Source organism: Lampetra planeri, chromosome 61 (assembly GCF_965212315.1).
Source record: "Lampetra planeri chromosome 61, kcLamPlan1.2.h2, whole genome shotgun sequence".
Lineage (NCBI taxonomy): Eukaryota > Metazoa > Chordata > Hyperoartia > Petromyzontiformes > Petromyzontidae > Lampetra > Lampetra planeri.
The window spans coordinates 3,630,772-3,699,331 of record NC_136167.1 but is presented as its reverse complement, the minus strand read 5'-3'; the positions used below and the strand labels follow the sequence as shown (position 1 = coordinate 3,699,331).

General features: G+C 53.2%; 4 protein-coding genes and 1 long non-coding RNA gene across 8 annotated transcripts; 1 reads left to right on the top strand and 4 right to left on the bottom strand.

Annotated features, from left to right (window-relative positions):
- Positions 1-18,871: 18,871 nt before the first annotated feature.
- Positions 18,872-28,439, bottom strand: LOC144736567 (trypsin-2-like). The gene is made up of 5 exons (XM_078619123.1): positions 28,354-28,439; positions 24,910-25,066; positions 24,288-24,547; positions 24,048-24,181; positions 18,872-19,371 (listed from the first exon to the last, which is right to left on the bottom strand). Exons 1-5 carry the CDS (start codon positions 28,391-28,393, stop codon positions 19,222-19,224), a joined length of 741 nt encoding a protein of 246 aa, XP_078475249.1. The 5' UTR covers positions 28,394-28,439; the 3' UTR covers positions 18,872-19,221.
- Positions 28,440-33,252: 4,813 nt separating this feature from the next.
- Positions 33,253-48,157, bottom strand: HSPA5 (heat shock protein family A (Hsp70) member 5). 2 transcript variants are annotated; one of them, XM_078619119.1, is made up of 9 exons: positions 48,091-48,157; positions 42,134-42,203; positions 41,339-41,570; positions 40,488-40,625; positions 40,227-40,339; positions 39,733-39,887; positions 38,852-39,087; positions 37,811-38,048; positions 33,253-36,057 (listed from the first exon to the last, which is right to left on the bottom strand). In XM_078619119.1, the coding sequence occupies exons 1-9, from the start codon at positions 48,155-48,157 to the stop codon at positions 35,315-35,317; spliced, it is 1,992 nt and encodes a 663-aa protein (XP_078475245.1). In that variant the 3' UTR covers positions 33,253-35,314. The 2 variants fall into 2 exon arrangements, with proteins under 2 accessions (XP_078475245.1, XP_078475244.1); XM_078619118.1 differs by lacking the exon at positions 48,091-48,157 and adding an exon at positions 43,611-43,881 and having other exon boundaries at positions 42,134-42,286.
- NFKBIL1 (NFKB inhibitor like 1) lies at positions 47,827-53,185 on the bottom strand. Of its 3 annotated transcripts, none has more exons than XM_078619122.1 (6): positions 53,007-53,185; positions 50,934-50,972; positions 50,222-50,519; positions 49,578-49,687; positions 49,024-49,207; positions 47,827-48,851 (listed from the first exon to the last, which is right to left on the bottom strand). In XM_078619122.1, the coding sequence occupies exons 3-6, from the start codon at positions 50,508-50,510 to the stop codon at positions 48,214-48,216; spliced, it is 1,221 nt and encodes a 406-aa protein (XP_078475248.1). In that variant the 5' UTR covers positions 50,511-50,519; positions 50,934-50,972; positions 53,007-53,185; the 3' UTR covers positions 47,827-48,213. The 3 variants fall into 3 exon arrangements, with proteins under 3 accessions (XP_078475248.1, XP_078475246.1, XP_078475247.1); XM_078619120.1 differs by having other exon boundaries at positions 52,898-53,184; XM_078619121.1 differs by lacking the exon at positions 50,934-50,972 and having other exon boundaries at positions 52,898-53,185.
- A 6,835-nt stretch (positions 53,186-60,020) lies between these two features.
- On the bottom strand, positions 60,021-65,375 carry LSM2 (LSM2 homolog, U6 small nuclear RNA and mRNA degradation associated). Its single transcript, XM_078619059.1, has 5 exons — positions 65,255-65,375; positions 62,710-62,777; positions 62,173-62,203; positions 61,621-61,680; positions 60,021-61,101 (listed from the first exon to the last, which is right to left on the bottom strand). Exons 1-5 carry the CDS (start codon positions 65,255-65,257, stop codon positions 60,976-60,978), a joined length of 288 nt encoding a protein of 95 aa, XP_078475185.1. The 5' UTR covers positions 65,258-65,375; the 3' UTR covers positions 60,021-60,975.
- An 854-nt stretch (positions 65,376-66,229) lies between these two features.
- On the top strand, positions 66,230-67,856 carry LOC144736514 (uncharacterized). Its single transcript, XR_013588768.1, has 2 exons — positions 66,230-66,691; positions 66,806-67,856. It is a non-coding gene; the product is annotated as an uncharacterized LOC144736514 (long non-coding RNA).
- The last annotated feature ends 704 nt before the right edge of the window (positions 67,857-68,560 follow it).

Sequence of the window (68,560 nt, the reverse complement as noted above, 5' to 3'; positions counted from 1 at the left end):
TGTAATTTGTGAGATTCAGTTTTGCATTGAGCGATGCGACGTGAAAATGATTTAAACACACACGACATACACGTGGCTATACACGAGGTACACACACACACGACATACACGTTCCTATATGCTCACTACACACACTACACACTAGACACACACACTGTATGCGCGCGCACACACCATACGCTACGCACACATGACACAAACATGACACACGTTCTCTGTACACCACACGCACCCTTCCACACGTGCCCACGCACTACACCAACCGCCGTTCACCACTAAGTGGCGGTGCCAAGCCACGTGCACTTTGAGGTCACGTGAAGTGTCGAAGGCTCGCTGAAGGGTCATGGTCCAGACCCAGGTGCCGTGGGTTGACTGACTGAGATCACTGACAGATCCTGTGCTCTCTACTGTGCCAATTATCTGCGTTTTATCCGCCAGGCGCTCAGCTCGTTGTTGTGAGCGTCGCTCCTATGCCCCCCGTTGTTGCTGGAGGGCGACTACCTCCAAATGCCCAGTAGCAGCGTCCTTCACGAGCCTCCTCCACAGAGACCGATCTTGACACCGCCGGTACCAGTCACCGGCAAGTCCTCTTGTACCACATCAGCTCCATCTCTTCTCCAGCCCATGTCGTGCGCGTTTAGACCCCTCTATGCGGCCAAACAGAAGTATGCATGCAAATATAAAGATGCCCCTTATAGCCTGAACACACTGTTGGGGCAAGTGCTGTCAGCGAGCACCTACGAAGGCCGGCACAGCATACCAGTTGGCGGGTGGCCAACACCACACCCGGCCGCCTTTGTCTCCCCACTGGCGATGTTCACACATCGCACCAGGTACTCATTTGAGGCGATGTAGGGGAGGCCCAGGACCGCTTCAACGGGAATCGAACTCGGGACACCTGGTTCTAAGCGCAGCGCGCTAACCGCTACACCACCGCTCCGCTCCAAACAGAAGTATGCATGCACACACACTTTCACACACATGGTCACGCACAAATTTACACACACGCGCTGCATGCCCCATTAAGTCACGAATGAATGGAAGTTCACCAGGCGCACACCACACACACACACGCGGGTCTGCAGTTCAGGACTGGTTTTACCGGCAGAGACCAGATTAATCGAGTCCGCGGCACAGCAGAACCAGTTCGTTCCGCAGTGTCATGCGGGTACTCATAAGCAGTCGTCACATTTGTGCACTTGAGCGTGGCCAGGGCTCTCACACGAACCCCCTGGCCCCAGTCAGAGGCTGGCCCAGCCCTCCATCTAGCCCTGCCACGAACCCTGCCACTAACCCTGTCTTTAGCCCTGCCTCTAGCCCTGCCACTCATCCTGCCACTAACCCTGCCTCTAGCCCTGCCACTCACCCTGCCACTAACCCTCCCTCTAGCCCTGCCACTCACCCTGCCACTAACCCTCCCTCTAACCCTGCCACTAACCCTGCCACTAACCCTGCCACTAACTCTGCCTCTAGCCCTGCCACTAACCCTGCCACTAACCCTGCCACGCACCCTGCCACTCACCCTGCCACTAACCCTGCCACTAACCCTGCCATTAACCCTGCCACTCACCCTGCCACTAACCCTGCCTCTAGCCCAGCCACTAACCCTGCCACTCACCCTGCCACTCACCCTGCCACTAACCCTGCCATTAACCCTGCCTCTAACCCTGCCACTCACCCTGCCACTCACCCTGCCTCTAACCCTGCCACTCACCCTGCCACTCACCCTGCCACTCACCCTGCCACTAACCCTGCCTCTAGCCCAGCCACTAACCCTGCCACTAACCCTGCCTCTAGCCCTGCCTCTAACCCTGCCACTCACCCTGCCACTCACCCTGCCACTAACCCTGCCTCTAGCCCAGCCACTAACCCTGCCACTCACCCTGCCACTAACCCTGCCTCTAGCTCTGCCACTAACCCTGCCACTCACCCTGCCACTAACCCTGCCACTCACCCTGCCACTCACCCTGCCACTCACCCTGCCACTAACCCTGCCACTAACCCTGCCTCTAGCCCAGCCACTAACCCTGCCACTCACCCTGCCACTAACCCTCCCTCTAGCCCTGCCACTAACCCTGCCACTCACCCTGCCAAAACCCTGTCACTAACCCTGCCTCTAGCCTTGCCACTAACCCTGCCTCTAACCATGCCACTAACCATGCCTCTAACCATGCCACTAACCATGCCACTAACCCTGCCACTCACCCTGCCACTAACCCTGCCACTCACCCTGCCACTAGTCCTGCCTCTAGCCCTGTCACTCACCCTGCCACTCACCCATAGCCCTGCCTCTAGCCCTGCCACTAACCCTGCCACTCACCCTGCCACTCACCCTGCCACTAACCCTGCCTCTAGCCCTGCCACTAACCCTGCAACTAACCCTGCCACTAACCCTGCCACTAACCCTGCCACTCACCCTGCCACTCACCCTGCCACTCACCCTGCCACTCACCCTGCCACTCACCCTGCCACTAACCCTGCCACTAGCCCTGCCACTCACCCTGCCACTCACCCTGCCACTCACCCTGTCACTAGCCCTGTCACTAGCCCTGCCACTAACCCTGTCATTCACCCTGCCACTCACCCTGCCACTAACCCTGTCACTAGCCCTGCCACTAACCCTGCCTCTAGCCCTGCCACTAACCCTGCCTCTAGCCCTGCCACTAACCCTGCCTCTAGCCCTGCCACTCACCCCGCCACTCACCCTGCCACTAACCCTGCCACTCACCCTGCCACTCACCCTGCCACTCACCCTGCCACTCACCCTGCCACTCACCCTGCCTCTAGCCCTGCCACTAACCCTGCCACTCACTCTGCCACTCACCCTGCCACTAACCCTGCCACTAACCCTGCCTCTAGCCTTGCCACTAACCCTGCCACTAACCCTGTCACTCTCCCTGCCACTAACCCTGCCACTAACCCTGCCACTAACCCTGCCTCTAGCCTTGCCACTAACCCTGCCACTAACCCTCCCTCTAGCCCTGCCACTAACCCTGCCACTCACCCTGCCACTCTCCCTGCCACTAACCCTGCCACTAACCCTGCCACTAACCCTGCCACTAACCCTGCCTCTAGCCCAGCCACTAACCCTGCCACTCACCCTGCCACTAACCCTCCCTCTAGCCCTGCAACTAACCCTGCCACTCACCCTGCCACAAACCCTGTCACTAACCCTGCCTCTAGCCTTGCCACTAACCCTGCCTCTAACCATGCCACTAACCATGCCTCTAACCATGCCACTAACCATGCCACTAACCCTGCCACTCACCCTGCCACTAACCCTGCCACTCACCCTGCCACTAGTCCTGCCTCTAGCCCTGCCACTCGCCCTGCCACTCACCCATAGCCCTGCCTCTAGCCCTGCCACTAACCCTGCCACTCACCCTGCCACTCACCCTGCCACTAACCCTGCCTCTAGCCCTGCCACTAACCCTGCAACTAACCCTGCCACTAACCCTGCCACTAACCCTGCCACTCACCCTGCCACTCACCCTGCCACTAACCCTGCCACTCACCCTGCCACTCACCCTGCCACTAACCCTGCCACTAGCCCTGCCACTCACCCTGCCACTCACCCTGCCACTCACCCTGTCACTAGCCCTATCACTAGCCCTGCCACTAACCCTGTCACTCACCCTGCCACTCACCCTGTCACTAGCCCTGTCACTCACCCTGCCACTAACCCTGCCACTCACCCTGCCACTCACCCTGCCACTAACCCTGTCACTAGCCCTGCCACTAACCCTGCCTCTAGCCCTGCCACTAACCCTGCCTCTAGCCCTGCCACTAACCCTGCCTCTAGCCCTGCCACTCACCCTGCCACTCACCCTGCCACTAACCCTGCCACTCACCCTGCCACTCACCCTGCCACTCACCCTGCCTCTAGCCCTGCCACTAACCCTGCCACTAGCCCTGCCTCTAGCCCTGCCTCTAGCCCTGCCACTCACCCTGCCTCTAGCCCTGCCACTCACCCTGCCACTCACCCTACCACTAACCCTGCCACTAACCCTGCCTCTAGCCTTGCCACTAACCCTGCCACTAACCCTGTCACTCTCCCTGCCACTAACCCTGCCACTAACCCTGCCACTAACCCTGCCTCTAGCCTTGCCACTAACCCTGCCACTAACCCTCCCTCTAGCCCTGCCACTAACCCTGCCACTCACCCTGCCACTCTCCCTGCCACTAACCCTGTCACTTACCCTGCCACTAACCCTCCCTCTAGCCCTGCCACTAACCCTGCCACTCACCCTGCCACTAACCCTGCCACTCACCCTGCCACTAACCCTGCCACTCACCCTGCCACTCTCCCTGCCACTGTGGTGTAGGGGCGTGTGTGTGTGGTGTAGGTGAGTGTGTGTGTGGTATAGGTGAGTGTGTGTGGTGTAGGGGAGTGTGTGGTGTAGGTGAGTGTGTGTGTGTGGTGTAGGTGAGTGTGTGTGGTGTAGGTGAGTGTGTGTGTGGTGTAGGGGAGTGTGGTGTAGGTGAGTGTGTGTGTGGTGTAGGTGAGTGTGTGCGTGGTGTAGGTGAGTGTGTGTGTGGTGTAGGGGAGTGTGTGTGTGGTGTAGGTGAGTGTGTGTGTGTGGTGTAGGTGAGTGTGTGTGTGGTGTAGGTGAGTGTGTGTGGTGTAGGTGAGTGTGTGTGTGTGGTGTAGGGGAGTGTGTGTGGTGTAGGGGAGTGTGTGGATAGTGTATGTGAGTGTGTGTGTGGTGTAGGTGAGTGTGTGTGTGGTGTAGGTGAGTGTGTGTGTGGTGTAGGTGAGTGTGTGTGGTGTAGGTGAGTGTGTGTGTGGTGTAGGGGAGTGTGGTGTAGGTGAGTGTGTGTGTGGTGTAGGTGAGTGTGTGTGGTGTAGATGAGTGTGTGTGGTGTAGGGGAGTGTGTGTGTGGTGTAGGTAAGTGTGTGTGTGGTGTAGGTGAGTGTGTGTGTGGTGTAGGGGAGCGTGTGTGTGGTGTAGGTGAGTGTGTGTGTGTGGTGTAGGGGAGTGTGTGGTGTAGATGAGTGTGTGTGTGGTGTCGGGGAGTGTGTGTGGTGTAGGGGAGTGTGTGGGTGGTGTAGGTGAGTGCGTGTATGGTGTAGGGGAGTGTGTGTGGTGTAGGGGAGTGTGTGGGTGGTGTAGGTGAGTGCGTGTATGGTGTAGGGGAGTGTGTGTGCTGTAGGTGTGTGTGTGGTGTAGGTGAGTTTGTGTGTGGTGTAGGTGAGTGTGTGTGTGGTGTAGGTGAGTGCGTGTGTGGTGTAGGGGAGTGTGTGGTGTAGGTGAGTGTGTGTGTGTTGTAGGTGAGTGTGTGTGTGGTGTAGGTGAGTGTGTGTGGTGTAGGTGAGTGTGTGTGTGGTGTAGGGGAGTGTGGTGTAGGTGAGTGCGTGTGTGGTGTATGTGAGTGTGTGGTGTAGGGGAGTGTGTGTGTGTTGTAGGTGAGTGTGTGTGTGGTGTAGGTGAGTGTGTGTGGTGTAGGTGAGTGTGTGTGTGGTGTAGGGGAGTGTGGTGTAGGTGAGTGCGTGTGTGGTGTATGTGAGTGTGTGGTGTAGGGGAGTGTGTGTGTGTTGTAGGTGAGTGTGTGTGTGGTGTAGGTGAGTGTGTGTGGTGTAGGTGAGTGTGTGTGTGGTGTAGGGGAGTGTGGTGTAGGTGAGTGCGTGTGTGGTGTATGTGAGTGTGTGGTGTAGGGGAGTGTGTGTGTGTTGTAGGTGAGTGTGTGTGTGGTGTAGGTGAGTGTGTGTGGTGTAGGTGAGTGTGTGTGTGGTGTAGGGGAGTGTGGTGTAGGTGAGTGTGTGTGTGGTGTAGGTGAGTGTGTGCGTGGTGTAGGGGAGCGTGTGTGTGGTGTAGGTGAGTGTGTGTGTGTGTGGTGTAGGTGAGTGTGTGTGTAGTGTAGGTGAGTGTGTGGTGTAGGTGAGTGTGTGTGTGTGGTGTAGGGGAGTGTGTGTGGTGTAGGGGAGTGTGTGGATAGTGTAGGTGAGTGTGTGTGTGGTGTAGGTGAGTGTGTGTGTGGTGTAGGTGAGTGTGTGCGTGGTGTAGGTGAGTGTGTGTGGTGTAGGTGAGTGTGTGTGTGGTGTAGGGGAGTGTGGTGTAGGTGAGTGTGTGTGTGGTGTAGGTGAGTGTGTGTGGTGTAGATGAGTGTGTGTGGTGTAGGGGAGTGCGTGTGTGGTGTAGGTAAGTGTGTGTGTGGTGTAGGTGAGTGTGTGTGTGGTGTAGGGGAGTGTGTGTGTGGTGTAGGTGAGTGTGTGTGTGCTGTAGGTGTGTGTGTGGTGTAGGTGAGTGTGTGTGTGGTGTAGGTGAGTGTGTGTGGTATAGGTGAGTGTGTGTGTGGTGTAGGTGAGTGCGTGTGTGGTGTAGGGGAGTGTGTGTGCTGTAGGTGTGTGTGTGGTGTAGGTGAGTGTGTGTGTGTGGTGTAGGTGAGTGTGTGTGTGTGGTGTAGGTGAGTGTGTGTGTGGTGTAGGTGAGTGTGTGTGGTGTAGGTGAGTGTGTGTGTGTGGTGTAGGGGAGTGTGTGTGGTGTAGGTGAGTGTGTGTGGTATAGGTGAGTGTGTGTGTGGTGTAGGTGAGTGTGTGTGTGGTGTAGGTGATTATAATTGCCCTCGTTCCTGGCTGTTTCCGTGTCGCGATACAATCTCTATGCTTTGCTTTGTGCTGACGCTGCTGATTCTGATCATCACGAAGCTGCTCATCATGATGACGACGGTGCTGTCGATGCTGACGCTGCTGATGGTGCTACTGCTGCTGATGCTGCTGCTGATGACGATGATGATGATTCTGACGCTGCTGATGGTGCTGATGCTGACGGTGCTGATTATGTTGACCGTGCAGGGTCGTAACTCCGCTGTTACTTTTCAAGTCACCGGCTCGCTCAGAGTCTAGTGAATCCGGGTGGAAATTCCACGTTCCTATGACATGCCATATCGCCCCAAGGGCCCAGTGCCACTCTCTTGGCTGTCCCCAGAGCTGCTCCGTGTTCCTGGCCAGCTACCCACTGCCTCTCCACACTCACTCACTCACACAAAGACAAATATCCCCCGTGTAGTCTTAGCAGACTGTTGGGGCAAGTGCTGTTAGCGTGTAGCGCCTATGAAGGTCCGAACGGCACACGATGGGGGTGAGGTTGGCCAGCACCACGCCTTTGTCTTCCCAGTGGCGATGTTTACACACCGCACCAGGTACTCATTTGAGGCTGAGTCGACCTAGGGGAGGCCCAGGACCGATTCAGATAATCGTAACTGGTGTTGGCCGTGAGCGGGAATCGAACCTGTGTCGCCAGGTTCATAGAGCAGCGTAGCGCTAACCGCTACACTTCCGCTCCCCACTCTCTCACACTCACACACACTCACTCTCACACTCACACACTCTCTCACACTCACACACTCTCTCACACTCACACACACACACTCACTCACACACACTCTCTCACACACACTCTCTCACACACACTCTCTCACACACACTCTCTCACACTCACACACACACTCTCTCACACTCACACACACACACTCTCACACTCACACACTATCTCTCACACTCACACACTCACGCGTGCGTGCGCGCATGCGCGCGTACATTTGCCTTTTTAAATTGCCTCGCGATGCAGATCTATTGCAGTCGTATTTATTTAGAGGACATCAACACACAGAGTACAGTGGTGTCAACTAGGCGATATTATTTTGCGTGTTTACCCGGGAGAGGCCTCACTGAGCCTGGGCAGGAGGAGGGTCTTGCCCAGTGCCACACCAGGGGAAGGGCGAGGCTGCTGCTGCTGTGCGCGACTCATGTCGCAGGGTCGTGTTTCAGCACCTGGGGGTTTAGCTACGGGAGGAGGAAACCGGAGAGCCCGGAGAAAATACACGCAGAACAGAGGCAGGGAACACGCAACATGTACTCACTCTGTGTGTAGAACAGGGGGAGAGAATACACAACCTGCACTCACTCTGTAGAACAGGGGGAGAGAACACACAACCTGCACTCACTCTGTGCGTGTAGAACAGGGAGAGAGAACACACAACCTGCACTCACTCTGTGTGTGTAGAACAGGGGGAGTGAACACACAACCTGCACTCACTTTGTGTGTGTAGAACAGGGGGAGAGAACACACAAACTGCACTCACTCTGTGTGTGTAGAACAGGGGGAGAGAACACACAACCTGCACTCACTCTGTGTGTGTAGAACAGGGGGAGAGAACACACAACAGAGACAAAGATCCCCCGTATATCTTTTTGAGGCAAGTGCTGTTAACGAGCACCGATGATGGTCGGCACAGCACACGATAGGGTGGGGGTCTAGCACCACGCCCGGCCGCCTTTATCTCCCCAGTGGCGATGTTTATAGGTGGCCGTGAGCGGGAATCGAACTCAGGTCGCCGGATTGGCAGCGCAGCACAACGACCACTGCGCCACTACTCCGACATCACAATAACATCACTCGCACACACTCACAACAACAACCGCCATTCGACACTCAGTGACGTCACCACGACGCTTGTGCCATGCTATGTGCACCTTGAGGCCACGTGAAGTGTCGAACGCCCGCTGGCAGGAGGTCACGGGGCAGACCCAGGTGCCACGGGGCGACTGACTGAGATGGCTGGCTGATGCACCACCTGTGCCCGGCACTCTGCTCGTTGTTGTGAGCGTCGCGCGGATGCGAAAGACGCGAATTCCATCAGAGCAGGAGTGTCCCACGTGGTCCTTCGTGAAGGACTTGCTGATGAGGTGGGATGCGGAGCTGCTGTGCTATTGTATCGTCATTCCCACCGCCCTGCGGGTAAAGTGACGCGGGTGGTGCAGGAAAATAAGTTAAAGCACCTCGGCGTCCGCAAAACCACGCTCACGCTGCAGCGCGACTTTTACTGGCCGGGGATGTCAGCCGATGTGTACCACCTGGTCAGAGGCTGTACCGAGTGCGCGCACCGTAAGCCCCCATGAGGCAAGCTCGCCCACCATTACAGTCCATTACGGTATCCCGAATTAACGAGATGGTCGCGCTCGACATTTGGGGACGTTTCCAGCTACCCAAAGAGGAAATAAATTCCTCCTGGTCGGTGTGGAATATTTTTCACAATGGCCAATGGCTTGGCCACTACCAGACCAGTCAGCCGCATCCATTGCCAACGCATTTTTGCACGGCTATGTCATGGCTAAAGGGGTACCCGAGCAGCTTCTCACGGATCAGGGCCATCATTTATGTTCGAAATTGTTGCGGCAGGTATATGATGCATTGGGAACCAAAAAGGTCACAACCTCGCTGTACCACCCTCAAACGGATGGGATGGTTCAACGTCTGCATAGGATGTTGACTTCCATGCTCTGTCAGGCGGTTAGCGACACACAGACGGACTGGGATTTGGACGTCCCGGGGGTCCTGGCGGCATATAGGATGGCCCCACATGCCTCGACGGGATTTTCCCCATTCTATTTATGTATGGCCAGGAAAATTAACCCCCCCTAGACGTATTCTCAGGTTTTTTCGGTAAAGTCACGTAGGTAAAACATTAAAAGTAATGAAAGTAAAATAAAACAAAACAAAAATAAAAAATAAAATTCACGACGTTTCGGAGGCAACACAAGTCTCCGTGTTGCCTCCGAAACGTCGTGAATTTTATTTTTATTTTTGTTTTGTTTTATTTTACTTTCATTACTTTTAATGTTTTACCTACGTGACTTTACCGAAAAAACCTGAGAATATGAGTCGTTGCAGTCACGAAAGCTTCAAATCTAGAACCCCCCTAGACGTTCACTTGGGCATAGCTTCAGGGAAAGCTAAAGCCGCTATGCCAGCATCCATGCAGGTCACGCTTGCGCGGTTATCGGAAGCGCGAGAAGCCGTGAGGAGAAATTCGGCTAACAAGCAAGCCGCAAATGAAAGAAGCGCGGCCCGACGGGAGTACATCCTCCCATTGAAAATCGGGGACAGGGCTTGGCTACGCTGCCCACAGGTACCCCTGGGTACATCCCAAAAATTATATCGGCCATGGCGAGGGCCTGTCGAGGTTGTGGAAATGAAACGACCACAGTGCGTGCGGATATAGGCGGGCCGTCGTCGTTGGTTCGTTCACCCGTCGTGTCTCAAACCACATGTGCAACCCCGACTAGACTGTCCATCCCCAAGTCACCTGCGGCCAGGGTCTGATGTGTCCAACAAGCTGGGGCAGCTGGTCCCGAGAGTTGCACTTCAGAGGGACTGTGTTGTGCCGTCCACAGGATTCGAGCCTCTGATGCCCACGGAAGCTTCCAGGACTGCCCCATACGAAGAACCGGATGCCGTAGTCCGGTAAAGTTCTGCTGTCAATCCCAGGAAGGGGCCGCGCCCTTTAGGCCATTTGTGTAAATCCCCGGAGCCCCAAGAAGTGCGAGAGCCCGCCCAGGGTGGAGGACAGCTGCAACCCTGAAAAGGGCTCGTGTACCTGTGCTGGTGGGTGTTGTTGTTGATGGGGTTTTTTTTTTGCCTGCACCGCGCACCACGTGTCACGGCAAGTGTTGTTGGTTCGCAGCGGGGGGCGGGCAGGTGTTGGGTTGTGGATGCACAGGGAGTATTGGATTTGTTTTGTGGTTTAAGGGTTTTGATGTTCCTCGGTTGTGGGAGTTGCTCTGCCTGTCCACGCGGTTGCATTGCTGTGTATCAGCCGGGATGGCTGTTTCTTTTAAACAAAGGGGGGGGGGTGGCTGATGTAGTGTAATTGCGCTGGCTGGTGGACAGCAGCGGCAACTGTGGTGGACAGACAGCACACACGCCGGTAAGGGCATGCATGGTGTGGGCAGAGGGGAGGAACTAGGGTAAGGGTAACAGAGGACCCCGTCTGGAGGCCCTTGGAACCTGCTAGCGGGTTTGAGAAGGGAGGCGTGGTCAGGCGGTGCCAGGCCGCGCTGGGAGCATAAAATGAGCCGAGAGCGGGGGATTGAGGTTGCCGGTTCTGGGAATGGACTCATCACGTCGTTGCTGTCGTCTCGTCGCCGTCGTCGCTAAACGTCTTCGCTAGATATTGCACTATGAAGGATAGTAGTTGGCTATCTCAGTCAGCACAGTCAGTGTTAGACAGCCGGTGTTGTGTACAGGCTGGGCTGAGCTACTGTGGAGAGGGTGCGGACGAGACTGTGAAAGCTATTAATAAAGAAAGTGCCTCCTATATACTCTGTCTCTGAATTGTTGACACGCAGGCGGCTAACGAACAAAATAACTAAAAGGTAGTTTATACACTCCCTTGGACTATGGGTGATGAGGCTTGGCCGCATTGCCCACAAGTTCCAGTAGGGACCTCCCCCAATTTGCATCGCCCATGACAAGGCCCAGTCCTGTTCAATGAGGTAATTCGACTGCAGTGTGTGCACGTGCAGTCAGGATGCCATTGGTGCTATGTGCACTTTTCCCTCCTTGAACCTTACGTTAATCCCCAGGCATGCACCTCATCTCTGTGCCCTATTCCACCGGGGTCAGGGGTGTCCGACACGCCACGGCAGCTGTCTCCAGGGCCTGTTTCACCTTTGCCTGCTCCTGTACCGCCCCCAGCTACGAGCTTAATAAGAGACTGCCTGCCGCAAGCCTCTTCAGCCGACGCTGACGAGGACCTGTGCACGATGCGCTCAGTGGCGCGAGCGCTGCTCCAGAACAGTGAAAGCTCGCCACGCCCGCGGTCTTGTTCGTACATTGTTGTTGATAAATCGTGGGGACGTACATTTCGATGTTCGCCAGTGCCAGGCTGTCTATATAGATAACTTCATGATTTGTTTTGTCTTCATCACTCCTTACTTCTGCCGGCACACACCTGAGTGCTGCAGGGAGTCCGACGCACACACTGAGACCAGGCAGTCACTCAATCACTTATGTAGACACGGAGTCATTGTGTTCAGATTATTGGGTTGTTGTGTTTTCACCGTGTATAGGCAGGCCTCATGTTGCCAAGGTGCGCCAACATTGTCATGTCATCGTTTTCGGAAAATATTGCATTCTCCTGGAGCCTTTTCATTATTGTTGTTGCTGTTTTCCTTTCTTCTGGAATGAGCCGGGACGGCTTCAGAGGGGGGGGGGGGGGGGGGTGATGTAGTGGTTCAATCACAACTGAAAATACTCACCCGACGTTAAGGACACGGCGTGTATGACACGGGCAGTTAGGAAGTAAAACAATTCGTTGGAGGCAGGGAATTGAAGGCATTGGGAGGAGAAATACAACATGGAAACAGCGGGAAATGGAGGATGATTGACAGGATAAACGGTTGGAATCCGTCATGAAAAGTGGAAGGTGATTGGATGGAAAGAAAGCAGGTCCGGTCCTCCTCTGGCAACCTCAAAACACTTCAAAGACTTTAAAACAACCTGGCACGCGTCGTCATTGGCCGCACTCATCCCCGTCTCGACTCACTCGCCTCTCTCCGCACCCTCCACAGGCTCCCTATCACATATGCCTGCCCCCCTTACCTCTCTTCACTAATGACGACTTGCAGCTCAGCACACGGCAGATGCCTTCACAGTGCAACTCACGACCTCCTCTTTATACCAAGATCCAGGATGTTCACGGCTATGCGCCGGTTCTCGGTGGCTGCCCCCACAGTCTGGGACGCCATCCCTCTGCAAATTGGCAGCATCGCCTCCATTTTCTCCTTCAAGAGACAGTTAAAAACTCACCTCTACAACCTGACTTTGGAGTGACTCTGAGCTTGGCTTCGCGTCTCTGAGTTGCGGCCGTCCCGTCCGCAAATTTGCGCGCGTTACAAATTGCATTATTATCATTATTAAGGAACCTTCGGGAAAGGGGATTGAGGGATATATAAAGGGAAAGTGAGAACGTTTGGGACGCTTGGAGCGAAGGGAATCCTTGAAGCCCGCGTCTCGTGCTGGAATAAACAAAGACTCCTATTTGTTGAAGACTGCTGTGTCTGGTGTCGCTACAAATGAAAACAAATACTGAAAACTAAAGAACTTAGCTGAGAGGCTGATCTTGACATTGCGGGTACGGTCTTCGGCATGTCCACTGAGCTGGGTTTGTTGTTGGTGATATTGTTATTGATCGTGTTGATGTTGTTGTTTATGATGTTTTTTTTTGTTGCTGGTCGTGTTGTTGTTGGTGTTGTTGGTGTCGTTGATGTTGTTGACATGATTGATGTTGTTAGTGGTATTGTCATTGGGGCCGTCCATAAATGACGTCAGGCGAGTTTGGCCGATTTCTGACCCCGCCTCCCCCCCTCATCACACGGCGTCACAAAAAGTCAGACCCCCTCAAATATGACGTCACAAAGCTCTGTCCCCCCCCAAACCATAAAACATGCTTCAAATCGCTTTAAACTATTGTCATTGTAGTGCGTATTTAATGTGGCGCTGCACTCTGATGTTGTAGGAGAAAACATTTATTAAAAAGGAGGCGTTGGAAAGCTGAAATTTAGCATAAAATTTACTTGAAAATATTCAACGTCTAACTAAAACTGCAGATGTTTAGAATATTATATTGAAATTCTCTTATAATTATAAAATATTGAAAGTAATTATAACTATGAAAAAATACTTGAAGTACAATTATAACAATCATATATTCATTCAACAGAATGAAAAGCCCTGGTAGAATCATTAAAATCAAAATGTTTAATAACATGGAGAAGCAAAATTCTTCTTCATGGAATAAATAAAAGGTGACCTTAGTAAATTAAAATAATAAAATAGTTAATAATGAAAATTAATAAAAATGTGTGTTGTTATAACAATACTATTATTTATATTTATTTAAAGTTGCGCATTTTGATGTGACGTCACATTTCTCTAACCCCCCCCTCCCCCCCTCGTCACACATCGTCACAAATGTCTGACCCCCCTTCTCCCCCTAGGTGTGTGACGTCATTTATGGACGGCCCCATTGTTGATTTTAAGGCTCCGCCACGGTCATTGTAGAGTCACACGGCAGGATTACTGCCGGTCACGTTCTCTCTCTCACCCCTCCCGTGTTCTCCACACAAATGCAAAGATGAGCCCCCAGGTAACAGCAGTTTGAGAATTCGCCGATACTTGCTTCGTTTGATTTGTTATCTGCATTTATTCTTTTTGCAAGTTGCCCATGAATCGAACTTAGGGCGTCGGGTTTGTAGCGCAGCTAACCACGTGTTCACCCTGGAAAGCCTCGCTTGGGTCTCACGACTCTCAATTGACAGGAGGGTCCTGTCAATTGTTTGCACTTAAGGGCGCGATAATTGCTATGTAGATTTCAACTGGCTGATTGATTTGTGTTTTTTTATGTTTTTCTTTCAAATTCTTGCGAATGCCGTCACAGCGTCTCCCATGTTCCACTGCTAGAGGTTAACACCGCGATAATAACCAGGGCAGCTGCTGCATTGCGATTCGCGAATTCTCTGCAACAAGCGGCGAGTGCGCTCATGGCTTTGGCGACCTCCGCTGGCCGCCCTTGGAACAGAAAATTAGATTTCGATTTAAAGCTTTCGTGACTGCAGGGATTCATCTTCTTGGTTCTTTCGGTAAAGTCACGTAGAAGGGAAGTAATAAAATAATAAAAATAAAACATAATAAAATAATTCTCACGACGTTTCGGCCACAACACAAGCAGCCGTCCTCAGGTGAAGACCAGGTCTGTCGAGGCGACAGCGTCTAAATGAAACACCACCACGCTTGGAGCGTCTATTTAAGCTGGTTTGGAAGGGGGGGGGGGAAATGCGTCTTGACAAAAGAATCTGCATATCAAGAGGAATTTAGCATATTTATGGGAAATGCAGGAATGCGACTAGTGCTACTTGTGAAATGCGTAGGAGGTGGGCGGGGGGTTTTCAAAGTCATATAATGCCCATGCATTATGCTTGGGAGAGAGACGATGATGATTCTGGGAGAGAGGAAGTCCAAAGTGCGGACACTGCGAGGGAAGAAGTGGAAACAGAAGCGGTGTGACCTGCGCAGTGTGGGGAGTGAGAGGGTGGGCGAGTTGATGGGTAGCGAGTGGGTGAGTGAGTGGGTGGGCGAGTGAGTCAGTGGGTGGGTGGGCGAGTGAGTGGGTGGGTGGGCGAGTGAGTGGGTGGGTGGGTGGGCGAGTGAGTGGGTGGGTGGGTGGATGGGTAGCGAGTGGGTGAGTGAGTGGCTGGGCGAGTGAGTGGGCGATTGCGTGGCTGGGCGAGTGGGTGAGTGGATGGGTGAGTGGGTGGGTGGGCGAGTGAGTCAGTGGGTGGGTGGGTGAGTGAGTGGGTGGGTGGGCGAGTGAGTGGGTGGGTGGGTGGGTGGGCGAGTGAGTCAGTGGGTGGGTGAGTGAGTGGGTGAGTGGGCGAGTGAGTGGGTGGGTGGGTGGATGGGTAGCGAGTGGGTGAGTGAGTGGCTGGGCGAGTGAGTGGGCGATTGCGTGGCTGGGCGAGTGGGTGAGTGGATGGGTGAGTGGGTGGGTGGGCGAGTGAGTCAGTGGGTGGGTGGGTGAGTGAGTGGGTGGGTGGGCGAGTGAGTGGGTGGGTGGGTGGGTGAGTGAGTGGGTGGGTGGGTGGATGGGTAGCGAGTGGGTGAGTGGGTGGCTGGGCGAGAGAGTCAGTGGGTGAGTGAGTGGGTGGGAGGGCGAGTGACTGAGTGGGTGGGCGAGTGAGTGGGTGAGTGAGTGAATGGGCGATTGCGTGGCTGTGCGAGTGGGTGAGTGGATGGGTAGCGAGTGGGTGGGTGGGCGAGTGAGTCAGTGGGTGGGTGGGCGAGTGAGTGGGTGGGTGGGCGAGTGAGTGGGTGGGTGGGTGGGCGAGTGAGTGGGTGGGTGGATGGGTAGCGAGTGGGTGAGTGAGTGGCTGGGCGAGTGAGTGGGCGATTGCGTGGCTGGGCGAGTGGGTGAGTGGATGGGTGAGTGGGTGGGTGGGCGAGTGAGTCAGTGGGTGGGTGGGTGAGTGAGTGGGTGGGTGGGCGAGTGAGTGGGTGGGTGGGTGGGTGAGTGAGTGGGTGGGTGGATGGGTAGCGAGTGGGTGAGTGAGTGGCTGGGCGAGTGAGTGGGCGATTGCGTGGCTGGGCGAGTTGGTGAGTGGATGAGTAGCGAGTGGGTGAGTGGGTGGCTGGGCGAGAGAGTCAGTGGGTGAGTGAGTGGGTGGGAGGGCGAGTGACTGAGTGGGTGGGCGAGTGAGTGGGTGAGTGAGTGAATGGGCGATTGCGTGGCTGTGCGAGTGGGTGAGTGGATGGGTAGCGAGTGGGTGGGTGGGCGAGTGAGTCAGTGGGTGGGTGGGCGAGTGAGTGGGTGGGTGGGCGAGTGAGTGGGTGGGTGGGCGAGTGAGTGGGTGGGTGGGTGGATGGGTAGCGAGTGGGTGAGTGAGTGGCTGGGCGAGTGAGTGGGCGATTGCGTGGCTGGGCGAGTGGGTGAGTGGATGGGTAGCAAGTGGGTGAGTGGGTGGCTGGGCGAGAGAGTCAGTGGGTGGAGTGAGTGGGTGGGTGGGCGAGTGACTGAGTGGGTGGGCGAGTGAGTGGGTGAGTGAGTGAATGGGCGATTGCGTGGCTGGGCGAGTGGGTGAGTAGCTCAAGAAAATAGTTCGTCGTCGACCACTCAAAAAAAGCGTTATAACAATGCGGAGTTCCGCGCTATGATGGTGCACGTTCCGCGTTATAACGGGCGCGTTCCAGATTGTGCGGAAAGTGTTCCCGAATGGAAGAACGGTATTTAAATATTCACGAAATAATGACGATTAATGGGGCTTGTGGTAAATCATCTGGCTCCGAGCAAGGTTCGGGGTTCAGGTGATAAAAAATAATTTTACGCCCGGCTTGGTAACCTTTGAACCGGTAACCGTTTGCAGAATCGGTTACTGCTTCTGAAAGCCGGAACCCGGTAGCCAACTCCAGCGGTACGTTGCTAATGAACGCGCTGCAATTGACACGTGCGCTAACAGTACAAACCGCACGGCGACAGGCCTGACTTGCCACGTGGTTACATTCGCCCGTGTTCCCCAGTTAAGAAGTTGTGGCGCAGCCCCTGAAACTGTTGCTCGCCCAGTGCCACTGCCGGTGGACGCGGCCTCCCAATCGAGGCTGCTCTGGAGCGGTAACTTGGCTTAACCTCTGCGCGCCGAGCGTCAGGTGCCTTCGTTTCTCAGCTCACAGAGGTCCACACGATACAGAGACAAAGATACCAGTTTGTAGCCTTGACAGACTTTTGGGGCAAGTGTTGTTAGCGAGCACCTATGAAGGCCGGCACGGCACACGAGGGGATGAGCGGCCAGCACCAGGCCCGGCCGCCTTTGCCTCCCCAGTGGCGATGTTTACGCACCGCACCAGGTACTCATTTGAGGCTGCGTCGACCTATGAGAGGCCCAGGACTGGTTTAGATAATCGTCACTCGTGTTGGCCGTGAGTGTAAATTGGAACTGGGGTCGTGGGTTTAAACAGCAGTGCGCTAACCGCTACGCCCACCGCTTCCCACCACATTCATTCATCACGTATAGCAGAGGAGCATTGCGCTAAACGTGTGACCTCTTGCGACGCCATTCGCATAAACTGCTCTTGCTGCCATACACCGGCGTGTCGAGTGATGTTTGACCCACGGATCACGGGGGGGGGGGGGAGCGACCACGACGGCGGCGCCATTCCTGTGAGAGGTCGCAGCCATCATTGTGATCACTGTTACATCGTTTTTATCGCTCTATTCTAGTGATTTCGAAAACGTTTTGGTTTAGCCATATTTGTTGTTTGTTGTTGTACAGAGTTAGACTGATAACTTTAATCTAAATTGTCTTGTGGTTGTTGTTGTTTGAATTGCATCCTACTGGGATTTTTTGTTGTTGATATTCGGTGCTTTTTCTGGAAGACTTTGCTGTTTTCTACTTGATTTTTCTGTTGCGCGTCGTCACTTTAAGATGTTTCTTGTTCGTGTTTTTGTTTGTTGCGGTTGCACCCGATTCAAGAGCCGCATGGCTCACAGGGCTCACAGGACTATACCAAATACATGAACTGAAAAGAAATCACTTCGAACGTCGACCGCCAACTGAAGTGAGCGCAATTTGCTGCTGGAGTTGGCGCATCGAGATGGGGCGACGTGGTCCACAAAGTAGCACCACAGCCGCCGTCTCTAAGCTCCCAATCGCTCGGAGGCCGGTCGCAGGTGCAACGGGGAAATTTCTGACGAAGGCTGTCTTCTGGTGAAGCTCGTGGTAAGTACTGGCGTAAATGTCGTAGTCAGATGGTAAATGTCGTAGTCAGATGGTAAATGTCGTAGTCAGATGGTAAATGTCGTAGTCAGATGGTAAATGTTGTGGCTTTGCTCTCCAACACACCGATGTTGCTGTACTAGCAACGAATTGGCCAAGTTCTGTTTACGTGACAAACCTTACTGATTTGCTGTGTCGGGTGGTGGCGGGTTTAACGACACATTTATATATTTACGCGATCTAACCCTAAAAAACGATCCGAATCAACTTGAAGAGCAATGTCCAGGCCTTCGCACGATGTGGATAACATTCGCAAAACACAGCACTGGCAGACTCTAGTTTGGTGCTCAGATGCTACGAAACGGTGCAGCGACCCGCGTAGAGAGCGACCCGCGTGGAGAGCGACCCGCGGACACAGCGACCCGCGGACACAGAGACCCGTGGTTCTATTGATAACACAGAGGAGGGGGAGTGAAGGGCTTTTTGAGGTTGCGACTGGGAAGGAATTGGCCGACTACTTCGGAGGTCCCCGAGGTATTTGGCGGATTGGAGTAGTTGGGACTTTCGTGCGAGTGGTGGCCTCTGCGCAAGTCCAGGGCGTGGTGGTGGTGGTGGGGGGCAGATTGGAGGAGATGCAGATGTTGCAATTATGCGTTCTAACCCACACAACAACAAACAACAACAAGAGGTCGCCCGTGTGGAAACAGCGTTGGGATTCTTCATCGGACAGAATAATCGGCACGTTCAGTAAAATCAACCCCCCATAGGGGTTTTCAACTAAAAAGGGGACGGAGAGAAGGATCGACTTACACTCAGTGCGACACGGCGGTTGTCAGGCTTTTATTATCGTCAAGTGAACAGCGGCCACGTGAACTCAGAGACACAACGTGTGCTTCCGTGCGTGTGAGCGTGTGGATGTACGTGTGTGTACGCGTGTGTGTATACACGCATGTGTGTGTGTACGTGTGTGGGGGGGGGGGGGGTCCGGTGGCGCAGTGGCTTGCGCTGCGCTAAGAACCCGTCGAGCCGAGTTCGATTCCCGCTCACGGCCACCATGAGCACCTCTCGGTCACCTCAGCCTCAAATAAAAAGTCCGTGTAGTTAGTACCCATGCTGTCGGTGTAGATGGTACTCATGGTATCCGTGTGTTTGGTACTCATGTGGTGTCCGCATTCCTAGTTGGCGCTCATGGTCTCGGCGATCCAGGCGTTGTAGTTGCACACCTTGGTGTAGACGCCCGGGTAGTTGGGTTCCGCACAGCCGCGTCCCCACGACACGATGCCCTGCAGCTGCCCGTTGCACACCACGGGGCCTCCAGAGTCTCCCTGCACCCAGAGGCGATAGGGGGGGGGGGGGGGCTCATTAAGCCGGGCGCCTGTGGCAGTACAGCAAGTGGGGTAGTACAGCAAGTGGGTAGTAGGGTGACAGTACAGCAAGTGGGTAGTAGGGTGACAGTACAGCAAGTGGGTAGTGGGGTGACAGTACAACAAGTGGGTAGTGGGGTGACAGTACAACAAGTGGGTAGTGGGGTGACAGTACAACAAGTGGGTAGTGGGGTGACAGTACAGCAAGTGGGTAGTAGGGTGACAGTACAGCAAGTGGGGTAGTGGGGTGACAGTACAGCAAGTGGGTAGTGGGGTGACAGTACAACAAGTGGGTAGTGGGGTGACAGTACAGCAAGTGGGTAGTAGGGTGACAGTACAGCAAGTGGGGTAGTGGGGTGACAGTACAGCAAGTGGATAGTAGGGTGACAGTACAGCAAGTGGGTAGTAGGGTGACAGTACAGCAAGTGGGGTAGTAGGGTGACAGTACAGCAAGTGGGGTAGTAGGGTGACAGTACAGCAAGTGGGTAGTAGGGTGACAGTACAGCAAGTGGATAGTAGGGTGACAGTACAGCAAGTGGGTAGTAGGGTGACAGTACAGCAAGTGGGGTAGTAGGGTGACAGTACAGCAAGTGGGTAGTAGGGTGACAGTACAGCAAGTGGGTAGTGGGGTGACAGTACAGCAAGTGGGGTAGTGGGGTGACAGTACAGCAAGTGGGTAGTGGGGTGACAGTACAGCAAGTGGGGTAGTGGGGTGACAGTACAGCAAGTGGGTAGTGGGTTGACAGTACAGCAAGTGGGCAGTGGGGTGACAGTACAGCAAGTGGGGTAGTGGGGTGACAGTACAGCAAGTGGGGTAGTGGGGTGACAGTACAGCAAGTGGGTAGTGGGGTGACAGTACAGCAAGTGGATAGTGGGGTGACAGTACAGCAAGTGGGTAGTGGGGTGACAGTACAACAAGTGGGTAGTAGGGTGACAGTACAGCAAGTGGGTCGTGGGGTGACAGTACAGCAAGTGGGTAGTAGGGTGACAGTACAGCAAGTGGGTAGTAGGGTGACAGTACAGCAAGTGGGGTGACAGTACAGCAAGTGGGTAGTGGGGTGACAGTACAGCAAGTGGGTAGTAGGGTGACAGTACAGCAAGTGGGTAGTAGGGTGACAGTACAGCAAGTGGGGTAGTGGGGTGACAGTACAGCAAGTGGGGTAGTAGGGTGACAGTACAGCAAGTGGGTAGTGGGGTGACAGTACAGCAAGTGGGGTAGTGGGGTGACAGTACAGCAAGTGGGGTAGTGGGGTGACAGTACAGCAAGTGGATAGTGGGGTGACAGTACAGCAAGTGGGTAGTAGGGTGACAGTACAGCAAGTGGGGTAGTAGGGTGACAGTACAGCAAGTGGGTAGTAGGGTGACAGTACAGCAAGTGGGTAGTAGGGTGACAGTACAGCAAGTGGGTAGTAGGGTGCAGTACAGCAAGTGGGTAGTGGGGTGACAGTACAGCAAGTGGGGTAGTGGGGTGACAGTACAGCAAGTGGGTAGTGGGGTGACAATACAGCAAGTGGGTAGTGGGGTGACAGTACAGCAAGTGGGCAGTGGGGTGACAGTACAGCAAGTGGGGTAGTGGGGTGACAGTACAGCAAGTGGATAGTGGGGTGACAGTACAGCAAGTGGGTAGTGGGGTGACAGTACAGCAAGTGGGTAGTGGGGTGACAGTACAGCAAGTGGGTAGTGGGGTGACAGTACAACAAGTGGGTAGTAGGGTGACAGTACAGCAAGTGGGTAGTGGGGTGACAGTACAGCAAGTGGGTAGTGGGGTGACAGTACAGCAAGTGGGGTGACAGTACAGCAAGTGGGTAGTATGGTGACAGTACAGCAAGTGGGGTGACAGTACAGCAAGTGGGTAGTGGGGTGACAGTACAACAAGGGGATAGTAGGGTGACAGTACAGCAAGTGGGTAGTGGGGTGACAGTACAGCAAGTGGGTAGTAGGGTGACAGTACAACAAGTGGGTAATAGGATGACAGTACAACAAGTGGGTAGTAGGGTGACAGTACAGCAAGTGGGGTAGTGGGGTGACAGTACAACAAGTGGGTAGTAGGGTGACAGTACAGCAAGTGGGTAGTGGGGTGACGGTACAGCAAGTGGGTCGTGGGGTGACAGTACAGCAAGTGGGTAGTAGGGTGACAGTACAGCAAGTGGGTAGTAGGGTGACAGTACAGCAAGTGGGGTGACAGTACAGCAAGTGGGTAGTGGGGTGACAGTACAGCAAGTGGGTAGTAGGGTGACAGTACAGCAAGTGGGTAGTAGGGTGACAGTACAGCAAGTGGGGTAGTGGGGTGACAGTACAGCAAGTGGGGTAGTAGGGTGACAGTACAGCAAGTGGGTAGTGGGGTGACAGTACAGCAAGTGGGTAGTAGGGTGACAGTACAGCAAGTGGGTAGTGGGGTGACAGTACAGCAAGTGGGGTAGTGGGGTGACAGTACAGCAAGTGGGGTAGTGGGGTGACAGTACAGCAAGTGGATAGTGGGGTGACAGTACAGCAAGTGGGTAGTAGGGTGACAGTACAGCAAGTGGGGTAGTAGGGTGACAGTACAGCAAGTGGGTAGTAGGGTGACAGTACAGCAAGTGGGTAGTAGGGTGACAGTACAGCAAGTGGGGTAGTGGGGTGACAGTACAGCAAGTGGAGTAGTAGGGTGACAGTACAGCAAGTGGGTAGTGGGGTGACAGTACAGCAAGTGGGGTAGTGGGGTGACAGTACAGCAAGTGGGGTAGTGGGGTGACAGTACAGCAAGTGGATAGTGGGGTGACAGTACAGCAAGTGGGTAGTAGGGTGACAGTACAGCAAGTGGGTAGTAGGGTGACAGTACAGCAAGTGGGTAGTAGGGTGACAGTACAGCAAGTGGGTAGTGGGGTGACAGTACAGCAAGTGGGGTAGTGGGGTGACAGTACAGCAAGTGGGTAGTGGGGTGACAGTACAGCAAGTGGGTAGTGGGGTGACAGTACAGCAAGTGGGCAGTGGGGTGACAGTACAGCAAGTGGGGTAGTGGGGTGACAGTACAGCAAGTGGGGTAGTGGGGTGACAGTACAGCAAGTGGATAGTGGGGTGACAGTACAGCAAGTGGGTAGTGGGGTGACAGTACAGCAAGTGGGTAGTGGGGTGACAGTACAGCAAGTGGGTAGTGGCGTGACAGTACAGCAAGTGGGTAGTAGGGTGACAGTACAGCAAGTGGGTAGTAGGGTGACAGTACAGCAAGTGGGGTGACAGTACAGCAAGTGGGTAGTGGGGTGACAGTACAACAAGGGGATAGTAGGGTGACAGTACAGCAAGTGGGTAGTGGGGTGACAGTACAGCAAGTGGGTAGTAGGGTGACAGTACAACAAGTGGGTAATAGGGTGACAGTACAACAAGTGGGTAGTAGGGTGACAGTACAGCAAGTGGGGTAGTGGGGTGACAGTACAACAAGTGGGTAGTAGGGTGACAGTACAGCAAGTGGGTAGTGGGGTGGTAGTGATGCTTCTCCTCTGGGGCTTTTTTGGTTTCCTCCCACATTGTAAAAACGTTCGGTGAGTGGGTAGGTGAGTGATGTAAGTGAGAGGTAGGTGAGAGCTGGGTAGGTGAGTGGGGTGGGTAGGTTGGGTAGGTGAGAGTGGGGTAGATGAGTGGGGTAGGTGAGAGTGGGGTAGGTGAGTGGGGTAGGTGAGAGTGGGGTAGGTGAGTGGGGTAGGTGAGGGGGTAGTGGGGTGAGTGATGTAAGTGAGAGGTAGGTGAGAGCTGGGTAGGTGAGTGGGGTGGGTAGGTTGGGTAGGTGAGAGTGGGGTAGATGAGTGGGGTAGGTGAGAGTGGGGTAGGTGAGTGGGGTAGGTGAGAGTGGGGTAGGTGAGTGGGGTAGGTGAGGGGGTAGGTGAGAGCAGGGTAGATGAGGTGGGTATGTGAGAGTGGGGTAGGTGAGTGAGGTAGGTGAGAGTGGGGTAGGTGAGTGATGTAAGTGAGAGGTAGGTGAGAGCTGGGTAGGTGAGTGGGGTAGGTGAGAGTGGGGTAGATGAGGTGGGTAGGTGAGTGGGGTAAGTGAGTGAGATTGGTGAGAGCGGGGTAGGTGAGTGATGTAAGTGAGAGAGGTAGGTGAGAGCTGGGTAGGTGAGTGGGGTAGGTGAGTGGGGTAGATGAGGTGGGTAGGTGACAGTGGGGTAAGTGAGTGAGATAGGTGAATGGGGTAGGTGACAGTGGGGTAGGTGAGTGGGGTAGGGAGAGTGGGGTAGGTGAGTGGGGTAGGTGAGAGCTGGGTAGGTGAGTGGGGTAGGGAGAGTGGGGTAGATGAGGTGGGTAGGTGACAGTGGGGTAAGTGAGTGAGATAGGTGAGTGGGGTAGGTGAGAGCGGGGCAGGTGAGTGGGGTAGGTGAGTGGGGTAGGTGACAGTGGGGTAAGTGACAGTGGGGTAAGTGAGTGAGATAGGTGAGTGGGGTAGGTGAGTGGGGTAGGGAGAGTGGGGTAGGTGAGTGGGGTAGGTGAGAGCGGGGTAGGTGAGTGGGGTAGGGAGAGTGGGGTAGGTGAATGGTGTAGGTGAGTGGGGTAGGTGAGTGGGGTAGGTGAGTGGGGTAGGTGAGAGCGGGTAGGTGAGTGGGGTAGGTGAGTGGGGTAGATGAGTGAGATAGGTGAGTGAGGTAGGTGAGAGCGGGGTAGGCGAGCACCTGGCACGAGTCCTTGCCGCCCTCCATGTACCCCAGGCACACCATGTTGTCGGTGATGTCTCCCGGGTAGCCGGACTCGCAGTCCGCCACGCTCAGCACCGGCGCCTGCACGCACATCAGCACGTCCGGGCTGCCTGGGGACCCGCGGGTGGTGGGGGGGGGGTGAGGAGACACGGTGAGGAGACACGTGGATGGAGACATGGTGAGAAGACGCGTGGATGGAGACACGTGTAGGTGTACCTATGGCGGTCTCGGTCTCGCCCCAGCCCGAGATGGTGCACATGACGCCCACGGCTGCGCAGGCGGTGGGCAGGGCCACGGGCTGCGCGTAGGCGTTGAGCGTGGCCGGCTTGGCCAGCTTCACCAGCATGATGTCGTTGTCGATGGTGCTGGAGGCGTAGCCCGGGTGGCGGATCGCCTTGGAGGCTTGGATCCACTGTTCGGTGCCCTCGCTAGCGAAGATGTTGTGCTCGCCGATGCGCACGGAGATACGGGACGCGCTGAGGGGGGTGAGGGGGGCAAGCGGGTGGAGGGGGGGTAGACACAGACGAGCTTATCACACGCCTCACCTCACCACCCGCGCCTCATCACGTGGTCTATTGTGACGAAACCTCACCTCATACCTCACCACGTGGTCTACTGCGACGACACCTCACCACGTGGTCTACTGTGACGACACCTCACACCTCACCACGTGGTCTACTGTGACGACACCTCTCCTCACACCTCACCATATTCCTCACCAGACACTTCACCTTATACCTCGCTTCTCACCACCTGATCTACTGTGAATACACCTCTCCACACGCCAGACCGCACGCTTTCACCACACCTCACCACACCTCACCCGCCCCCCACTCACGTCTGGTAGCAGTGAGCGGCGGACACGACCCACTCGTCGCTGATGAGGGAACCGCCACAGAAGTGGTAGCCGATGTTGAGGGAGACCTGCCACGCCTGGGAGTGCGGGACGCACTCCTCGCCACCCACAATGTGGTCTCCTCCCAGCGGAGCCGCCGCTGTCAAGGTACGTGGAGATACATACAGACACGTGGAGATACATACAGACACGTGGTGACACAAACAGACACGTGGTGACACATACAGACACGTGGAGATACATACAGACACGTGGGATACATACAGACACGTGGTGATACATACAGACACGTGGAGATACATACAGACACGTGGAGACACATACAGACACGTGGTGACACATACAGACACGTAGTGACACATACAGACACGTGGAGATACATACAGACACGTGGGATACATACAGACACGTGGTGATACATACAGACACGTGGTGATGCACACAGACACGTGGTGATACATACATACACGTGGAGACACATACAGTCACGTGGTGATGCATACAGACACGTGGAGATACATACAGACACGTGGTGATACACACAGACACGTGGTGATACATACATACACGTGGAGACACATACAGACACGTGGTGATGCATACAGACACGTGGAGATACACACAGACACGTGGAGATACACACAGACACGTGGGGATACACACAGACACGTGGATATACATACAGACACGTGGAGATACATACAGAGACGTGGAGACACATACAGACACGTGGTGATACATACAGACACGTGGAGATACATACATACACGTGGAGACACATACAGACACGTGGTGATGCATACAGACACGTGGAGATACATACAGACACGTGGAGATACACACAGACACGTGGGGATACACACAGACACGTGGATATACATACAGACACGTGGAGATACATACAGAGACGTGGAGACACATACAGACACGTGGTGATACATACAGACACGTGGAGATACATACATACACGTGGAGACACATACAGACACGTGGTGATGCATACAGACACGTGGAGATACATACAAGTGGAGATACACACAGACACGTGGGGATACACACATACACGTGGTGATACATACAGACACATGGTGATACATACAGACACGTGGTGATACATACAGACACGTGGGGATACATACAGACACGTGGTGATACACACATACCCGTGGTGATACACACAGACACGTGGTGATACATACAGACACGTGGTGATACATACAGACACATGGTGATACATACAGACACGTGGTGATACATACAGACACGTGGGGATGCATACAGACACGTGGAGATACACACAGACACATGGTGATACATACAGACACGTGGGGATACATACAGACACGTGGTGATACATACAGACACATGGTGATACATACAGACACGTGGGGATACACACAGACCCGTGGAGATACATACAGACACGTGGTGATACATACAGACACGTGGTGATACATACAGACACGTGGTGATACACACAGACCCGTGGAGATACATACAGACACATGGTGATACATACAGGCACGTGGAGATACATACAGACACGTGGAGATACATACAGAGACGTGGAGACACATACAGATACGTGGTGATACATACAGACACGTGGAGATACATACATACACGTGGAGACACATACAGACACGTGGTGATGCATACAGACACGTGGAGATACATACAAGTGGAGATACATACAGACACGTGGGGATACACACAGACACGTGGTGATACATACAGACACATGGTGATACATACAGGCACGTGGGGATACATACAGACACGTGGTGATACACACATACCCGTGGTGATACATACAGACACGTGGGGATGCATACAGACCCGTGGTGAAACATACAGACACGTGGTGATACAAACAGACACGTGGAGATACATACAGACACGTGGAGATACATACAGAGACGTGGAGACACATACAGACACGTGGATATACATACAGACACGTGGTGATACATACAGACACCTGGTGATACATACAGACACGTGGTGATACATACAGACACGTGGAAATATATACAGAGACGTGGAGACACATACAGACACGTGGAGATACATACATACAAGTGGTGATACATACAGATACGTGGAGATATATACAGAGACGTGGAGACACATACAGACACGTGGATATACATACAGATACGTGGTGATACATACAGATACGTGGAGATACATACACGTGGTGATACATACAGACAAGTAGAGACACATACAGACACGGTGAAAGTGACACGTCGAGACATGAAGACACATATAGACACGTGCAGGAGATACGCAATGACATGGAGATACAGGGACACACGGTGGAGTACGTGGACACACGGTAGCCACGGTGGGACACGGCGAGCAACGGCGAGGAGACGCGTGCGAGGTCATGTAGCTCACTCACCCCGCTGGGCAGTGCACATCGCTGAAGGTGGAGAGGGCGCAGAGCAGCGGCTGCTGTGCTGCTCTGCGCTGCCCCTCTGCTGCCCTCAACACAAGCAGCCTACAGCACCCGCTACGCCGGGCAGGTCGCCTGCCAATCTCTGTGCAGCCTCCAACCTGCCGAGTTTTCTGACATTGGGCGCTTTCCGGCCGATGTGGCCACAGCCTAGATAATTGGCTACGCGTGGTTTGCTGTGCCAAGGCTTTCTCTGTGCGTCTGGGTCCTCCTGCCCATCGTCTCGTCGCTTGGGTTTCTGGGCACCGCGTACAATCTGCTCTCTTGTAACGCCGCGTGTTTTCATGACGTGATTTTGGTACAACGTGATGAATGTATTAGGGAACAGATTTTTTGAAAATATATAACGCGGATGCGAATTGTATAGAACGCGATTTAGTGAATGGAACTACGTCTCGCGCGTAGGAGTAAGCGGTCGTACGGCGTAGCATCATCACACAAGGCATTGGGATGCTGCTGGATGCTTCTAGCTGCTACCCACGTGCCTCAGTCTTTGTTCAGCCTGCGTTATGCATTTCACGCATTATCGTGGACTGTGCGCCGCCCTATATCATTTGTCTCGCTTTGCGTAAAACTTTTTTTCTTTTAATTACACTGAGCGGCTTCACGACTAACACTGTAACATGCATTTTCACTCATTTTTGGGTTATATGATTAATTATATTATTAAACTAAAACACAGTAATTGTAAAATAATACGTAAAATTACCAATAATATAACAAATTATCATGAAAAATGTCAGTCATGTTCGTGTTTTTGAAACCTACTACCCCTTAACTCCCTAATTCTCTATTGAATCAACGGTTACCATAACGAGATTTTTCCACAATGCAGTGGTCTTCAGGAACGCAACTACTACCGCCACGTTGTAGGAGGACGGACTGTACAGCCAGGTCGCTCGTCGTGGGGACGGGGCCGTTCTCGCAGGAGTGGGCGCGCCATCGCTGCTGTGCCTGGCACTTACCGGCGGCACCCACGAGTGCGGCGAGCAGTAGATAGATCATGGCGAGAGAGAGAGATGCTGACCGCGGTCGAGGCAACAGGCGACTGATGTGCGCCGTCGTCGAGCAATCGCCTCTTATATCCGCGCTTATCTCCGTGACCTTGCTCCTTTATCACCGCCTCCATCTGTACCCTGCCTCCTGCACCCCGCTCCCACCCGCACAGGTGCAAGAGGGAGATGTTGGCTCCCACGAGGTGTTGCTGGTGTTGCCACCTCTCCCGGTTTTCCACGGATCGTCCTCTTCTGGAACGAGGAGGTTGCTTTCCTGCGAAGTTGTCTACAGGTCTTGGGGTGCTTAAGGGAGTAGGCGGGTAGGTAGGTGGGTGGGTGAATAAGTGGGTGAGTGCATAGAGGGTGATTGCGTGAGTGGCCGAGTGAGTGTGTGGTGCCACGACCGCGGAACAACTCTGCAAGCGCCGCGATTCCCTCCCGGCCCCTGCTCTAAACACATACACGCACGCAGCGCACCCACGTAGTGTCCTGGTGGGGGATTGCCTGGCACATCGGGTTTTAATCCGATGGACCCCTAGATGGAAAGTCCCACGGTTTCCCGGGGCCAGGAGATTGGCCGATCCTCGCAGGACAGGTTACGAGAGACTCGCTAATGAGTGCGCGCAGTTTCGAGGGCTGGGACGGGAGCGCGCCATCGCGAGCCTTCTTTCAGAGGAGGAAGAGGAGGAGGAGCTCGCCAGGACAGTGAGGGGGGGGGGAGCCTCCAGGGATACAGACCGGCATAGGGGATGTAGCCGGCCATGTGACCCATTTGCGCAGGGAGGTGACCCAAGCCCTCGAAGAAGTGACCCAAGCCCGCGAGGAGGTGCACCAAGTACGCGGGGAGGTGACCCGAAATATGAACAAATTGCAGTCCACAATGGAGGTAGTCTAGGCCGAGGTGGGGGCCTACACTCCACGGTAGAGGGACTAACCGGGCGGGTGTCCCAATTAGAGGCAGAGTTCGGGCAGATGCGTATCAGTAGTGGGAGGGGGAGTGGGCAAGGGCCTCCTATGGAGCCACCGCCCTCCCCCGGGCGTGTTATCTATGCGACCGTCGGGGGCATCTCGTGAGAGACTGTCCCGAGATCGCCCGCGCTAGACACGCGCCAGGGTTAAATGCCAACGCCTCCTAGAGAGTGGACCAACTAGGGGTGCAATAGACGTGGTCCCAACACAAATGGATGATAATAATGGTGAGCGAGTGACCCCCACGCAGATGCCGACAACAACACCTAAGGACGCGGCGACTGCGAGCGACTGGCTGCGGGAGCTAGTGGCAGGAATCACGGGGGCCACGTGGCTGGTGGAAGGGCAGGTAAATGGGCGGCGTACCCGGATTCTGCAACACAATCGGAGTTGACATAGGCCGCCTACAGGCCCCGGATCGCGCGCTGCACACTGCGAGTGGAGCTGGGATGGGACTGCTGGGGAGGGTCACCCATTGAGGTCCACCTCGGACACCAGGTGTGTAACCAGGAATTCTATGTGCAGCCCCGCCAGCGATGCGCCACCGTGGAGGGCAGCGGGAGTGGTTTCCGTTACTGGGATAGGGGCCGGATCGCCCCCGCTTACCACCCGTGGCCGTTATCCTGGTGTCGGCTGCCACCATCGGGCCCCTCACGGAGGTGCTGGTGCTGGTAACAATGCCTTCCACCGACCCCTCCCACCGGCCATTGGGTGAGGTAATGTTGACTCCTCACCCGGAAGTTGGCGGCGTGGTACGGAGTTGTGGGGTAGGCCACGCTGGTAAAGAGACGGACTGTGGATGTGGAGCTGAGTCGACTTGCTGAAAACTGGTACCAGTCGGGTCAAAATCTGCCTTTGTAGAGGAGGTTCATGAAGGGTGTTACTGGGCAGTTGGACGCAGTCGCCCCCCAGCAACAACAGAGGGCAGAGGAGTGACACAAACAACAACGAGCGAAGTAATCCCAGTCAATACATCCATGGCACCTGGGTCTCTGGGTCTACCCCGTGACCTCCTGTCAGCCAGCTTTCGACACTTTATGTGACGTCAAAGTGCACCTAGCCTGGCACAAGCGCCGTGGTGATGTCACTGCCACTTAGAAGCAAATGGTGGCTGTTGTTATTGGGTGAATGAATGGAAGATGGGTTAGTGGCTAAGTGCGTGAGTGAGTGGGTGGCTGAATGAATGAGTGGATGGGTGATTGAGTGGTAAGGAGGGTTGTCACCTGTTCAATTTTCCCGAGGTTCGTCCTGTTGTTGAGAAAATAGCTGCTATGTGCTTTTGAGAAGGGTCATTGCCCGAAACTCCGTGTTGAGTTTTTGTTGTTATTTTATAACAATATTAACAATGTAGCACTCAAGAGAACAATTCACATTGAGTTACCACCTCTACTGGAATTGCGAAGTATTCGTCTTCCTCTGTTGATACGTCCTGGGTTTTTCCAACTCAAGAGTTGGCAACACTGGTGAGTGGTGGGAGACGGTGGTGTGGCCCTCGCTCTGCTCAGCCACCTTTGTCTCCCCAGTGTCTATTTCTACACTTTGTACCGGGCACTCATATGAGACTGTGGACTTAAGGGGGGATGCTATGCTTAGAACGAATTCATTGCCCCCCCCCACCCTCAGTGCTGATGTTCGCTACAGCCAGGAATCGAACCCAGGTCACTGTTGATTGCGCAGTCGACACCTGCTCACCACCACACACCTTCCCACGACCCCCGTGACCTCACAGGGAGAATATCCAGGTGTGAGGGTTTTCCACTCGGACCAAAGCATTCTCCCCATGGGAGAGGGGGGGGGGGTTACGAGCCCCTGAGGTTTGGTGGACGAGGCAATGACGAATTTACAACTTAGAGGGGGAGGTTGGGGGGGCAATGGCGCGATCGTGACACAGGAGCGAGGGAACCACGCGAGACGCACGCAGCCTGCGGGAGTTGGTATTTCTGCCGCTGCTGTGTGATCAAGCCTAGGGGCACACCCAGTGGCAGCTACCCCTGTGCGTTAGTCTGGCGGTAGGGGGCGATGCAACTGCTGCCGCTGCTGTGTGGTCAAGCCGAGGGGCACACCCAGTGGCAGCTACCCCTGTGCGTTAGTCTGGCGGTAGGGGGCGATGTTGTTGCTGCTTGTGTGATCAAGCCGAGGGGCACACCCAGTGGCAGCTGCCCGTGTGTGAAAGTCTGGCGGGAGGGGGCGATGCTGCTCTTTGTAAATTACATCACGGGTTCTTTAACGTACGTTGAAGCAGGTGACGCGAGACCTATAGACTCACACAGATACCGATACTCAGAGAACCATACTCACAGAAAACAATACTTATAAATGCTGATAGACTTACATAGATGCCCATATACTCACGGAAGAGACCCATAGGTCCCATACAGATCTACGTGGAGAGGCATCATCACAGCAGCGATAATTCACCACTCTGCGACTCGAGACGCAGTCATCTGGCTCATCAACCACCTCGATGTGGAACCACTGCTTCTACTCGGCAAAAACAACAGCCACACGAAGAGGATTATTGATGGGCGTGATGTTTCTCTTTCAAATCGAATCGGTGACGTCGCTTCACATCGGGCTGTCTTCGCGAATTTATACTTTGCCCGCTGCAAAATGTATGCGAATATCTCGATCTGTGCGAGTCTATGGGTCTGTATGCGAAGTTAGAGATCCCAGTGCGAGTCTGTTAATCTCTGTGCGAGTGGATGGGTCTCCGTGAGACTATTGAGGCCTTACTATTCGTACGGCTGTTGATAAAAAACGGCTGTGATTTTGCATGGAGGTGTTTGACGAGCCAGATTATCACGTAGGGAGGATTGGAGTGGCGAATTTTCACAGCTGGAATGCCTCCACCACCTCCCATCCGTGTTTGGGGTGCCACGGTGGAACGATGTTCACGACCTCGCCAGGTTTACAATTTTCGTGGGATCAATCCCAACCCGATGCCTGTATATTTGGAGTTGGCATGTTCTTCCCGCAGGCGCATGGATTTTTGTCCGGGGCCTCCAGTTCCCCTCTACATTTCGAAAGATCCGTTTAAATTCTTTGGCTGCTGTACATTTCCACAAGCCACTTCGTTGAGCTATGTGGTAGCCAGGAATATTCGAAAGAGAGCTACATAGCTCAGTGGGCCCTTACCTGGTAAAATAAGTTGTTTTGGCGAGGTTTTACACATCGCACCAAGCACTCATTTGGAGGCCGAGTCAGCCGAGGGGGAGGGGCAGGATCGGTGTAGATCGTCAGTGGCATTGGTGGCCGTGAGCGGAACTCGAACCGTGGCCCACCCAGGATTGTAGTGCAGTGCGCGAACCGCCGTACAACTCCCCACACCCAGCAGCAAACACCACGCACGCACACGGTGGACAAGCCGAGGCAGCGGTTTTTCTGTAAAAACTTTACTTTTGACAATTCCCGGTTTGACAGAACGCACTCGACCGACGGCAGAGGGCGCACACAGATCAGTAGTGGGGGGGGGGGGCGTGCGGACCTCGCAAAAATGAGGCAGTAGAGGAGAAACAAAGGTGGCAGGGCCAGGGGAGAATTCCAAGCAGTAGCGCAGAGCATAAATAACCCCCCCCACCCCCCACCCTTCTCGCCTGGGGGAGCACAGGGGTGATGGCGCCAGGGGAGCCCCGTGGGGCCAGCAGCAGACGCTTGAGCCAGAGCAGAGCAACAAGACTCTGGGGGAAGCGAGCAGGGCGTGGGTGGCACCAGATTTGATTTCCACAGCACCAACCGCGAGAATTGGAGAAATCTCGTGGGGTAACCCAGTGGGGACTGGCCATGGGAAAGCGGCTGGACCCAGACCTCAGGGAGAGGAGAGAGGGGAGTGTGGGGGGCGCCCTGGGAAAATGGATCGAAACGCTCCCCCTTCCGCCAAACAGCAGAGACAGACAATGTGTGTAATTGTTAGTGGTGACAAGCAAAGGTACACCACAGGACTGCGTTTTAATATTCACACATTAAACCGTGTCGCACTGCCTCAAACTTTTTTTTAACAAACGGCACAAAAAAAGCACGTGGGGAAACCAAAAGTAAAATGATTCTAACAAGTCACCCCAACTGACACGTCTTCCATGCCCCCCAAATTATTGATTTAGCGTTCAACCCCAAAAACCCTCTCCTGAACAAATATCCTCGTAAATATAAGACGGCCCATCGCAATGTCTGCAGGCTGGCAACCGTAGTATCCCCAAATTGCCTTGCCCACATCACCAGAACGGTGTTTGCTGGCAACACCGCCGCCAACGCAGTGGCGTGCAGGCGGCCTTGCCAAAAAACACCACACCAGCCTGGGAGGCCAAGTGGCTGGGTGATTACACCACCAAAATGTATGGCTGTGGTTCTTATTCAGTACAGGCAACAGCCCCAAGTGTTCACTCTTCATATATGGCAAGGGTTGCAAGGGAGATGGAGCTGTTACAAATCTGATCGTGTGCACAGAGCAGCTGGCCAGGTGGATTATTACAAATCGTGGGATTGTGAGAGGTGGCGAGAGCTTGGGGAGGGGTCCTTCTTCCAGCAGTCGATGACACCAGGCCAGGTCCGTGGCAGAACAAATGCGTTTGCAGAGGCGACGCTCACAAGGATTCCTCACCAGCCCCGCGTTGTATCGTAGACGAGGCCGTTACACGCAGCACAAGCATGCCAAGGATCGGCACGCACACTGCATAGGAGACACAAGCGCGAGAGCCTTGACCCCCAATGTGAAGCATCACTCCAGACGTTCAACACGGGACCCAGTGGTGCTCGGTGTAGTCTGGGACTGGCTTTGTCGTGGCTGCCTTGAACAATCTTGAGACATCTGACAGTCTGTTCTATAATCGCGTGTTTTAATAAAGCAAATTGGATATATAAACACGATAGAGCGAACACAACTACGGTCACGCGGGTAGGACCACGTGGTTGTTATAGAGTCGCCTCAGCGTAACGTCACTGCACAAGACACCGAGATGCTGCTGGATCCTCTACAAAGCACCCTCGGGCTTTGTTCTGCCAGCATTACGCATCACGTGTTAAACGCAGACCGCTTCACTCTATATTGTTACGTGATTATGGCATAACGCGGTGTGTTCTGCAGGAATGCTACCGCCACGTTATAGAACAGACTGTATACAACGAATTGTATTTGCCGTGACTTTCTTCCCATTTTCTCTATTTTGTACACCCATCGGGTTTTTTGCAGCCTGCCCGTTGTAAATGACCATTTGAAAACAAACTCAGATTCACTCCTCATGCAGTCCAAATAAAGACTTTAGAATCAGGGTTGTTGCAGTGTGGAGCATTAGAATTGCACCCAAGGAGGGCGGGCGCTTGTAAATAAACACCACGGGTCACACGCGGGCCTCATCTCGCGTTTCCGTTTATTCTCCGTTTTGCCGTCGAGTCGAGTCCCCCACTGCATCGAGTCTGAACGGTCGCCGTCGCTGCTGCTCTGCAATAACTTAAACCGAGATAATCCTCTCAATAACGTAACCCCCCACCATATACCCCCCACCCCTCTATCCTGGGCACCTGGAGCACACTGGGAGAGGCCGAGCCGCTTGGTGACCATACGGCGGTGCTGCTGGTGCTGGGCTGGCAAACTCTCAAGTTTGACGAATCTCCGGCTGAACAAGGGAAGGGAAAGAGGTGGGGGGGGGGGGGAGAAGGAGGCAAAGCCAGCACTGGCACCACCGCCGTCTCCTGAGTGGCATGACCCACACCACATGCAGATCTGGGGTCCACCCCGCCACCAAGTGCTAGGGGCCCACCACCAGGCAGGGTTTAAATATCCGATGAACCCAAACCAATGCAGGGGTGTGGGGGGGGGCACAGTCTCTCTCAAGCTCAAAATCATTGAACGACAAAGGCAACAAACACAGCGGAAACTTTACAGAGTCCAGAGAGGTCGTGGTTGGCCGACAGAGGGGTGGCGGCGATTGCCGTGGGTGTCGTTCCAACTCCGCCTCCCGCCATCGCCGCCTCACAGCTCGTCCTTGTCAGCCCCTTCCTCCCCTCCCTCGTCCTCCCCACCGGGGCCGGCCCCCGCTCCGCCGTACAGCTTGCTCACGATGGGCTGCACCACCTCCTCCAGCTCCTTCTTCTGCGCCTTGAAGTCGTCCGTGTCGGCCTCCTGATGGCCCTCGAGCCAGGCAATCTTGTCCTCCACGGCCTTCTCGACGGTCTCGCGGTCCTCGTCCGACAGCTTGCCGCCCAGCTTCTCCTTGTCGCCGATCTGGTTCTTGAGCGAGTAGGCGTAGCTCTCCAGCTCGTTGCGAGCCTCCACGCGCTCCTTCACCCGCTTGTCGTCGTCAGCGAAGCGCTCCGCGTCGGACACCATCCTCTCAATCTCCTCGGGCGTCAGGCGGTTCTGGTCATTGGTGATGGTGATCTTGTTCTTGTTGCCCGTGCCCTTGTCCTCTGCGGACACGCGAAGGATGCCGTTGACGTCGATCTCGAAGGTCACCTCGATCTGGGGGACCCCGCGCGGGGCCGGCGGGATGCCCGTCAGGTCGAACTTGCCCAGCAGGTGGTTGTCCTTGGTCATGGGGCGCTCGCCCTCAAACACCTGGATGGTGACGGTGGGCTGGTTGTCGGCGGCCGTCGAGAAGATCTGCGACTTCTTGGTGGGCACCACGGTGTTGCGAGGGATCAGCTTGGTCATGACGCCACCCACCGTCTCGATGCCCAGGGTCAGGGGGCACACGTCCAGCAGCACCAGGTCGCCTGCAGCACCACACGGCAGAGAGAGTGTGACGATGACGACAATAAAACTAAGAAACATTTTTATCTCACCAGGTAAAGCCCACCGAGCTTCAGAGCTCCTTTTCAAAAGCAACCTGGCTATAACAAATGATAGCAGCAGCCAAATACACCACAAACGAATGTGTATAAATGTGGAGGGAAAGTATCCATGGAGACACTGCAAACTTCAAATATACAGCAGGCGTCAAGGTCGGGATAGAACCCACGACGTCCTGTATACCAGGTGAGGTAGTTAACATATCCTAGCCACCGGCACCCGAGCGTGTGTTTTGATTGGGCAGCACCGTCATATTTAAGAAAAGCGCGATGCCACGTTTGGCACATGGATTGCAATGCTGAGCTTTCCCAAAATTAGCACGCACACCGCATGTACATGTGCACACGCTGGAGTTGTTCACGCACGTAGGCACGAATCTTCAACCCTAACCGTGTGTACACGTAGCCAGCCCCAACCCTGTGCAAGGGCTACCCAACCTACATGTGAAAGAACCAAAAATCTGTACACGTACATTGAGAATAACCAAGACAAGCATGTGTGCATGTGGGGAGCGGTGGCGCAATGGTGAGCGCACTGTACAACAAACCCAGCCACCCAAGTTCAATTCCCACTCAAGGGTAATAACAGTGGCGAATATGAACCGGTCCTGGGCCTCACCTAGGTCGACTAAGCCTCAAATTAGCATCTCGTGTGAAGTGTTAACATCACCACTGGAGAGAGGTGGCCAAGCGTGCTTGCTGGCCGGCCACCCACCCCCTCTCGTGTGCTGTACCAGCCTTCCTTAGGTGCTGCTGACAGCACTTACCCCAACAGTCTGTTAAGGCTAACACGGGCGATCTTGTCTGTGTCCGCGCATTTGTGTCAGTGCCACATGTTCGATTAACTTCTTTGGTACCATACGTAGCCAACCGTGCTCAACGTAAGTTTAGACAACAAAAAATTAACCCGTAAAAACAAAGTTTTTCACTATAAATCCTTTATATGCATGGCATCGGTTTTATTTTATTATTCATTTCTGTTTTTCTTGAGTAAGAGTTTCATTTTTATCACATTGGTATTTAAAATTAAATATGAAAAAAAATTTCCCCTAAAAAGTGGAAAATTTAGGATTTTTTTTTCACGAAAATAAATTGTCACGCACAACGAGTCTGTGTGCAAAATGTCAGCTCGATTGGATCACGGGAAGTGGGTTAAAAAACGACGGAAAGATTTGCACGGTCCTAAGCAAGCAAGCGAACTTAATATAAAGGATTTAAAAACCAACGTCATTCGCCACCAAGTGGCGGTGACGTCACCACGGGACTTGTGCCAGGCTAGGTGCCCACTGGCAGCAGGTCACGGGACAGACCCAGGTGCCATGGGGGTTGACCGAGATGACTGGCAGATGCACCACTTGTGCCCCCTACAAAGATCCCCCGTGTAGCCTGAACAGACCGTAGGGGCAAGTGCTGTTAAGCGAGCACCTATGAAGGCCGGCACGGCACACAAGGGGGTGGGTGGCCAACACCACGCCCGGCCGCCTTCGTCTCCCTAGTGACGTTGTTTACACATCACACCAGGTACCTCATTTGAGACCGAGTCGACCTAGGGGAGGCCCGGGACCAGTTAAAATAATTGTCACTGGTGTTGGCCGTGAGTGGGAATCGAACCCGGGTCGCCAGGTTCATAGCGCAGCGTAGCGCTAACCGCTACAAAGACACAAGCACACACACGTACCGGTGTTGTCCTCCCCGGACAGCACGCCAGCCTGCACGGCGGCGCCGTAGGCCACCGCCTCATCGGGGTTGATGCCGCGCGACGGCTCCTTGCCGTTGAACAGCTCCTTCACCAGCTGCTGGATCTTGGGGATGCGCGTCGAGCCGCCCACCAGCACGATCTCGTCGATGTCCGTCTTCTTCAAGTCCGAGTCCTCCATCACCTTCTGCACCGGCTTCATCGTCGAGCGGAACAGGTCCTGCGGGGCACGGGCACAGCGGTGGCAAGGCCAAGGTTAGGAAGTCGGTACGGTTGAGGGTGCGCGCTCCATACCCCGCGGTTGTCCAGCAAATAGCTTGACAATAAAGCTACTAAAGACTTCCATTTTCATTTTACCAGGCAAGGCCCCATTGAGCTATATAGCTATTTTTCAGAGGCAATTCGGCTATTACACACGATAGCTCAACGAATAGGTTTCTCATTAAATCAGGTGGACATTTTTTAGTGGCCAAATGCAAAAAAACGTTTCTAAAATGGAGGGAAAAACCAGAGGACCAGGAGAAAAGTCCCTACAACCAGTGAGAACATGCAAACTCCAACTATATAGCAGGCGTTAGGGTCGGGATCAAACTCGTGACCTCCTTCCTGTATACAAGGAGAGGTAGTTAACATGTCATAGCCACTGTGGCACCCGACAAAGGACAGATGCCCCTTATAGCCTGAACCGACTGTTGGGGCAAGTGCTGTTAGCAAGCACCTATGAAGGTGCTTGTACCATACACGAGGGACTGGGGTGGCCAGCACCATGCCAGACCACCTTCGTCTCCCAAGTAGCGATGTTTACACTCGTTTGAGGCAGAGCCGACCTAGGGGAGGCCCAGGACCAGTTCAGATAATCGTCACTAGCGTTGGCCGCGAGTGGGAATTTAACCTTTTAGTGCAGCGCGCTAACCGCTACTACCTACATAATTACACAGCACACAGTTAAAGCATATACAGTTACACGTAGCACACAGACACCGTTACAGACACCACCACCGCCGGTGACCCTCCCCTTCTCACCATGTTGAGCTCCTCGAACTTTGCGCGCGTGAGCGTCTCGGAGAAGTCGTCGCCGTCGTAGAAGGACTCGATGTCGATGCGCGCCTGGTGCTGCGTGGAGAGTGTGCGCTTTGCCTTCTCCACCTCGCGGCGGAGCTTCTGCACTGCGCGGTGGTCCTTGCGCACATCCTTGCCAGTCTTCTTCTTGTACAGTTTGATGAAGTGCTCCATCACGCGTTGGTCAAAGTCCTCGCCACCTGCGGGTCGAAGGGTGGGGTGGGAGAGCCGCGGTCAGGTCAGCGTGCTGGCAACACCGCAGTTCGGTTCGTAAAAGGTTACGGAGCCGAACGTTCGAAAAAGTCAGAAATAACGACGTCTCGTGGCGGGTTCGTTCGTTTAAGTGTGGAACGTTCGTATCGAGGACCTGCCTGTAAAGGGCGGTCTCTGGTTTTAGACGGTCTGATGTACAATGTTAATATAACACTGTTAGATCGATTTACAATGCATCTTCTGACACTACTACACTATTTCTTATTTTACCAAGCAAGTCCCACAGAGCTGTGCAGCTCTTTAGAAGAAACCTGGCCACAGATTATCTCAACGAAGTGGCTTATCTCGTATAAATTTATAGCGGCAGCCACACATGCACGACGTCGATTCTAAATGTAGAAGGAATAACCGGAGTAGCCGGAGAAAATTTCACGCGAGGTCGTTAACATCTCCTAGCTACTGACAGCGGCACCCCATTCCCCCACGGCACACCCAGCAATATAAAAAAAGAGGACCACCAGCCGGGAAACTACCAGCATGTGGTGGTGGTTGGGTAAAGCGTGTGGCAGAGGAGAAAGTGGGTGGGTGCGGCAAGGGGAGGGGCACGGGGGGGGGCGTGGCACTCTGCTCACCAAGGTGGGTGTCTCCGTTGGTGGCCACCACCTCGAACACGCCGTGGTCGATGGTGAGCAGCGACACGTCGAAGGTGCCCCCACCCAGGTCGAACACCAGGATGTTCTTCTCGCCCTCCTTCTTGTCCAGCCCGTAGGCGATCGCCGCCGCAGTCCTGCACGCACGGGGATGGACGGGCAGAGCCAGTAGGGCCATCAGCGGGGTGGATGGCGGTGGACGAGTTGGAGTCCAGCGTCTCCTCTACCGCGTTCGATGGTCAGCGCGCTCATTGGGGTTAATTTTAGAATCGGTCACGAGAGGTCGACCGATACCGGCCAAAAACTCGCACCCAGTGTTTTGGCCGGTATCTGTTAACCCCACCACCGTGGCACCCCACTGTATAGTTTCCCACCCCCCCCCCCTCCCGTGCCCCCCCCCCCTCCCCCGTGTGCCCCCCCCCCTCCCGTGTGCCCCCCTGCCCCTACCATGTAGCCCACCCCCGTGTGTTGCGTACGGCTCGTTGATGATGCGCAGCACGTTGAGGCCGGCGATGGTGCCGGCGTCCTTGGTGGCCTGTCGCTGGGCGTCGTTGAAGTAGGCGGGCACGGTCACCACCGCGTGCGTCACCTGCAGACGACAACAAACCCCCGTGAGCAACTTGACGATCGAGATGCAACGCAACGCTCGTGCTCCCCAACCCCCCCCCCCACAGAACGGGAGGTTTGCCCGGTGCGTGCGTGGAGCGTGGTCGCGAGCGTTGTTATGCGCGTCGCACCTTCTTGCCCAGGTAGGCCTCGGCCGTCTCCTTCATCTTGGTGAGCACCATGGCCGAGATCTCCTCCGGGGCGAAGGTCTTGGACTCGCCGGCTATCACCTCAACCTGGATGTGGGGCTTCCCCTTCTTCTCCAGAACCTGCAGGGCGGCAGAGAGAGAGGGGGGTAGGAACCAGAATGAGAATCTTTAGTTATCTTGGGAGAAATCCGACGAGCGATGAAGCTCTTTTCACAGAGGGTACCATAGGCAGAACCACCACCAATCCACACCACCTGTATGGTGTGAAATAAGTTTCAAACAAAGATTCCCCGCATGACCTGAACAGACTGATGGGGCAAGTGCTGTTAGCAAGCAACACCGATGAAGGCTGGCAGAGCACACTAGGGGGTGGGTGGCCAGAACCACGCCCTGCCACCTTTGTCTCCCCCTAGTGGCGATGTATACACACCGCACCAGGTACTCATTCGAGGCAGAGTCGACCTAGGGGAAGCCCAGAAATATTTCAGATAATCGTCATTGGTATTGGCAGCCGTGAGTGGGAATCGAACTCAGGTGCCCCCGGGTTCATAGTGCAGCGCGCTAACCGCGGCACTTACGCTCCACACGAAAATAACTGCCACACATACATGGCAGTGGACTCGCCACTTGAGCCGAAGAGATCCAAGGATCGCTCTCTCAATGACACGTTTATATTTACGTGATCCAACCCAAAAAAAACCCAAAAAGGCCTGACACTACTAAGCGTTAACCTTGTGCAATTGTACGAGGGGTAGCAGGGACTGTGGAAAAACCGGCGACAATGCGAGGGGGGGGGGCAGGAAGCACAGCGAAAACTACCGACACCCACGCACCGTGAAGGGCCAGAACTTGATGTCGTGCTGCACGGTGGGGTCCGTCCACGAGCGCCCAATGAGCCGCTTGGCGTCGAACACGGTGTTCTCGGGGTTGGAGGTCAGCTGGTTCTTGGCGGCATCGCCGATGAGGCGCTCCCCCTCGGCCGTGAAGGCGACGTATGACGGCGTGATGCGGTTCCCCTGGTCGTTGGCGATTATCTCCACGCGGCCGTTCTTGAACACGCCCACACTGCCGGATTTCAAAACCCCGGAGGGAAGAGAGGGTACAGAATGAGGCGTGCGCATGTAGATTCCACGACGCACATCTCACCAGGCGCGCGGTCCATTTGTTCGAGTGCTCCGACGCGTGCGCGAGCGTTCAGAGAAGCCAGATAATGCATGCACATCTTACTTTATCGTAATTTATACGACACCTTAAACGAGGCGTTTAAAGAGAATTAAAGACTGGTACGTGTATGTTGTATGAATGGAATGGTAATGAGATGAAGAAAATAGACAGGAAGCAATGGGGGGGGCAAGCAAATCTGTGATGATTAAATTGACAGTAAATTAATGGATTGAATGGATGGGAAATTAGTAAAAGCCATGAGAATATTCACGATCGTGCACGTTTGCAGCAAGCGCTCACACGGCTGGCTCTGCACTTCAGTGCGCTGCACAGTGCACGTGTGTGCAGGAGTGTATCAGTGACCGCGGGTGCGACTCAATACGAGTGTGTGGCGAGGGAACACACACACGTGTTTGAGAGCAAGCGTGTGTGTGTACACGTGTACGAGTGCGCTGGCACCTCACCACGAGTAGGTGGTGCCCAGGTCGATGCCGATCACCGTGCCCATGTTCTCCTTCTCCTTGTCGTCCTCGGCTGCGCAGCACAGCGCCACGCGGCACAGCGCCACGCAGCACAGCGCCACCACCACCAGCGCCACCCTCCCAGGCGCCATCGCTCTGCGGGCACAAACGAGGGCCTCGTTAGCGCTCTGCACGTACGCTAAACGTCTTTCACACCGTACGTAGCCAACCGTGAGCACACGAGCAGTAGAAGCCACGGTCCTTGGCGATGCGGTGTACTGGATGTGGTGTGCCGGGTGAGGAAACTTTCTTCTACAGGGCGAGATGTCATCCCTTGCCTGGTATGCGGTGGTCGGAGGTTTGAACGCGACCCTGATGCCTGCTACATGGTCGCTCGTCTCTCCCCAGGCCCTACGGCTTTCCCCCTCCACATTAAAATCAACATCACGCGTTTAAGAATATTTGGCTGCTAGAAATTTCCACGCAACCCACTTCGTTGAGCTATCATGCGATGGCCAGGTCGCTTGTGAAAGAGCTACACAGCAGCTGAGTGGAGCTTACCTGGTAAAACAGAGGCCTGGCGACAGTCACACACCTGGGCTCCACAGCGCACTCCAAGTTGTAATGGGGGCGCCAGGTATATGCATGTACAGTATACTGAACTTCTTGTGCTCCGTACGTAGTCAACCGTGCTAATCGGAGGTGCGGGGGGGGGCAGTTACCCGTGTGGGGGGGGGGGGAGTTAGCGTAACCCGGGGGGGGGGGGGGGCGTAACTCGGGAGGGGGGGGGGGAGCGTGACCCAAGAATCAACGTCCGTTACGTAGTCACTTACAGTTCGCCGTTTCGGGGGGGTGGCGATGCCAATGAACCAGACCTCACCGCGCCGGTCACTGCGTAAGCTTTGGCGAAGGCGGCGAACAGACGCCAGCAGTGGAGTACTGCACAACTTATCCGCGCCACTGCTACCTCGTGGTTACTGTACGCTTACCAACGCGACACCGCAGCCTGTAGCAACTGTTACGCACACACGGTGATCGCCCATCCAAGCTATAGCCAGGCACAACACCTGCTTAGCTTAAAAAACCGCAAGACGCGAATCGACTCCCGACATCTTTGCGCGAATTGAATTGTCGATTCGCGCAACACCGCTACGAACAGGGAGACGGGCGTGTAAAGCGGGGAATCGATTCGTTGTTGTTAGCGAATCGATTCGCAGTAGTCAGCGTCCATTTGACGTCTCCGTCAGCTCCCGCGTGGCCCAGTCGAGGGCCGCTCGTTACGTCGCCCGACGTTTGACGCGCAAGAGACGCCCACCGAACTTATCCTGCCAACTGGAGTGGTGGATTAACAACCCGCCGGATACAGTATTTAGAGAGACGCGGTTATCGGCTTGGCGGCGTGAAGAAGGCGCGGGTACTTCACCCAGCAGTGGATAGAACACGGCTGACGCGGACGAACCACCACCGTCACGACACTCACCTCAGTTGGGTTATGGCGACACTGCTCCTGGGCTGTACCGTAGACGTGGCCTCGTCTTCACCCGGCTCGACCCGCGCCCCAACGGATTTAGACCGCCTTCGTCAAATGGAGACCTACACACAAGTACCCACCGGTCGGTTATCACCGAGAACCCTAATTAGCAATGATCACTTAACGCTCACGGGACCACGAAGGCTCCTCCACCACCACGCGCAAGATTCAACCCTCAACGTTGCTCTGCAGATGACTGACGGGCACCTCCTCCCGTTGCCGCCCGCTTTATATACTTCCAGGCGGAGGCGCGTGGACGCCTCCCATTGGCCCGCGACGGTCGAGTCGCCGCTGTGGACGCGCCCAATTGGTCGAGGGGCGCCAAAGCTCGTGGACGCCTCCCATTGGCTCAAGCGGCGAGGCGAGCCAAGGGGCGTGGGGGGCCGTCCGGCGTTGCCCTCGCGGACGCCGCTGATTGGTCCAGCGCACGACGGTCGATTCGATTCGTCGTTATGTTCTTCGGCGATTCGGAATCTTGATTTAGACTGCAGGAGGAGTAGAAATCCGATGAGCTGTGAAGCTCTTTGCTTCCCGCACAGATGTTCAGTGGGGGCAAGGTGGGGGAGGGGGGTCTCAGAAAGTTACAACAACAAGGAGTGCAAAGACAACCGATAGGAAGGGTAATGGAGTCACTAGAATGTATAAATACATGGGCATTGGCTGTCCCATTTGTCGACACTAAAATGAACGCACGGCAAGGCAGCGACACAAAACAGCAGCAGTCCCAGACCCACACAAGACAACACACGGGAGGGCCTTCAATCACACCGCGCATTCACATTGAACTATCGATACGGACACGGCAAAGGATCAAAGATTTGCAAATGTGGTTTGCCGTATCCGGCAGCACTAATCTTCCGCTGCAGGATATAAATGTACACATCTATTTTTAGCACGAATTAACGCATAAGAATTGCCCCCCCCTGTTGTTATTTAACATTGGCAGCGCACGTAAATGTACCCCCTCGAACCCGATGGATAATAACAATCTTCACGCATTGGCGCCTCGTCCATTGGCGATTCGATGCAACGCTCGGTTTTGTACTGGGGTCCGATCGGCGCGGGGGAGCGGTGGCGCAGCGGTTAGCGCGCTGCGCTACGAACCCGATCGAGTCATCAACACCGGTGACGATCGTTTGAACCGGTTCTGTGCCCCCCTACCCCTAGGTCGACTCAGCCTCAAATGATAACCGGATGCGTTGTGCAGTTAACGTCGCCACTCGGCAGGGCGAAGGCGGCCAGGCGTGGTGGTTGTGCCGTGCCGGAACCTCGCTAACAGCACTTGCCCCGACAGTCTGTTGAGGCTACACGGGTGGATCGTTGTCTTTGTAAGAATCGGTATCGGCCACAAAACACGGAGTCGACTCACACGGATTCATGCAAATGTTGGAATCCGAGGAAGTTTCCAGGTGACGTCACGCGCGATGACGTCACGCGCGTTGCCGGCGGGTTTCACCATCGGTCACCGGAGCAACCGAACCCCCAAAGTGCAGCTTGAACAGACCACGTGGCCAGGAGATGTTAACTACCTCGCCTGGTGTGCAGGAGGTCGTGAGTTCGATCCCAACTCTGACGCCTGCTGTATTTTTGGAGTTTGCGTGTCTCTCTCATCATCATCACGGTGGCTAAGAGATGTTAACTACCTCGCCTGGTGTGCAGGTCGTGAGTTCGATCCCAACCCTGCTGCTGTATATTTGGAGTTTGCGTGTCTCTCTCATCATCATCACGGTGGCTAGGAGATGTTAACTACCTCGCCTGGTGTGCAGGAGGTCGTGAGTTCGATCCCAACCCTGACGCCTGCTGCTGTGTATTTGGAGTTTGCGTATCTCTCTCTCTCCCAGTGGATGTTCCATCATCACCACCTCCGGGTTTTCCCTCCCTATTTAGAATCAATGCGAGTATTGACGGCTGTAAATGTTCCACATGATGACGAGCCCCTTTGTTGAGCTGTCATTTGTGGGCAGGTCGCTTCTGAAAGAGAGCTACGTAAGCTCAGCGCGCCTTGCTTGGTTAAAATAAAAAAAACTAGTTCAGTTCGGTCAAATAAATAGTGTAGTTTTAGTTGAGCGAGTAGCACGGCACGGAGATTCCCTGGACACGAACATCACAGACATCGCCAGAGTGAACACAGTAGCAGCAACGGCGGCTAAAGGGCCGTCCATAAATGACGTCACGCACCTAGGGGGGGGTCAGACATTTGTGACGATGTGACGATGTGACGAGGGGGGGGGGTGAGAAATGTGACGTCACATCAAAATGCGCAATTTTAAATATAGACAACACGTTCTACTTAAGTAAATAGACTTTTTAATAAATGTTTTCTCCTAATACGCACTACATTGACAATAGTTTAAAGCGATTTGAAGCGTGTTTTATTTTGGTGGGGGGGGGGCAGAGCTTTGTGACGTCATATATGGGGGAGGGTCTGACTTTTTGTGACGATGGGGGGGGGGGGGTCAAAAATCCTCCAAAATCGCGTGACGTCATTTATGGACGACCCCTAAAACAGCGAGCCCACTTTCTCCACATGCAGCAATGCCAAATCCACTGCTGGATGAGGGCCTCCAGCAGTGGATTGACATACTTCACCACGCCAGTCACGGGGGTTTGTTGGCTCGGTGAAGGCGGAGGATGCATCGGGCAGGAAGGGGAGCCATAGAAGTGCAGTACAGGAATTGATTTGACTTCACGGGCGTCTGCTGCTCACAAATGTTTAGCACAACTCCGAAACAGCCTATAGCACCTGTTATGCAAAGGTAGCCACAGGATGCCCTGTAGCCCAGCACTCACCGAATCACTGCTCTCGCTCGCTCACTGGCGCTCAGTCGCCCCGTATCACTCCTCTCGCTATGACTGAACTATTGCGACTCGAATTCTAAATGTTGTAGTAGATTTACTCTCCAACACACAACCGGGGTGTGCTGAACCAGTAGCTAATTGGCACGTTTTGTTGACACAACCTTCATAATTGGCTGTCGGGTGGTGGCGCGGTTAACGACACGTTCATATTGATGCCATCCAACCCAACAAACCTCGATTATAAAGCTCACTGATGTCAAGATTTGTATAAACGTGCCGGTTCATGTTTATGCAATTTGTACTCGTATACTTGATTTATTTTCATTCATATTTAGTGACTTGATTTCCCCTCCTTTACTTTGCACTGCTATTGTTGTTGTCTTCGTGTATGTTGTTTGTGGATGTAATGTTGCGACCCCCGTACCCCGACTGGACATATGTGAACCAAGAGCTTGACAACTCATCGGATTCCTCCAGTATCAGTATTCTGGTTCTGATTGGCGCTGGTTGAGTTTTCACGTTCACTCCACCCTGCCGTGTCCTGGGACTGCCACCACTGCTCACGGTCTTGGGCTGTGGCCTCGGTGTGTCTCCATGTAACTCTATGCAACTCTATGCGCCTCTACGTAACAAAGGTTGACTTAAAGCTTTCGTGGAATTCATACTCTTTGGGTCTTTCGGTAAAGTCACGTAGATAGAAAAATACTAAAAAATTACGTTTCGATCGCAACACAAGCAATCGTCTTCAGGTGAAAAATTACAGCAGGCGGAATGATTATTTCTTCCTGCCTCAGCACTCCGCCTGCTGTAATTTTTCACCTGAAGACGATTGCTTGTGTTACGATCGAAACGTCGTGAATTTATTTGATTTGATTATTTTTCTATCTACGTGACTTTACCGAAAGACCAAAAGAGTAGTAACACAGGATATCTATGCAACTCTATAAGTCTCTACGTAATTCTATGTAACTCTATGCATCTCTATGTAACTCTATGGATGTCTATGTAACTCTATGCATCCCTACGTAACTCTATGGATGTCTATGTAACTAAGGATATCTATGCAACTCTATGGATGTCTATGCAACTAAGGATATCTATGCAACTCTATGCGTCTCTATGTAACTAAGGATATCAATGTAAGTCTATGCGTCTCTACGTAACTCTATGGATGTCGATGCAACTCAGGATGTCTATGTAACTCTATGCATCTCTATGTAACTTTATGTGTCTCTTTGTAACTCTGGATCTGGTGTAGATGTTCTATTCGGGGGGGGGTCCACGTTTCGCAAGCATGAAAGGAGGGCATGACCGTGGCCGAGAAGACCCGAAGCTTCGACCAGCCTCACACACACAGACACGTGTGTACACATCAGGATAATCTTTGTATTAAAAATGGTTGGATTTTCAACATTTGAAGGGTATGTTTGTACATTTTTCAGACTTTCAGATAATTTACATTTAGTAATATTGTGACGTGTATTCGTGCAGAGGAGTGGCGTGACCCGATGCACACATTCACACAAAGACCATTGGGGCAAGTGAACAAGTAGTACCTATGAAGGCCAGTACAGCACCTGAGGGGGTGGGCGGCCAGCACCACGCCCGGCGCGCTAAACCGCTGCACCACAGCTCGCCATCATCACCTTCATCATCATCATCACCACCACCACCAACTTCATCATCACCACTACCATCACCACCACCATCACCTCCACCGTCACCACCATCTTCCTCATCACCACCACCGCGATCACGTGGCGCTGGCCCCCATAAGCCTGTTGAGTGCCTGCGACAACTCCTTGACGGTGCGCAGGACGCCCTCCCGCTCGGCCACGTGCAGCCTTGCGCCAAACCGCTGCTCGAACTTGTCCGGGTGCCACAACACGAGCTGGCGGCGTAGGTGGCGCCTGTAGGGGGCGCCTCCCTCCTCCGTCCGGTCCACGCCGTGCGCCAGCACCGCCGCCATCTCCTCGGCGGTGCCGTGCGGCGCCGGCCACAGGATGTCATCGTACCGCAGCTCCCCCTGCCGCTGCGCCCCACCTCCGGCAGAATCGGCAGCGGACTCGGCCGACCGCGCCAGCTTGTCCGCCGCGGCCAGGAGCCGGCGCTCGTACGACTCCTTGGCGGCGGCAGCGGCGTCGGCCGCGGCGGAGGAGGCCGCGGCCGCGCGGCGCTGACGCTCCGAGTGCTCCGTGGCGAGCGTCGCTCGCAGCTCCTGCCGCCAGCGTTCCTCGCGCCGCTCGCGCTCCTCGCGGAGCCGCTGGCGCCGGAGCTCGGCGGCACTGGGGCCCGGGCGGCTGCGCTCGCGCTGCTCCCGGGCCAGGCGCTGAACCCAGCCCTCGAAGGTCTCGGGCTCGGAGCCGTTGCCGTCCGCCGCCTCGAAGTCGTCTGGGTCGGAGCGAAAGTGAAGAGAAGCATGGAGGAGGTGCGTGTGACCCACAGACTCATCACACGGAAAGACCGACAGACTTGCACAGAGACTCGCAGACTCATCACTCGGTGACCCACAGACTCGCACAGAGAGACCCACGGACGGGTGGTGAGGGAGTGGGCGTCTCACCCTCGTAGCGCCCCCAGGCAGTGTTGTACTCGTCCTCACACTCGTCCTGCACGCGGCGCAGCCACGCGGAGTCCTCCCCACGGCTTCCCCACGGCCCCTCCTCCTCGGAGCCCCAACCCCCACGCTCGCCCAGCATGGCCCCCACCAGCGACACCGCCTCCTCCTGCTGTTCCGCAAGCCCGCCCTGGTGGTGGAGGTGGGAGGTAATGGGACACGCGGAGAGAAGCGGGGGTGGGGGCGGAGGAGGAGGATGAGGAGAAAGAGGAGGAAGAGGGGGAGGAGGTGAGAGACATGGGGAGGAAGGGGAGGGGGAAGAGGAGGACGGGGGAGGAGGTTGGAGACACAGCAAGAAGGGGGAGGAAGAGGAGTAGGAGATGGGAGACACAGGGAGTAGGAGGAGGGGGGAGCAGGTGATAGACATGGGGAGGAGGAGAAGTAGAAAAGTGATGAGTGAGACACAGCAGGGAGGAAGCAATGGGGAGTTGGGTTGGGGGAGGAGGGGATCGGGAATGGAAGGGAGTGGGGAGTGGGGTGAGGAGGGGGGGGGGGCACACCTGGTGAGGCAGGCGAGCCAGGAGGTGTGCTGCGGTGATGCCGTCCAGGTTGCGCACCTGGAGGCAGTCCGGGCAGTACTTGCGCAGCAGGGCGATCACGCGGAGGCAGCCTGCGGCACGACAAACAAAGATCCACCATGTAGCCTCAACACAGGGCAAGTGCTGTTGGTGAGTCGCACCTGTGAAGGCCGATAACGGCATGCGAGGGGGTGGGTGGCCAACACCACGCCCGGCCGCCTTAGCCTCTCCAAGTGGCGATGTTTACGCACTGCACCGGGTACTCATTTGAGGCTGAGTCGACCTAGGGGAGGCCCAAGACCCCTTTCAAATAATCGTCACTGGGGTTGGTGGTGGCCGTGAGCGGGAATCGAACTCGGGATCCTGCCGCATTTGTAGCGCAGTGCTGCATTAAACACGACAGCGACCCACTCCTACAGCTACTGGTGAATACGCACGCACAGGCAGAGCTGCCATGGGCATGGCCACGTGTCCCCCCGTGTCCCCCATGCATCCCCACCCACGTCCCCGTTGTGTTCCGTGTCTCCCCCATATCTTTCCCCGTGTGTCTCAACCCTGATCTACATGACGTCTCCCCACGTGTCTCCCTGGTGTCTCTCCCCGAGCGCCCCCGCGTGTCCCCGCACCCTTGTCCGCGGGCCGTCCCAGCGCCCTGTGCACCACTGCGTGCGCCGCCGTCTCCCCGCCGCGACCCCTGGCCGCCGCCCCATCCACGCCGCGGCGCAGCAGAAGCCGCACCACGGACGCGTGGCCCCGGCGGCTCGCCGAGATCAGGGCCGCCCCCGCCGCCGAGTTCCCCCCGGCCCCCGCCCCGCAGATCTCCGGGTGGCGGCGCAGCAGCGACCGGAGGCGGCGGCACGAGCCGCGGCGCGCCCAGCGGCGCAGACGGCGCAACAGCCGGCGGGAAACTCCCATCGAGACGGCCTGCACAAGGGGCAGCGGGGGGGAGTCACGGGGAGATAAGGGGAGACACGATCAAACGCGGAGAGAACGAGCAGACACGGGGGATGCGGAGAGACACGAGGAGACGCAGGGAGACGCGCGGGAGGACACGGGGAGACACGGAGAGACGCAGGGACACGGGGAGAGCGCGGGGAGACATTGTAAGACGCGGTGACACAAGCACGGTAAGTTACAGGGCATGGGGAGACACGGGGGCAACGAGAGATGCAGGGACAGGCACGGCGAATTACAGAGCCATGGGGACAGGGGTGCAGGAGATGGAGCCACGGGGATAGACACGGGGACAATAAAAACAGAGACATGGGGACAATAAAAACAGAGACATGGAGATAGAGTCCAGGGAACAGCAGCGACACTGGGGAGAGGCAAACTCACTGGGATAGAGCGATGAGGAGACGTTGCGACACTGAGACACTGCGGAGAAGACAGCAGGGTTAGAACTGGTCATGTAACTGCTGTTCATGAGACACGGGGGCACAACCATCATTCCACATTCGTGATATACACATGGAATCATTAGAAAAATGAATACGCACGGTATGCACGATTCACACAAACGGTATTTACTATGAGCCAAGAATGTCTGTGTGTCCTGCGCGTGACGTCACTCCACGTCGACCAGCCCCCCTCATTAATAATCATGAACAGGTGACGTCCTCCACATGGACCCCCCCTCATTAATAATAATTAGCGGGTGACGTCACTCCACATGGGGGCCGAGGCGCCTCCTTCCCCCTCCTCAGCGTCAACTTACAACCCTCACTACAAAGGCAGAACCCTCACGTCACGCCATCTCCGTGATGCTATTGAGACATAGAAGTAAAAAGGACGTCGAGATGAACAAGGGATTACAGTCATACCTCGGTATACAACCGCTTTGGAATACGTCGAATTTGGTATACGTCGTGTTTTGACGAGAAAAAAATGTCTTGGGATACGACGTCTTGCTTGGGATACGACGTCTTGCTTGGGATACGACGCGCTTGCTAGAACGTGTATGGGTCGGGATGAGTCACCGCGTACCCGCGTAGACGCCGTTCACGACTGAAACAAAGCGCCGCTCCTCAGTCTGGCTGTAGATCTGGTTCAGTGCACAACCCTTGCGATAACTCTGAATTTTCACGTGTTTTTTTGTCATTTTAACGTTAATTTTTTGCGAATTCAGGCGAGGAGGAGATAGAGGAAGCTCCTACTTCACTTATTAAAGAAATGTGTGCAAAATGGATGGAAGTGCAAAGTTTTGCAGAAAATACCACCCCAATAAAGCTCTAACAAGCCGTAACAGTATTGTGTGGAATGACCAGACAATGTCACACTTCAGGAACATTCTTAGAAGGCAAAAACAAACTTCAATGGACAGGTTTTTAGTAAAACTCAAACCTGGTGAGCCTCAACCAGGTCCAAGTCAAGAAAAAAGACAGAAAAGAGAAAGAGAAAAAACCACAGAATTTCAGCTTCCTGAAGTTTTAATGGAAGGGGACTCTCCTTCCAAAAAATAACATCTCCTCCTCCTCCCCTTCCTCACCACCATCTTCGTAGGCGATCAACTCCTCTCAGCAAGGTGAAGCGACGTTACATTTTATTGTAATTTAAATTAATTTTAATTTATTTATGCATTTATTTTAATTTATCTATGCATTTTTGTAATAAGTAGTGTCTAAATTATTTTATACAACCCCATTAATGTATAATATGCCATATAAAATATAATTTCTTATACTCTGGAACGGATTATTTCCTTTCCATTTATTTCTTATGGGAAAGATTCGTTGGGTCTACGTCATTTTCGGAAAAAGTCCTACCTTCTGGAACGAATTAACGTCGCATACCGAGGTACCACTGTAAAACCTTTACATCAAATAAGTCTATGTCCCCGCGGCCTTACAAATTGCACACGCATTGATGCAATAAATATCACGTCGCCAGCTGCTTTTCGCTTGCAAGTTTCGTCGCCAAATCGTACGAGACGGACCATACCAACAACACCGTGGATCTCTGTGTGTGAATCTCGTCACGTGTCTCTCTCTGAGGAGCGGTAGCGTAGCGGTTAGCGCGCTGCGCTACGAACCCGGCTATGAACCGTGTTCTCCACCAACACCTGCGACGATTATCTGAACCGGTCCTGGGCCTCCCCTAGGTCGACTCAGCCTCAAATGAGTAGTACCTGGTGCGGTGTGTACAAACATCGCCACTAGGAAGACAAAGGCGACCGGGCGTGGTGCTGGCTATCCACCCCCTCGTGTGCCGCCGTCCCGGCCTTAGGTGCTGCTACTCGCCAACAGTCTGTTGTATTTGGTCACTGTACCTCCCCCAATCGTTCACCAACAACCCGTACTGACCGGAGTGGTGAAGTATGGCCAAACAACCCCTCTCTCCCCACGGCGTGGGGGGGGGAAGAGGCCGCCGTCCAGCAGTGGATAGAGCAGCGCCCCGGGAGCTCCCACTCACCCCCAGCGACGTGGACCACTTCCGGGTCGGATCGTCCCATTAAGTTAGCAGGCGGTGGGGGTTTAACGCGTTGGACGAATCCATTCATCGCATGATGTTACTGGTAGGAACCTCCTGGTTTCACCAGCCCACAGGTGATTATTGTGTCCGTCCGTCCGTCATGCAGATGGGGCTGGGTGGGGAGGGTGGGGAGGAGAGGGGCTGGGTGGGGAGGGTGGAGAGGGGCTGGGTGGGGAGGGGCTGGGTGGGGGGAGGGGTGGGGCTGGGTGGGGGGGAGGGGTGGAGCTGGGTGGGGAGGGGCTGGTCACCCCGTGGTGCCCTTATAAAACTCAACGTTTAACCTACTCACGCCGGCTTGTGCCAGCCCTCACAGTCGGCCATATTTGCGGAATCACCACGCCGCCGTTGACCCTGGCCATTGACCGAGAAATCCAACGTTCCTACCAGCTCCCTCCGCAGGAATGTGTTCTAAAAGAGATTTTTTGGGGGGGGCTGAATCGCGTAAATGTGTCGTTCATCTCGCAACAGATAATTATTTCAGGTTTATTACGTAAACAAAACGTGCCGATTACTTCATATTTCAGCAGTGAACCCACATTTACAACACACGGAGTGTTTCGCCGGTAATTAAAACAGCAGCCAGCATCGTCAGGCGACAGCCAGAACTGTGGAGAATCCTGCTGTTTCGGCCTTAAATTGAGGTCTCACTAATTGGCTGTATCGGATGGTGGCGGGTTTAACGACACATTTATATTTATGCGATCTAACCCAACCAAAACATCCATAACACAGGTTTTTTGGGTTAGATCGTGTAAATATAAATGTGTCGTTAAACCCGCCACCACCCAACACAGCCAATTAGTAAGGTTTGTCACGTAAGCAGAACGTGGCCAATTCGTCACTAGTACAGCACTAGTGTATAGCGTAGTGTATAGTAGTGTAGTGTATAGCATAGTGTACAGTAGTGTAGTGTATAGTAGTGTAGTGTATAGTGTAGTGTATAGTGTCGTGTATAGTGTAGTATACTAGTACAGCACACCGGTGTGTTGGAGAGCAAAGCCACATTTACAATCTGAAGTACGACGTTTCGCCAGTAATTACAACTAGCTTCATCAGGGGACATCCAGATTTGTGGAGAAATCCTCCTGTTTCGTTCCTTAAATAGAGGGGTAGATGCAATAACATCACTTGTGAGACCTTATTGAGCAAAGTGTGGGGGGGGGGGATTACTGAATGCATATAAATGTCAATGGGAATTCATTGTCGGTTGGGTAATTGCCATGTATGAAGGTGTTATCGACCAGTTAATGAGTGTTTACACGTGTGGGAGGAAAGCGGAGCACCCGGAGAAACCCCACGCGTGCGAGGGGGAAACACTCTATCCCTGTATAGACAGAACCTCCAATTAGCACGGTTAGCTACGTACTGTGCGAAAGAAGTTCAACATCTGGTACAGGTGACGTCCACATTTTTGCTCTACCGCCTTCTCCTGACAGAGCCAGGGGCACGGGCTCCTTCATCTCAACGCCCACCCAAGGGTAGAAGGGAGTTTTGTAACCCCATATGCGGTGGTGATCCACCAACCTCTCGCTGCTGTTGCTGCCTCCACAGCACCGCTGGATCAGACAGCCACGCGCAGTGGCATAGCCACCACCACCACGCAGCTATTACGTCATTTCAGTGTTCTTCATTGGCCACCAGAGGCCACTGGCGGCCTTTCGTGCGGTCCCCCTTAACAATACACAATATATTATTGTTCTTCTTGGTTCTTTCGGTAAAGTCACGTAGAAGGGAAGTAATAAAATAATAAAAATAAAACATAATAAAATAAAATAATTCTCACGACGTTTCGGCTACAACGCAAGCAGCCGTCTTCAGGTGAAGAATGAGACACTACCAAGCTAGGAGCTTATATATAAGCTGGGTTGGAGGTGGAAGAGCGCCTTAACAAAAATAATGTGCATATGAAGAGGAATTTAGCATATTCATGGGAAATGCGTAGGAGGTGGGTGGGGGGGGTTTCAAAGTCATATTATGCCCATGCATTATGCAGGATCAGCAGCACCAAGGGGGGGTGCAGGGAGTAGCATTAACAAAGGAAAGGAATGTTAATGATATGTAGCTGCAGTTACTAAACAACCACGTAGAAAACTAAAGTATAAACTACATTAAAAAAAACTAAAGTATAAACTGCATAGCACCATCAGTATACTTACTATACTCTACAATAAGCTGAGTTACTAACAGCAAGTAATACATTACAATTCTACGTCGTAAAAATTATATAATATGCTTCCATCTAAACTTTATTCTCTTACATCACACGAGCATATACCGTACTATATACTGCCATAGATAAACCCAACATTAAATTATATACTGTATTGCTATAAACCACCCTATACCTTATACCTTTTAATATAACACTATGTATTATTCTACCCACCCTAATGTGTATCGAAATGGTTTATTACGTCCTTCCAATGATTGCTAAGCCAGAATCCATCTTCTCGGTTAAAATTGTCTCTGTGTTTGTATATGTGGATCGCCTCATGAACGAATCTCTCATGATAGCCAGATGGCTTGCAGAGAACCTCTGTCTTGGAGAAGTCAATGTCATGTGAGCCCCACTGAGTTGTAACAGTGATCTGCCACGGCTGAGGTGTTTGTCCTACCGTGTTTCAGGTCAGCTTTATGTTCACGGATGCGGTCCGAGACATGTCGTTTGGTTTCCCCAATGTAACTGCTACCACAGAGGCAACTTAGTTTGTAGACGCCAGGGTACTGTATGTCTGGAACCACATCTTTTACAGACGGTACCAGATCACGGATTTTATGTACTGTGTTGAATCGGACCTGGATCTTGTGTTTAATCAGGATTTTGGAGATCTTTTTTGTGACCCCAGCAATGTAGGGTAAGGTGATGGTCTTGAAAGGCTCTTCAACAGGATCCTTCTTGATGGTTGGAGTGATGGCTTTGCGGATTGTGTAGTCGGAGTAACCATTAGCCTTAAGAGCTTGGCGTACGTGTTTGAGTTCACTGGAAATGTGTTCATGGTCGGAGATGCATTGGGCTCTATGATATAGAGTCTTGATGAGGGAATTCTTCTGGGATGGATGGTGGTGGGAATCCGGTTTTAGGTAAGCATCCGTATGGGTGGCTTTCCTGTAGACAGAGTGGCTCATTGAACCATCAGGTCTCCTTTTGATTAGGACATCCAAAAAGGGTAGCTTGCCATCTTTTTCGACTTCCATGGTGAATCTGATGGCTGGGTGTATGGAATTGATGTGGTCGAGAAATTGGTCTAGAGCAGGCCGGCCATGTGGCCAGATGACAAAAGTGTCGTCTACGTACCTCTTCCATAAGATCGGGCGTAGAGTGGCAGTCTGGATGGCGTCCGTCTCAAATTTCTCCATGAAGATGTTGGCTACAACCGGAGATAGGGGGGAGCCCATTGGGGTGCCCTCAGTTTGCTTGTAGAAAGTTTCATTCCAGGTGAAGTATGTATTGGTTAAGCAGTGTCTCACCAGGGGGGGTACCCCAGCATTCAGTCCTTGATGAATCATTGGAAGGACGTAATAAACCATTTCGATACACATTAGGGTGGGTAGAATAATACATAGTGTTATATTAAAATGTATAAGATATAGGGTGGTTTATAGCAATACAGTATATAATTTAATGTTGGGTTTATCTATGGCAGTATATAGTACGGTATATGCTCGTGTGATGTAAGAGAATAAAGTTTAGATGGAAGCATATTATATAATTTTTACGACGTAGAAGTGTAATGTATTACTTGCTGTTAGTAACTCAGCTTATTGTAGAGTATAGTAAGTATACTGATGGTGCTATGCAGTTTATACTTTAGTTTTTTATGTAGTCTATACTTTAGTTTTCTACGTGGTTGTTTAGTAACTGCAGCTACATATCATTAACATTCCTTTCCTTTGTTAATGCTACTCCCTGCACCCCCCTTGGTGCTGCTGATCCTGCATAATGCATGGGCATAATATGACTTTGAAACCCCCCCCACCCACCTCCTACGCATTTCCCATGAATATGCTAAATTCCTCTTCATATGCACATTCTTTTTGTTAAGGTGCTCTTCCACCTCCAACCCAGCTTATATATAAGCTCCTAGCTTGGTAGTGTCTCATTCTTCACCTGAAGACGGCTGCTTGCGTTGTAGCCGAAACGTCGTGAGAATTATTTTATTTTATGTTTTATTATTTTATTACTTCCCTTCTACGTGACTTTACCGAAATAACCAAGAAGATGAATCCCTGCAGTCACGAAAGCTTTAAATCGAAATATATTATTGGTTCTTTCGGTAAAGTCACGTAGAAGGGAAATAATACAAATAAAATAAAGTTCTCACGACGTTTCGATTGCAACACAAGCAATCATCAGGTGTGAAAACCACAGCAAGCAAAAAACACAGCAAGGTGTTCACGCCTGATGATGATTGCTTGTGTTGCAATCGAAACGTCGTGATAATTTTGTTTTATTTTTATTATTTCCCTTCTACGTGACTTTACCGAAAAAAACAAGATTATGAATCCCTGCAGTCACGAAAGCTTTAAATCGAAATTTAATACCCAAGATGTAAAAACACCCCCCCCCCACCATCATCGTGCTGCTATCAAACCCCCAATGGTTTCAAATGGTGTGGTGGCCCTCACACTTCTTTCGTATGGATTAATAACGGCAGATAAAAGATGCCATTAGAGTTGTAATCCACTCAATTGTCTGGTTCAGAAGCAGAGTGGATCTCTGTCCATTCCTCCTTTCAAGGAGTGTTTACGCTGGGGTTGATGGTTTGTGATTCATGGCCGCACTCTCGCAGGCCAGTAAGGCCACCAAATCTTCGATGGCGCGATTTGAGCGTCCGGTAGCCGCATTGGCCACACGCCCCTCCCCCCCATGGCCTGGTTCGGTCGATGGTCGACTGCTGGCGGCGTGGGGAGGTTGAAACCGGAGGCGGGCTTGATGGGTAGGGTCCTGTATGAGACACGTAGATTTTTTTTTTACGTCGGCCGCAGTCCAGACTCTCGCTTCTATCTCTCGTGTTCACACTAATTGTGGCTTATCGGGCAAAAGTGGGCCCCCACCCTGAGAATGCTGCTGCTGCGTTGCCAGTGGTGCGAAAGAACAAATAAAACATCTCAGCGCATTCCTTAACATTTGCATGGCCTTAAAATTGTATGTGCAATAGGCGACGTTTCAGGCATTTGCCCGTCTTCATGGATTTGACACTCCTCTCCTCAATCACACTGGTGGTGGAACCATCAACCGCATGAGAACATCAGCAGCACGCCAATGCTGCAACACGTCTCCTTCATGAACGCAAACGTAAAGGCAGTCACGGAAGTGCAATTGTAGCCACGCAGCCCACACTATGGACTGTAGAGTAAGACTCAACAATATAGACTCGTAGATATAGAGATATATAGACTTAGAGACACAGAAACTCATAGAAACATTAAATACACTAGCCACAGATGTGCGATTGTAGCCATACAACCCACACTATGGACCACATAGCAAACCCAGAGACACATAAATATACTCACATTCAAAAAGTACACAAGCCACAGTAATGCGATAGTGGCCATGCAAGCCACACTATGGAACGTAAAGTAACCCCATAGAGATAGACTTGTAGAGAATCAGAGATACATACACACCATCGGTAGTTAGAATCAATATCAGCTCCGCCATCATCACTGCCAGTCAACTCAGCTTATAAAGATTTAAATAGTGCCTTATTCCAAGGCGCTTTACAATTGTTTTTATTGTACATAAGACGTTAGTGGTTGAGATAAAGAGTGGGGTTGTTAGTGGTGTAGTTATGACAGAAGTGGTTGGGGTAGTGATAGGGGTGGGAGTAGTATTAGGGGCTGGGGTAGTGATAGGAGTTGGGGTAGTGATGGGGGCTGAGGTAGTGAGATAGGCGCAGTGATAGGGGTTGTGGTAGTGAAATTGGTGTAGTAATAGAGGTTGGGGTAGTGATCGGGTTTGGGGTAGTGAGATAGGGGTTGGGTAGTGAGATAGGGGTTGGGTAGTAAGATGGAGTAGTGATAGGGGTTGGGGTAGTGATAGGGTTTGTGGTAGTGAGATAGGGGTTGGGTAGTGAGATAGGGGTTGGGTAGTGAGATGGAGTAGTGCTAGGGGTTGGGGTAGTGATAGGGGTTGGGGTAGTGATCGGGTTTGGGGTAGTGATAGGGTTTGGGGTAGTGAGATAGGGGTTGGGTAGTGAGATGGAGTAGTGATAGGGGTTGGGGTAGTGAGATGGAATAGTGATAGGGGTTGGGGTAGTGATAGGGATAGTGATAGGGGTTGGGGTAGTAAGATAACGGTAGTGATCGGGTTTGGGGTAGTGAGATAGGGGTTGGGTAGCGAGATAGGGGTTGGGTAGTGAGATGGAGTAGTGATAGGGGTTGGGGTAGTGATAGGGTTTGGGGTAGTGAGATAGGGGTTGGGTAGTGAGATGGAGTAGTGATAGGGGTTGGGGTGGTGATAGGGGTTGCGGTAGTGATCGGGTTTGGGGTAGTGATAGGGTTTGGGGTAGTGAGATAGGGGTTGGGTAGTGAGATGGAGTAGTGATAGGGGTTGGGGTATTGAGATGGAGTAGTGATAGGGGTTGGGGTAGTGATAGGGGCTGGGGTAGTGATAGGGGCTGGGCGAGACCTGGTCGTAGCTGGGGGACTATCAGTAGTCGCTGGATCATGGGCCAGGGGAGAAGAGGTGGAGATTGTTTTAGGGGAGGAACAGTAGAGATGATTGTTTGACGTGCTGTGGGAGTTTGCTTCACCTTTATTAATGATCACCGCTGATGATTCTGAAACAACTAAAACCACCGATGTAAATGGCCCAAACATCCCTCATGTAGCCGCGCCCTCCTGAAAACGCGTTTTGAGACTCGGGCGAGGCCTTCCCACGTAAGCCGATGATGCCACGGGTGAGGGATGCGTCCTCGCTAAATACGATACCACACAGGGACAGCGGGGCAGCAGCAGTGCTGTACACGTTTATTTATAAAAAACAAAACAAATGACACCCGCACCAAACGAAACAAAAACCGACTCGGTACGAACATTCACTTACAATTCACGGGGAGGAGACACGGGGAGGGAGACACAGAGGCACAGGAACGAGACACGGGGAGGCACAGGGAGACACAGGGAGGAGACACAGCGAGACATGGGGAGGAGACACAGCGAGGCCAATTTTACTCGCCTCTCCCTTCTGTGTCGAGACTACGGTTCCAGTCACTCACCACCTACTCACTCTGTAAGCGTCGTGTCGGTGTTGTTGTGACTGTTGTCAGTCTGTATCTTCCCATCACTTGGCAAAGGCCTCCACCCCATCCTAAAGCCACCACCTGAGTACGGCCATTATCTGTGCATGGCCCAGCCCCGGCCCACAAACTGTGCCTAGGAACCGAGTCTGAAGACACTGGTCTTGAAGGTGGTCTCCTGCAGCTCGGTCTCAATCGAGACTCTGATCTTCTGGACCCTCACGACCCATCTCAACAACTGGATGCCTCAGGGGGCTCCACCCCCTGCCCACAAATCCGTCGCGCGCAACCTGGCACCGTGCTCCCTGCACTGTGCCCAGATGTCTCCGCGTATCCATCTCCTGGGGTCTCCCCGCTTACCCCTATCTCTTTGTTTCTATGTCCCCATATTTATGCATTTCCCTGCCCCCACATGCCTGTGTCCCCATGTCTCATCATCCCTGTGTCCCATAATTCCCTGTGTCCCCACATCTTTGTTTTGGCCATGTCTCATCATCTCCGTGTCCCTGCATCTCCACATCTCTTTGTCCTCGCATACCATTGTCCCCGTGTCTCATCGTCCCCACGTCCTCATCTCTCTTTGTTGCCACGTCCCTGTCTCTCCGTGTCCCCTGCATCTCATCGCCCCCATGTCCCCATGTCTCCGTGTCTCCACGTCCCCGTGTCTACTGCTTCTGCTGTGTGGCCTCCTTGCGCGCGGCATCCTGCAGGAGCTGCGTGTCCACCTCGTCTGCCGGGAGCTGCACGTAGCGGACGACCGAACCTCGGATAAAGCAGTTCTTCACCGAGAGCTACAGGGACAAGGGGGGGGGGAGAGAGAGAGAACGATAGAGAGGGAGGGAAAGAGGCAGAGGTGGGGAGAGAGGAAGGAAAAGAGAGACAGAGGAGGCAAGAGGGTGGGATTGAAATATGGTGATGAATTTTCCAGCAATAATAACTCGCTACATTTGAGAACCCAGTTTAATCTGTGCGAGTGCATGGGCCTCCATGCTAAACTATTTACATTTTGTTATTTTACCAGGTAAGGCCCACTGGAGCTCTTTAGCTATTAACTCTCTTGCCTGGTATAGAGGAGGTCATGGGTTTGATCCCAACTCTGATGCCTGTTGTAAATTTGGAGTTTGCGTATCTCTCCGTGGTCGTGTGTATTTTTATCCGGGTCCTCAGGTTTTTCTCTCCACATTTAGAATCAACATCACAGGTTAAGAGTATTTGGCTGTCGTTTGTGGCCAGGTCGCTTCTGAATAAAATAAAAAGCTAAACAGCAGAATAAATAAAAAGTAACGGGAGAGTGAAGGGTCACCACTCACCATGTGTGGGTACTTCTCGGGGTCAGTGACACTGATGTCGGTCAGCTTGATGTTCAGGTACTGCAGAGGGCGAGATCCACATAGGTCAGGTCAATGGTCACAGCACACACACAAGTTACGTCCAGCTAAATGTTCCTCATCGGGAATAAGTCCACAGAGTAGAACACTCCAGTGTGAACGGCCAACTCCTAACCACGACTCTCTCCTACTTCTCCCCTCTCATCTCACTCTACTCCCCTCCACGCACTCTCCTACCTCTCCCCTCACTCTACTCCCCGCTACGCACTCTCCTACTTCTCCCCTCTCATCTCACTCTACTCCCTTCCACACACTCTCCTACCTCTCCCCTCTCATATCACTCACCTAATCTCCTCCACTCACTCTACTGTCTCTCCCGTCTCATCTAACTCTACTAATCCCCTCCTAGTGCACAACACCTGGCAAGCCCTGGCGGTCACCCACCAATGTACTCGGCGGGTTCAATCCTGATTTGTGTCTGAGACCGAACGAGATTGGGCACATTGAGGGCGATTTGGTTGCACACAAACTCACCTGATCTACGGAGTGTAGCGTTCCACAGATACTGTGGGTGAACAGAGGACAGTGTTACACCACACACAGCACATATGCCCATCACCAAAAAGACAGTGTTACACCACACACACCATCACCACACACTACATACGCCCATCACCAACACACTACTTACATCACAACACATACTCATTGTGTTCTGTGGGCCTGTGTGTAAGCTATAGGTGACTAAGTCTGTGTGTGAATATATGGGTATCTATATGACCTTATGGATGTCTATAAAAGTCTACAGTTTTTTTTACAAGAATATATTAGTTTCTGTGTGGGTCATTAGTGACCGGACCGAGACTCAATTTGCTACACTTATGAACCGAGTTAAATCACAACTCACTCTGTGTATAAGCGCGCACATTTCTGTGTGTCTAATGGGTCTCTGTCTCTATGTGAGTCACTGGTGACCGAGCTGAGACCTTCAACTCGCTGCGCTTGAGAACCCAGTTTCACCAGTGGTTGGGTGGCTGATATCCGAATTCGAACCCAGGTCCTGGATGTTACCTGAGGTCATTCTTGAGCTCCACCACCACGTCTTTGCCCACCAGGGACTTGAAGAATGAGTAGAACAACTGTGAGACACACACACACCATCATCAGCCGTGACCTATCTGCTGCTGGATGAAAGCCTCCCCAAGCCATCTCTGTCTCTCACACACCACCTCGGGATGCCTAAATCGCTGAAGCACTCGAGCCAATTCCATCGCTCCATCTCCACAGTGGCCATCCCCTCAGTGCATTCCCTCCTTTGGCTGTGGCTCTATCGTTCGGGTGCCGGGGTGGCGAGATGTTAACTACCTCGCCTGGTATACAGGACGTTGCGAGTTCGATCATAACCCTGATGCCTGCTGCATATTTGGAGTTTGCGGTGTCTCTCTCCCCATGGTCGCGTTGACTTTTCTGCGGGTCCTCCATCTGTTTTTTCCCTCCACATTTGAAATCAACATGCGTTTAGTGTATTTGGCTGCTGCTATAAATTTCCACAGGCCACCTCGTTGGGTGAGCATTTGTGGCCAGGTCTCTTCTGAAAAAGAGATACATAGCTCAGTGGGCCTTACCTGGTAACATAAAAAAGTTTAGCTTTGGCGAAGTTTTACACATTGCACCAAGTACTCATTTTAGGCCGAGTCGACCGATTGAGGCGCAGGACTGGTGCAGATATTCTTCACTTGTGTTGGTGGCCGTGAGTGGGAATCGAACTGTTATCCAACAGGTTTGGAGTGCAGTGCGCTAACCGCTGTACAACTCCCCACAACCAGCAGCAAATAGCGCACACACACACGGCAGACAAGCCGAGGGAGCGTTTTTTCCGTAAAAACTTAACATTTGATAATTCCGGGTTTGATACAGAACACACTCGGCCGGTAGCAGAGGGCGCACAGACTATGGCGGAGCCAGAATTTTCAGGTATGGGGGGCAACCCCTCCAGCAATGAAAAATGATAGAGGAGTTGTTAGTAAGGACTTGTCCCTTGCTTTTTATTCGAGCCATCGATCGAGGGTCGAATTCAAACCGTGTGTGATCGGCATCACGCTCGCTGAAGGTGAATGCCTTCAGGGAAGTCGTGCACTGTATACGCAACTGCGCACAATTCTGAGTCGCTTATAACTGCTTTGCCATTACTTATTGCCAATTATGGACTCAAGACTATTGTCCTATCATCTCATAGAATCCCTGGCACGTAATAATATGATACACAGTGGCAGTGGGGGTCTCAAAATGCCGATTTATTACTAATAAACCCCAATGATCCGATCGAAATTAGGGATTTCTATCGGATCATGGGGGGGGGGGGGGCACGTGCCACCCCACCCCCACTGGCTCCGCCAGTGCACACAGATAATTAGTGTGGCAGTAGAGGGAAACAAAGGTGGCAGGGCAGGGGAGAATCCAAAGCGGTTGCACAGAGTATAAATAACTCCCTCCATCGTTGCGTCTGGCCGGGACGCATCCTGTTCAAGCCTCACTCACTTCTCAAGGGGGGTGAGGTCTCTACGCTGCGCGTGTTCTCAAATCCGTGATTTTTTTGTCAGTGTCTATATCGACACAGGCAGACTAAATACTGCACACAAACTTTCATTTAAATTTTACCAAGCAAGGCCCACTGAGATATACAGCTCTTTTTCAGAAGCGACCTGGCTACCACAAATAATACCTCGACGAAGCTAATTATCACATACACATTTATAGCAGCGAAATACGCTGCTATAAATGCAGCAAAATACGCGACCACAGGGAGAACACGCAAACTCCAAATATACAGCAGCAGGCGTCAGGGTCGGGATCGAACCCACGACCTCCTGTAGACCAGGCGAGGTAGTTAACATCTCCTAGCCACCACGGTGCCACAAAAACTATCGGCATTCGCCACTAAGTGGCGGTGACGTCACCTCAGTACTTGTGCCAGGCTAGGTGCACGTGAGGTGTGGAAGCCCCTTGCTGCCGACAGGCGACGGGACAGGTGTTATGGGTTAACTGCAATAAAAAAATGATTCCTCGTATAGCCTTAGCAGGCTGTTGGGGCAAGTGCTGTTAGCGAGCACCTATAAAGGCTGGCACGGCACACGAGGGGATGGGTGGCGAGCACCACACCCGGCCGCCTTTGTCTCCCCAGTGGCGATGTTTATGCATCGCACAAGGTACTCATTTGAGGCCGAGTCGACCTAGGGGAGACCCATTTACTTGTTCAGAAAACTGTCCCTGGTGTTGGCCGTGAGCGGGAATCGAACTCGGGTCGCCGGGTTCGTGGCCCAACGCGCCACAGCTCCCCACGTAACAGTCATTCGCTACTAGGCGGCGGTGAAGTCACCGCGGCGCTTGTGCCAGGCTAGGTGCACCTTACACACACACGTACAGTACGCACGGTAACACGGCTCGGTTCACTTGTGCGTACAGTGCGCGCAGCCTGGGCCTGTCCGCGTCTCTGTCGTAATTCAGCGAACCGCGTCCCACCACCGCACGCCAAACGCTCTCCGCCTGTCTCGCTCCCCGCGTGTCTCTCTCTACACCCCCGCCGCGTGTCTCTCTGCTCTGTCCCAGTGTCTCTCACCATTGCTCCGTCGCCTCCTCGCTGGCCCGGTCTCTCCGCGCTCTCAAGTCTCGTTCGGGTTCTCGTGAGAACTGCCCCGAGACTTGGGCCCGCGGGATTTGCCAGATCGCCCCCCACCCTACCCCCACCGCCGCCTCCCCCCCACTGCTAACCGCGCGCTGATTGGTCCGCTCCAGCCGGAGGGGGCGGTTACGCTAAATTTGAATATTTTTGGCGGGAAAGTTGATTTAATATACTGTATACGACCAATATCATCCATAATTGAGTTTTTTTGGGTTAGATCGCGTAAAATATAAATGTGTCGTTGAAATCCGCCACCACCCGACACAACCAACTAGTAAGGTTTGTCACGTAAAGAGAACATGCCAAGCCATAACATTTACAATCTGAATGTAAATCTAATTGTAAATACTCTTGGTTCTTTCGGTAAAGTCACGTAGGTAAAGAAACTAATACATAAAATTGAATCACAACGTTTCGATTACAACACAAGCAATCATCATCAGGTGTGAACACCACAGCAAGAAAATGTTCTTGCCACGTGACTTTACCGAAAGAACCAAGAGTATGGATCCTTGCAGTCACGAAAACTTCAAATCTAATTGTAAATGTTGTGGCTTTGCTCTCCAACACATCCGCGTGCTGCACGAGTAACGAATTGGCTTGACGAGACGTCGCTGGACTCACTGGTACAGGTAGTTCTCTACTTACGATGGAGATGCGTTACGACGACCCCATCGTAAGTCAAAAATATCGTAAGTCGAAGATGGCCTAGCATACCCAGGAGTCTTAAAGAATGGTGATAATTTAGCAAAACAGAGCAATTTACAGTACCGTACTGTATAAACTGTATACTGTATGTATTTATTAATTACAATACTGTATTGCACAGTAAAATGTGAAGTAAAAAAAAGGTTAATTCTTAGCCTACCGATATGAACTGCAATTTAATAGAAAGTTTTTTCAGGAAAATCCTATCTGCTATAAAAACTTTTAACATGCATTGAACGTATCGTATCGTGGTAACCCTAAAATGAAATCGCTAAAGCTACGTATTATACATGCATTGCACGTAACGTATATTGTCTGTACTCACCAAGATTCTGTCCGCTAACACCGAGACAACTTAACTCTGTCGACCGCTGGTGAGAGTGAGAGGCATCACCACACAAGGCGGGAGATGCGTACATCCCGGCAGCGTCCCAACGTGCAGCATCGTACCTCGTACGCTGCTTCGTTTGCCTGCCGCGCGAAATTTAAAATATTTTACAATTTTGTCATATCGCTATCGTAAGATCGAAATATCGTAAGTCAGAACATCGTAACTCGGGGACTACCTGTATTTTAATTTTTTTTGACGTTGGTCTAGGACAGGGGTCGGCAACCTACGGCTCCGGAGCCGCATGCGGCTCTTTACGGGCTGCTTCTGGACGATATGTACGTATGTACAGTATGTACTCAGATGCATTGCGGCTCTTGAAATACTGAATTTGTACCGAATTGGAAAGAAATGGCTCTTCTTGTTATTTTGGTTGCCGACCCCTGGTCTAGGAGATGGCGGTGTGCTTCCCATAGTGGAAGAGGAGGATCAAAGTTATTTGTGGGTGACTCGATGCCTGCGGGCCCACGAGGGGATGAGCCAGCGGACTCGGGTGGTGGCTCGGATGGAGGGGAGCCCCGACTCCGTCGGCTGCGCCTCCTGCCCGGCTGACGGACAAGGAGCGCCGTTGCTGATGCCCCCCTCATCGCGGCAGCAGCAGATATCACCGGTGCCCCCGGGAGGTGGTGGTGGCGGTCCGTGGATGGGCCGGGCCCAGGAGAGAGATGGCGATTCCACGACGGGGGTCGCTGCGGCCGACCCGGCCACATCGCGCGGGGTTGCAAGAGCGACCCGCTGCAAGCGACAAAGACGGCGTCCAACTCTCCATCAACTACCGCGGCACTTCAACACCAGGCGAATCGTGACACCTCAGACAGACGGCTAAAACAATAACCTCATTCATCGAGGGACTCATCGTCACTCACCGCGTCCATCACCATGTCGCATGTACCATCTAAATCGACGAGCGTCGGGGGTAACGAGGTCGCGAAATCTCCTAAAGAAGGTCGGGACTCGCTTTTCAACCGGTGGCTCGAGTCGGGCAACCAGTGGAAGAAGCTGCCTTGGAGGGTTCTAGCGGCAGCCACGGGAACCTCTGTTGTCATGGGTTCAGTGGGCGGAGTGGCGGTACGCTTATAATTTATTAATACTAGAGCGCCGGCTACTATTATTTCCAATTATATATTTGACTTGTTGCCGCCCAACACTCGCTGTTTAACGTCGGTACGAACAGGTATGTCGCAGCAAACGGCGCTAAGGGGCCGTTCATAAACGACGTCACGCGATTTTGGACGATTTTGATCCCCTCCCTCCCCCTTCGTCACACGACGTCACAAAAAGTCAGACCCCCCCTCAAATATGACGTCACAAAGCTCTGCCCCCCCCCCCAAAATATAAAACATGCTTCAAATCGCTTTAAACTATTGTCATTGTAGTGCGTATTTAATGTGGCGCTGCACTCTGATGTTGTAGGAGAAAACATTGATTAAAAAGTCTATTTCAATAAGTAGAACGTGTTGTCTATATTTATTTAAAGTTGCGCATTTTGATGTGACGTCACATTTCTCAACCCCCCCCCCTCGTCACACATCGTCACAAATGTCTGACCCCCCCTCCCCCAGGTGCGTGACGTCATTTATGGACGGCCCCTAACATGGGAATTATGGTAAAAGTCGTTGCACAAGTGCAAATTGGGGAACTCGCCTTGACGGGACTCACTTTAGTTTCAAGTATGCTCGCGGCCCATGCTTGCTGGGAACCGACTTTTAAAACAATTGCCGTTGCGTATACTCACTGATCAATGCTGCATTGAAACGCCGTCCGCAACTCGCATTTTTTTTCTAAAACCAACAGAAACATATTCCGAGACGGGCATGACAGTGCAGGCATTGGTGAGTGAATCTGTGAATATACCTCCAAGCGCGCAAATGTTAATACCATTGAGATAACGCAAATAAATAACTAATACGCGCACCGAGTGGTCGCTTTTGATTGCTCCATTGCATGCGACGACTCGCAGATTGATGTTAGCAGCAGCACAGACAGTCATAAGAACGGACCAAAAGCCGTTCTTACAGATGTAGTGTAATAACGCTGGCTGCTGACAGAAAAGTGGTACTGACAGCAGAGGGCAGTATACACACGTCAGCAGAGGGAGTATATATGTACAGGGGTGAGGAGAACTAAAGAGAAGCTCAGGAAGGGGT

Excerpts from the sequence above, each read along its gene's own strand:
- LSM2 (XM_078619059.1), bottom strand. Across the intron at positions 62,204-62,709 it reads GAGCTCAAGAATGACCTCAG|TATCTGTGGAACGCTACACT; the intron begins GTAACATCCAGG and ends GTTCACCCACAG. Across the intron at positions 61,681-62,172 it reads CGCTACACTCCGTAGATCAG|TACCTGAACATCAAGCTGAC; the intron begins GTGAGTTTGTGT and ends CGCCCTCTGCAG.
- NFKBIL1 (XM_078619121.1), bottom strand. The coding sequence starts at position 50,510 with ATGGGAGTTTCCCGCCGGCTGTTGCGCCGTCTGCGCCGCTGGGCGCGC. Across the intron at positions 49,688-50,221 it reads GGGACGGCCCGCGGACAAGG|GCTGCCTCCGCGTGATCGCC; the intron begins GTGCGGGGACAC and ends GTCGTGCCGCAG. Across the intron at positions 48,852-49,023 it reads TGCCTGGGGGCGCTACGAGG|ACGACTTCGAGGCGGCGGAC; the intron begins GTGAGACGCCCA and ends GCTCCGACCCAG.
- HSPA5 (XM_078619118.1), bottom strand. The coding sequence starts at position 42,282 with ATGGCGCCTGGGAGGGTGGCGCTGGTGGTGGTGGCGCTGTGCTGCGTG. Across the intron at positions 40,340-40,487 it reads AGGCCTACCTGGGCAAGAAG|GTGACGCACGCGGTGGTGAC; the intron begins GTGCGACGCGCA and ends TGTCGTCTGCAG. Across the intron at positions 36,058-37,810 it reads GTCCGGGGAGGACAACACCG|GCGACCTGGTGCTGCTGGAC; the intron begins GTACGTGTGTGT and ends GTGGTGCTGCAG.
- LOC144736567 (XM_078619123.1), bottom strand. The coding sequence starts at position 28,393 with ATGATCTATCTACTGCTCGCCGCACTCGTGGGTGCCGCCG. Across the intron at positions 25,067-28,353 it reads CGCACTCGTGGGTGCCGCCG|CGGCGGCTCCGCTGGGAGGA; the intron begins GTAAGTGCCAGG and ends GTACCTTGACAG. Across the intron at positions 24,548-24,909 it reads GCCGCTCACTGCTACCAGAC|CGCGTCCCGTATCTCCGTGC; the intron begins GTGAGTGGGGGG and ends CACCCCCCTCAG.